Here is a 72,089-nt window from a genome sequence, read left to right on the forward strand (position 1 = left end):
AATTCCAGAACCTCAGATCACCTATTATCAGAGATGTATAGTAACGAAGTAGAACTACTTAAGTACTGTACTTAAGTACCGAAATGCGGTATCTGTACTTTCCTAGAGTAGAATTTTTTTCTCCTACTTCTACTTTTACTTCACTACATTTTTTCGATGATTTCGATGCTTCTACTCAAGTATTTTTTTTTTGTGCTGCATAGTTACTAGTTACTTTTAAAAAAATTACCACTGCCAGAACAGTAGATGGCAGGTTTCATAAAGCTCAAAAAAATGTGTATAATGTCATTTGTAAATCAGCGCATACGAAAATAAAGGCTGTGTATAATAAAAGCTGCTATACCAAATCTTTCCAATAAAAAGAAAATATGAAACAAACAAATAAATGGTGCTACAGCGCTTAAAGTGCATCAAGAAACTACAAACAAACACAGGTTAATCATTTGAATAAATCATTTGAAATAATAAAAAACAATATGATGTTCAAACTTTTGACTTCTTTCTTTAATAACTACATAACACAGTACTTGTACTTCTACTTTCAGTACTTGAGTAGAAATTTTTTTTCAAAACTACTGGTACTTTTTACTTTTAGTTCTTAAGTAGCAAATTTTTCGAAAAAACTACTTGCAATACTTAAGTAAAAAAAATGTTGAATACTTTATTACTTCTACTTAAGTAACTTTTTCTGCGAGCACTTCCACTTCTACTCAAGTCACTTTTTGATCGAGCACTTGTACTTTTACTCAAGTAGAAATTTTGAGTACTTTATACAAGTCTGCCTATTATCAGTAAAACTTGGTGGAATGCAGACTAGATTCGCTAGAAGTCAGGGGCGTAACTACAGGGGTTGCAGGGGGTGCAATTGCAACCGGGCCCCATGCTCCAGGGGGCCTGCACGGCTCCCCTGTACACCTGGATAGGAGGAGTGGCGGGGGCAGCCTGTAGAGAAATCACTGTCCTCCTTTTTCCTCCTGTAGCTGCAGGAGGAAAATGAAGGAGATTGGTTCTTCTGTATGCTGCCCCCGCCACTCCTCCTATCCAGTTCATTGTGTTCTGCTGTCTTTGCAGGACTTGTGAAAGGGTCCCGCTGCGGGACCGTGATAAAGGGCCCCACAACGAGAGTAAAGGGTCCAAAGATCAGTGAGAAGAGCCCCAGGCTTGAAGGGAAGGGCCCCGGCCAGGGGTCCGGGGGGCCCTTCATGGTTTCTTGCACCGGGGCCCTGAAGGTTCTAGTTACGCCTCTGCTAGAAGTTCTGACTTGCGTAAAGCAGAACTCCCGACAAAAAATATAAAAATAAATAGTCCATTAAAAGATAAAATAACAAAACAAAAACCAGAATTAAAAAAACAAAACCAGCTTTGCTAATATGTTTACCTTTAATCAAGAGATTTAACCTGCAGTACTCGTTTTCTGCCACTAGATAACCTCAGTCTGATGGACAACATTATTCAACCTGCTTGGTCTGAGCCCAGGTCATCCTGGACCCACCCCAGCTTGTGACTGGAAAGTAAAAAGAGAAGAAGCACAGTGAGCAGTCCATCTCTATGTCACTCTGCTCTCTCCTTCTATCAGCATGCTTGTTGTCCGCACATGAATTGATTGACTCCTTGTACTGTTTCTTACTCTCACACTCCAGCCCTGCTGTGCAGGGACTGCAAGAGGCTAATACCAGGTCAAATTTAGGCACTTTCACTGCTTCAGTTTAACAAATTAAATGGTTATAAACCTCACACACGAAATATGAACAAAATATTTTCTTCTAGAGTGTACTTATCTCAATTAAGAGCACTAAGTGTAATTACTGTCTGCTGCTTCGTTCCTCTGCTATAAGCATGAATCACTTCCGACCACAAGCGCCGATGAGTATATACAGCTAAATCTGTAATTCTAGAGATATCTCCCTTATGTGTATAAGGAGTGAGTCTTTAGATCCCCTGACTCTGCTGGAGTCGATGGGGGTTTTTCCTTATCTTTTTCCCTCCCTTTTTTTTTCCCCTTCTCTCTCTCTTCCTTTTCCTTTTTTTCTTCCCTCTTTCGATCGGTCTGTAGGTGGAGCCCCCCAGGGGGGGACAAATGGGATACGTACGGAGAGGTAGAAGGAATGATACATAAAATCTGTTATATATTCTTTTTTTATTTTTTATTCCTCTATAAAGTTAAATGAAACTTGTGATTGTCCTGACAACAACAGCTCTATTAGGTTCAGATGTTTTTTTTTTCTTTTTTTTTTGGAAAAAACAGGAAAAATTCTCTCCTTGGGGTTTTTTTTTCACTTCACAAATATAATGGACCTAAAGTTATACACCAAATGATTTCACAATATTAGCCACATATTACACATATCACTAAAAATATTTACATTTTTTTTTTTTTTATTATCAAAGTATATTGGGGAATTATCCCCTCTTTCCCCCTTTTTTTTTCCTTTTTCACTTCCCACTTTAAGTTTGGAGTTTGTGAGATCACTTTTCATGGATTGTTTTACACTTGTTGTGTTTACCCACTTTACCACCGGAGGATTTTGCTGTCTTACGTCTGGGCCACTTTTTGCGATTCGGCACTGTGCGACTTTAACTGACAATTGCGCGGTCGTGCGACGCTGTACCCAAATGAAATTTACGTCCTTTTTTTCCCACAAACAGAGCTTTCTTTTGGTGGAATTTGATCACCTGTGCGATTTTTACTTTTTGCGCTATAAACCAAAAAAGAGTGTACATTTTGAAAAAATAACAATATTTTTCACATTTTTTTATATGAAATTCCCCCCAAAAAAATGTAAAAATCAAAATTTTTTTAAATTTTTGGCCAATTTGTTTTCTGCTACCTATGTTTGGTAAAAAAAAATCACAATAAGCGTATTTTGATTGGTTTGCGCAAAAGTTATTGCGTTTACTAACAAAGGAAAATTTTTTGTCATTTTTGGTGTTTTTTTTTTTAACGAGTAATGGCGGCGATCTGCAATTTTTTTTTGCGGCGGACAGATCGGACCCCTGACTGACATTTTTGACACTTTTGGGGGTACCAGTGACATTACTGCAGTAATCAGTGCTATATATATGCACTGTTACTGTAAAAATGACACTGGCAGTGAAGGGGTTAATTTTATTGGAGAGGGAGGGGTTAATGTATGCCTGGTGCTTACTGACGTGTGTGGGGGGAGGTGACTGTGTGACACAAGGACAGATCCAGGGTTCAGCTATGCTGAACCCTGCAATCTGACCCTGCCTGTCACTTCGGAGATCCGCCCGCTTGTGTTTACACAGGCGGGCGGATCTCCACACTCGATTCCCCGACGATCGGGGAAGAGCAGCGGCGATCGCCGCCGCTCCTCCCCTGGCCCGACTCCCGCTGTGACTGAATACAGTGGGAGCGCGCCTCCGGCGGCGCGCGCGCCGCCTAGAAGGGGGAGGGTCTGCAGACGTAGGTCTACGTTGTCAGACCTACAACAGCCACTTTGCCGCAGTAGGCTCAACGTGAGGTTAAGTGGTTAATTTTATTTTTCACGATTGGAATTGGATTATATTGTGTTGTATTGAACGTGGTATTTTCCTGTTTTAAGAAACATCTGAAAAATGAAATGTACTGTATCCTTAAAGAAAAAATTTAATAAAAATGCTTTAAATTAAAAAAAAAAAAAGTCACTTCCGACAATTTTTCCTGACACCAAGAGAAAAATGATGACAGAGAAGGGACCTCCAGCAGATTGATATCCTCTGTTTCTGTGTGCTGTGTAAAGAGGGGTGTGTCCCTTCTGTCCAATCATCTCTCAGAGTTCTCCTCACTGAGCTCTGCAGAATGTAATTTCAGCTCTCCGCCCACTTTTTTCTGAACTTTCAGACAAGCTTAAAAATTCAGCACTTTGAATGGTTGTAGAGAAGAGAACACTGCAGATAGACAGGTACAACTTACATAGGAGGGTTTTTTTCATCTCTGTGTATCACCTGAGGATAGCCCCTTCACTGGGTATATGTGATGGTTTACAACCACTTTAAATTTAATGAGGTTTTATTGATTACAGAACTGCATTATTTGTATTTTTTTGTCTGCCAGAGTTCAAATTGAAATCAATTCATTCTTACTTGCAACACTCCTGCCTCTTCTACTGGTAAATGGCTCATTTTAAAAGTGATAGAAAAAAAATAAAATACTCAAAAAGAAAATTCAAACATCCCTTTTCTGATGTAGGTGAGGGTGACGTCACTCCCAAACTCCAGGAAAATACGCGCTTGTGCATTTTTTGGGTTGTTTTGGGGCATTTACACCACAATACCTACATTCACTGCACTTTTCTGCATCCGTGTTTACATGCGTTTGCAATGCATTTTCTGTGTTTTTATATGCATGTGTGCTTCTTTTTTTGGAATAAATGATTTAATTTTTTTGTAACAAAATTGCATTAACCGCTTGCCGACCGCCGCAAGTACATATACTGCGGCGGTCAGCCCCGTGCAGGCAAAGTGACGTACCGGTACATCACTAGCCTGAGAGGCAATAGGGGGCGAGCGCGCGCCGCCGGAGGCGCGCTCCCGCCCCCGCTCGTTCACGGACCCCCCCCGCGCGTGTGAGCGGCGGGCCCGATGTCCGCCGGTCACACGCGATCGTCGGGTGGAAAGGGAGAAAGGCAGGCGGCTAATGTAAACAAAGCCGCCTGTCATTCTCCCCTGTGTAACAGCACAGATCATACGGTCCTGCTATGTAGGACCGTTGATCTCTGCTGTTACATCACAAGCCACATCCCTGCACAGTAAGAAACATGCCCCTAGGGACACACTTAACCCCTCCTTCTCTAATAAAGTTAACCCCTTCCCTGCCAGTGTCATTTTTACAGTAACAGTGCATATGTATAGCATTTATTACTGTAGTAATGTCACTGGTACCCCTAAAAGTGTCAAAAATGTCAGTCAGGGGTCCGATCTGTCTGCCGCAATGTCGCAGTCACGCAAGAAAAATCGCAGATCGCCGCCATTACTCGTTAAAAAAAAACAATAAAAATGACAAAAACCTTTCCCTTAGTTAGTAAACGCAATAACTTTTGCGCAAATCAATCAAAATACGCTTATTGCGATTTTTTTTACGTATATTATATGTAGCAGAAAACAAATTGGCCTAAAATGTTAAAAAATTTTGATTTTTACATTTTTTTGTCAATTTCATATAAAAAAATTTGAAAAATATTGTTATTTTTGCAAAATTGTCGCTCTTTTTTTGTTTATAGCGCATGATCAAAAAATCGCACAGGTGATCAAATACCACCAAAAGAAAGCTCTGTTTGTGAGAAAAAAAGGACGTCAATTTCATTTGGGTACAGTGTCACACGACCACGCAATTGTCCGTTAAACTAACGCAGTGCCGAATCGCAATAAATGGCCTGGTCATTAAGGGGGTAAAACCTTCTGGAGCTGAAGTGGTTAAATGGACTGTAGTACATTTCTGCAAAAAGCACCAAAAAATGCATAGGTGCGAACCAGGCTTTAATGCATTTTTTGATGCATTTTGCGTTTTTGATGCATTGATGCATTTTGCGTTTTTGAGAGGTGTCTATTGTCCTGCAGAAGAAACTAACAGAAGCACATCAGAAACGCAAGCACTGCGTTTTGATGGGTTTGGGTTGCATTTCCATTGCAGTCTATAGAACCAAAAACTCAATCGGCAGCAGAAAAATAAAGTCACTGACTCTTTCCAAAAAAAAAAAGAGGCCTGAGCTCCTTCCGTGGTCTGGCTTCCTGCTGTGTCTAATCACAGCGGAAGCGCGGCTCCGGCGGCGCGAGACTGCGTACACATAATCACGTACATGTACGTGATTATGCGCAGCCGAGCCGCCCTGCCGCAGTAAATCTGCATGGGGCTGCTCGGCAAGTGGTTAACATGGTTTCCTATTGGACACTTCACATCTATGCTTTTTTCAGCCGAAGTGTTTTTGCAAAGGGTCAGGGACTTTTCTAAACGCAAAGCGATGCATTTTTGGTTCAATAGACTTTAATGGAGACACTGCAGAAAAGCATGCAGTGCATTTTTGCTTTGTTTTTGACGCATTTTGTGTTTTTTTTTTCTGCCCAACATCAAACTGTCAAAAAAAAGCATAAAAAACACAAAATGCTTAAAAAAAAGCAGCTAAAAAAAAGCATGTGCAAAAACGCAAAACCAGGCCTCAGCTTTCGGTCACACAGGGCGTACATGTTCTGTGCATCCCTGTGCAGGCAGTCACATTGCTGCCAAAATGGACACAGTCGCTGCTCCCAATGTAACATCCGTGCATTGTACGGCCCTGAATTAGGGTTACCACCTCATCCCTTTAAACCAGGACACACGTTAATTACAAAGGTTCAGGGGCTGATTAAGGTGGTAATTAAACTCACTTAGTGCCTTAGGCCCCTTTCACACAGGCGGACCGTTCAGATCCGCCTGTCCGTTTTTTTGGTGGATCTGAACGGTCCCCCCATGCATCTCTATGGGGGATCGGATGTCAGCGGAGACATGTCCTCTGACATCTGATCCGATCCGATCTGTCAAATCTGGACGGATGGAAACCCTATTTTCCATCCGTCCAGCGGATGGGATCGGATGAGAACGGACCGACGGTCCGTTCCCATCCGATTTCCCCCATAGAGATGCATGGGGAACTGACAGCTGTGTCTCCGCACACAGCGCGGAGACACAGCTGTCATCCTCCTGCTCAGCGGGGGATCAGCGGTTTGATCCCCCGCTGAGAAAAACTGAATCCGTCCGACGGACGGATAGTGTGAAAGGAGCCTTATGTGTATTATACCAGCCTCAGAACCTGTGTAATTAATGTGTCCTGGATTAAAGGGATGAGCGTCGCATTGGGAGCAGCAGCTGTGTCCATATTGACATCAATGCGACTACCTGCACAGGGATGCACCTATGCATCTCCAACCATGCCAGTAAACATGACCCTCACAGGGGTGTACAGTTATGTATACCCTGCATAAACCTTAACTGACTATTTTATTATTTGGTGGTTGTTGGGGTAGCAAGTAAGCATTTTCATGCAAGATCAGCCCAAATGATCCAATTTGTATTTACCACTTTTGGGGCCGTTGATGTGATAAATGCAAAACTTGTATGTACCATCAATCCATCCCCACATAAATAAAGCAGAAGAAGGAAGACATATACTTCCTAATATATCGTAGGGGGTGGGAATTAGGTTCCATAACTTAAAAAGTGGGATCTCCATTGGATCTACGGCCACAGACAACTGGCTAGATGTAAACTCTAGTAAGGCGTCTTTCTACAGAGCTAATAATGACTGATGCCCCGTACACACGTGCAGATTATCTGCAGACTTTTGTCTGCAGACTTACCAAAACCATATAATATGAGGTCAAACCTGAACACTTTCAATTTGTATGCAATCCGGCAGGCCCTTGCACTACATAGAAAAGTTAAGTCTGCAGACAAAAGTCTGCAGATAATCTGCACGTGTGTACGGGGCATTAATATATTTTGCATATTAGGTACTCAACTGCACAACTAGCAAAGCAATAACAAAAATATATATATATATATATATATATATATATATATATATATTGTTTCTATGTAAATTCAAAGTATATTGAATTACAAATTTGGTTTTAAGTTTTAAAAAACTGAACTAAACAGAAAAATTTTCACTGACTCCAGACACAAAGGGGTTAAAGAACCTGCCAAGGATTTTACCATATGTTTTGCTTTGTAGGCATCCACACTTTATTGATTTGTGTAGAAATAAATATATAAAATCAGTTGCACGATTTAGGGGACACTGTGTATTACATATATTTTATTTACCATGTTTATTCCCCATATGTAACTTATTTACGAGTAATAGTTTATCTTTTTTATTAACATCAAGCTCTTCTGCTCCCCTCCCCCATAAATTGTAAATCAGGTGGTTCCACAGGTATAAGAGGATTCACTGAGCAGTGGAACTGATCTCTTTGGATGTGACAAGTAAAAAAAAAAAAAAAAAAATTTAAATAAAAAAGGCTAAACAATACCTAGGATTAATAGCAGGCTTAAAAAAAAATGCAGTGTACTCGAACTGTTCCTCCACCAAAACCATTTAAACAGAGAAAGTCCTTGGGTAACTAGTGATTTTTTTTTTTTAGTAAAGAAATTGTTTTTTTTACATACATTTTTTAAATTTTTCAAACTTTTTTTTTTTTTTAACAGCAATCCGAAAATCCGAAGTCATTGGAATAAGGGCCAAGTTTCCAAATAAAATCCCGGTAAAATATCTTTAATTTCATGTGTCCTTGCTGTGTGTGTGTATGTGTAATTATGTATGTGTGTATGTATATATATGTATATATATATATATATATATATATATATATGTATGTATATATATATATATATATATATATATATATATATGTATGTATATATATAATATTTTTTTTTTTTTAATAGTTATGTCCTTGCTATATTTATGTATGGTGTAATTACTTTTGTTTTCTTAACTAATCGTTAATATTTCTTCCTTACCAGTTGACTTTTAAAATGCTTGCTATTTAGGAACAGGAAAGATGTGGTGTGTGTTTTAGTTTTTTTCTTTGCTAATATTAAATTCTTCTATGCAGTATTAAAATCATAATAACCTATTTCAGGTAATTGTGGAGAGGTATGCTAAAGAAAAATATCTGCCCTTCCTAGACAAAACTAAATTTCTGGTTCCAAGGGATGTCACCATGTCTCATTTTATAAACATTCTCAGGTACGTGTCCGAATTCTGTGTGCGTGTTTTTTTTTTTTATCTTAGAAAAGTGTGCAATGAATGTACATTAACAATCTCTGGCTGAATTCCTTTTTGTTTTATGAATTTCACATGTATGGGTTGTATAAAGTAAAAACTCTTTACATGACTAAAGCATACAGCAGGATTTAAGAAAAAATCAGGAGGGAGATTTATTAGGCTAATTAGTGACATAATTGGTTTGGCACAAATATATTATAAATCAAGCTGCCTTATTTATTTTGTTAATATTTAGAATAGGAATTGTAGCTCATGGTAAGGTATCCTGATGCATGCAAAAACTGCGATGTAAGCACACCAGTGTGACTCCAGCCCTGGGGTAGGTTCGATTTTGGTTGGTGGCAGAGAAATAACCTGAGTTTCTAAGGCCATGTGGACAGGCCCTATGTATAATGGGTTACCATTACCACTTCCCCCACAGCTCTGTGCCAATTTAAAGTATATGCATTGCAAAATGTTTCATTGTTTTTTGATACAGCAAGAAATTGTTTTAATACAGCCCCTCCCTCCCTTTTTTTTTTTTTTTTTTTTTTTTTTTTCTAAGATTCCTGCGAAAAGATCTGGTAACTCCATCTTAACCAACTGGTCTTATATACTTGGTGCATTCTGATAAAACTGGTTGTTACAGCACCTTGAAAGAAGAGAGACTCTATAAAAGCATAAGTTTAGTTAAAAAAATCAATGAAAGCACAAGGGCCAGTAGTATTTATTATCAGTGTGATTTAGCCCTTGCCTTTAGTTGAAATCTTCCTTCTCCGATTGCTGCCTCATCCCCATTGCCATAATTTTCCAGTGTAGTAGGGGTTAATAGAGCCAAGGGACCTGTGACCGGTACTCATTAAAAGTCCTGACCATGCTTGCCCTTTCCACCCCTCTCCTAGCTTCATAGAAGCTGTACTATAGCTTTTATGAATGAAATAAGACCTCCTGAATGGAGGAGCTGCAGATGAAAGGACTGCTTCCTCCATTCAGAGATTTGTTTTTGGATGGAGGAGGGGAGCAGAGAAGACGGGCATAGTTGGCACTGCTGATAAACGCATAGGACGGGTCCCTGGGCTCTATTTACTTATGCCACACTGGAAGAATGCGGTGGAGGAGGAGGAAGATTTTCAAGTAAAGTAGGTGCCAACAGCACAAGGCACAGATTGCATCAGTAGTGAATGTCTGCTGTACTGTTTTCTATTTTTGTCTTCACCTAGGCTTTAACCACTTGCCAATCAGGCCAATTCTGACGCCTCGTATATGTAAAAAAAAAAAATAAAAAAAATATTTTTTTGCTAGAAAACTACTTGGACCCCCCCCAAACCGTGTGTGTGGATGTATATGTATATGTGTGTGTGTGTGTGTGTGTGTGTGTGTGTGTGTGTGTGTGTGTGTGTGTGTGTGTGTGTGTATATATATATATATATATTACATACAGGGCTTTTTTTTTCTCAAAGAAAAGGTGCAGGAACTCCCCTTTCAAGCCACCCCTTGTCTCCGCCCCTACCAACCTCTGAGCACCATCCCTTGATTACTCCCTCTATCCACCTCCCAGTTCCACCAAGCATCATTTTGTAGTAATTTTATGGAATTATTTATTGATAAGCCATGAAATATATTCCCTGCATCCAGCAACAATACACCCGCCTTTCAACAATAGTTTTCCCCAGCAACAAAAGACCCCCCCCCCCACAGCAAAGTACCCCCCAAGCAACAATGGATCCAAAAAAAAACAAAAAAAAAAAAAAGCAACAATGGATCCATCACAGCATTAATAGACCCCTCCAGCAACAATAGGTCTCCTAGAAGCCAGCATCAATAGACCCTCCAGCAGCCAACAGTTGACTCCTCCCTCTATAGTAGATCCATCCCAGCAAAAAAAGAACCCCAGCAACAATAGATCCTCAAGCACACCTCAACACCCCTTGCCATTTCATGCATTCAGTGCTAGAGGTGCCGGAACTGCGTTCCCCCCCCCCCCCCGTTGAAAAAAAGCCCTGTGTGTGTATATATGTATGTGTGTATATATAATTAGCAGAGGCCTTAGAGAATAAAATGGCGGTTGTTGCAATTTTTTGTCACATGGTTTTTATGCAGCGTTTTTTTTTTTTTTTTTTGGGGCCTAAAAGCAAAACGCTATGTGTGGCAGAAAATGAACACTGCACATCACCCTGAACACACCATACCCACCATGAAACAGCGAAGCTGGTCAGCTGGGACAGGGAAGTTGGTCAGAGTTGATGGGGAAGATGGATGAAGCCAAATACAGGGCAAGAAGAAAACCTGTTAAGCCCCGTACACACGTGCAGATTGTCGTGTCCGCTGAAAAGTGCAAAAGACTGCACACGAATTTTGTCTGCCAACAGCCGACTGCAGAAATGATGTTATGTGATGGTTCACTTTCCCTGTGTTTTTTTCTTTTCTGAGCATGCCCAGTCTTGCAAATCTGCTGTCTGTCGGCCGAAATCTGTACTGACTGGCGAACAATCGGCCGTTCTGGTGTCGGCATACAAAAATTTTAATGCTTGCACGACAGATTCTGTTCGGCCGAAAGTGCGCTGTCGGAAGCATCATACTAACAAGCCAAAAATCGGCCGATCGGTCGTCGGCCGAATCTTTTCGGCCGACAATCTGCACGTGTGTACGGGCCTTTAGTCTGCGAAAGATTTAAGACTGGGGCGGAGGTTCACCTTCAGCAGGACAACGACCCTAAACCTACAGCCAGAGCTACAATTGAATGGTTTAGATCAAAGCATATTGATGTGTTAGAAAGTCCAGACCTAAATCCAATTGAGAATCTGTGGCAAGATTTGAAATTTGCAGTTCCGACGCTCTCCATCCAGTCTGACAGAGCTTGTGCTATTTTGCAAAGAAGAATGGGCAAAAATGTCACTCTAAATGTGCAAAGCTGGAAGAGACATACCCAAAAAGACTTACAGTTGTAATTGCAATGAAAGGTGGTTCTACAAAGAATTGACTTGGGGGCGGATCCAGAGTCTAGTCTCGGGAGGGGCACTGCCAGAAAATAGGGTGTTGCTTACAGAACTGTTTTTTTTTTAACGTATCATACAGTGATAACCTTGTTGAAAACAGTGACCCTTTTAAAATGATGCCACTTCCTCTCAATGCGGAGGAGGTAGGGAAGAACAGTGAGACCTGCCAACCATAGTAATGAAAATGTTAAGGTCAGCCATGACACTGGCGGCAGTCTTAACACTTTTATCAACTTCACAGGAGATCTTTGATTTCCCCATGGGTCTCCTGATGCGCTACAGTATAGCCCACCTCTCCATCCGGGACTCCTTCCCGCCTCCATACACTGCTGCGAAACTAAGGGGGGAAGGCTGCTACAGTGCACTTCTCCATCCGGGACTCATGCCCCTACATCAGGGTGCCCAACCTTTTGAGGAGAGAGGGCCACTTTAGTGCCTTGGTAACCGGTCGCAGGCCACAATGAACGGAGAGGCTGGTGACATGTGCGTGCTCACTCAGCATATGCAGAGCAGACAGACAAAGCCCATTCTACTCTATGGGCCCTCTGATCTGATCCGCCCAGACAGAAGGGGACAGATCCCCCTTCTGTTTTTTTTTTTTTTGAGTGGATCGGATTGGAGATGGGCGGGTGTAAACAGACTCTAGTCCGTTTTACATCTGCCGCTCTATAGAGGTGAATGGAGGGTCCAGTTGGGTCCACCCGAAAAACAGACAGGCGGATCCAATTAGACCAATTGTGTGAAAGGGGCCTAAGGCTGCTTTCACACGGATGCACTGTTTACCTGCACCTCAACTAACCTCAACCTTCACTTCTTCCTCAGGATTCCTGCAGGTATCGCTGGCTGCTGCTATCCCCAGGGAGGTATGGCTGGTGGCTTCTGCTGGCTGGTACTGCTGGCTGGGTGCTGTTGGCGGGTTCCCGACCCACCATTCCTGAGCATCAGTGTGACAGAAGCAGTGCTGGAGGAAGCATGTTACTGCAGTAGAGAGCAGAGCCAATGCTTCCTGTATCGCTCCTGTCACAGGTGGAAGCGGAGTACATTTGGTATCACTCCGTCTGTGACAGGAGCAGGTGCTATACAGGAAGCATCAGCTCTGCTTCCTCTAGTGCCGCTTCTGGTATTTAAAGTGATGCTCGTGGATGGCGGGTCTGGAACTTGCAATCTGGGCTTCCCGACCCGCCATCCCAGAGCAGGACGTGCCCCCCCCCCCCCCGGACCTGCTCTTGGGCTGAATATAAATGCATGCCACACTTTTCAGATATTTGTAAAAAATGTTAAACAATTTATCATTTCCCTTCTACTTCACAATTTTGTGCCACTTTGTGTGGGACTATCACATAAAATCCCAATAAAATAATTTGCTTTTGGTTGTAACATGACAAAATGTGGAATTTTTTTTTAAGGGGGTTGAATACTTTTTCAAGCACTGTAGCCATAACCCCGGCATTCAACTTGCCGACTAGGACGTAATTTGCTGATGGCCCGGTTAGTAAGTGGTTAAATATTGGAAGGCTATTGATGAATCTAGATATTTACATGCCCCAAATGTTAACCAAGGATGCCACTTGGGCCCTCTGGCTTACACAGGTGAATTCAGTGGCGTAGCGTGGGGGGTGCTGGGGGGGCCAGCCGCACCGGGCTCAAAATCTGGGGGGGCGCAGTGTCATGCTGCCATTTAGGAGCCTGCTCAGCCATCCTTAGTGTAGGAATCAGGTAGGTCTCTGTAGTGGTCAGTGTAATTGTCAGGTATTTCTGTGTAGTGGCCAGGTAGGTCTGTGTAGTGGCCAGGTAGGTCTGTGTAGTGGCCAGGTAGGTTTGTGTAGTGGCCAGGTAGGTCTGTGTAGTGGCCAGGTAGGTCTGTGTAGTGGCCAGGTAGGTCTGTGTAGTGGCCAGGTAGGTCTGTGTAGTGGCCAGGTAGGTCTGTGTAGTGGCCAGGTAGGTCTGTGTAGTGGCCAGGTAGGTCTGTGTAGGTGTCAGTATAGAAATTTGGTAGGTCAGTGTAGTGATCAGGTTGGTTAGTGCAGGAATAAGGTAGGTCTGTTTAGTGATCAGCTAGGTCAGTGTAGGTGTCAGTGTAGTGGTCTAGTAGATTTGTGTAGGGGGCGCAAATTACTTACCTTGCCCCGGGCGCTGACAACCCACGCTACGCCACTGGGTGAAGGTATTATTGTTTTGGGAAGTTTGGCTTCAGTCCTAAGAACACCAGATAGGTGAATTCAAGCCTGTATTTTGCCCATGCACAGTAAAAAAAAGCTCTTTAAATTTCGGTCCCTTAGCAGCATATACTCCACTTTCCACTTTCCTTAGTTTTTCAACTGTTGTGTTAAGCTACATAGTTGAGGGAAAGGGCTCTCAGCTACACCTGAGCAATTTGTGTGCATTTCCAGAAGTGCTTTACCACTGGACACTCCGTGGTATTCTATTGTGCCAGCTCAGTAAAAGTACGGGAGCTGTTTTGGGGCAGGATTGCATCTTTGGCCCAAAAAACTTTGAGAACTGGAAATGTAAAGGAAAAAAAAAAACTTAAATCGCATGAAAAGTGTAGAATCTAGGCTACATGTATCTGGATCACCAGTTCAAGTTTACACAAGACTGACTCCTTGACACCATGTGACAGCACTGGACCATTCACGAGGTAGCCAGAATATGGGATTTTTGGACTACCTATCACTCCCTGCCACCATGGGACAGCAATAGGCCATTTACCATGCAGCTAGGGGTTATGGGATTACCTGGCCTTAAACACATATAATGTTGTAACCATGAATTCCTCTAATGAACAGTACACATTCATTTCATACTTCCATTTTTTTTCTATTCTAGGGGAAACACAAATTCTTGCATTAGGGTTAGAACTGGGCCCCAAAAATCAAAGACCTCCTGCACACAACGTTTTGCAAACTCTCCAAGAAGGCTTTCTTCCTGGCAGCAGCGTTTTGGCAGAAAAAAGCCTGACGCTTGTAAGATGTCTAAAGTTTTTACATGCTTTTAGGTGCATTTACAGATGTCAAGGGCTTGGGCGTTAATTCATTTAATTGGCTGGAATAATAATTTATTCTGGCCATTGAAATGAATTCAGGTTTAATGTGTTTTAGCAGCTGCATTGGGGTTTTTTTTTCCTGCCACTGAATGCTGCTATAAGCCTGTGTGCATGGACATGCAGGGGAGTGTAGAGGCAGGAAAAAAAATGTCAGACTCCCCTAGGAGCAGCTGCATAAATGTCCAGTGTCTGTGAGGCCTAAGAAGAATTACCTCTAACCTTTTCACTCTAATTGCACTTTGGAGCGATGCAATGCCAATCATTCTAAATGGCACTCCCAAATGGCTTCCTAACACAACATGTGTTGAGCTGCACTGCAGAAAATTGTGCATGCATGACTTATGGTCTGTTGTGTGCTATGCAAATGTGTATGCGCCTAATGCACCACAATGAACATGAATATATTTATATATATATTTTTTTAAATTTACTTTTTGTTTTTTTCATATAAAATATTACGATAATACAAAAATTCATATATTCAAACATCCATATACAGTACTCCCATATGCCCCTACCCTTTTTATGCCAATTACCCTCTTTATTTTTTTTTATTTTTTTCCCCTTTTCCTTCCTAGTTCTTCTCCTCTTCCCCCCCCCCCCCCTCCTCCTTCCTCTTATTCACCCCATATATCTGCATAGTTTGTTAAATACAACCTTTTTCCCATACACTGGAGAATTTCTCTATTTGATCCTATACTACTACTACTCAAATATTCCATTTTATGAATTTATTTTTTTAACCATTCCCTCATTGTAGGACTTTCTGGTTCTAGCCACTTTTTTGGTATTACCCCTTTTGCTGCATTTATAAAATAAGGTACTACCATGCTCTTATATTGCTCATGGATCATCTGCTATATCCGTGATCTGTCCTAAATATTGCTGCACCTTCTGCCCACCATATGTGCGCCATGGTACCCTTTAAGTCCCGTCCCCACCAACATAGTGGAGATTTCTCTGCTTGACTTTTTGTGCTTTGTCGGGCGTTGTATACCACCTTATATCCACTGCTGTATTATGGACAGCTCTCAGAACTTTACTTATTTGTTGCCCCTCCAAGTGAAGTCCCAATTCCTTTCCCCATTTATCAACGAATGGCGAATGGCATTATCCTCGGCTCAGAGTTCTCTGTAAGAATTTTAAAGGATCCATGAAATACAATGGTTTGAATCCGTCTGTTTGCATAGACGTTCCAATGGAAGCAAATATTTCTCTTCTCTAATAGGTTGAGGTAGTGTTGTCACAAAAGGGTTTTACTAAAACTGGAGAGTGCAAAATCTGTTGCAGCTGTGCATAGAAACCAATCAACTTGTTCATTTAAGTTTTGACGAAGAAACCTGGAAGCTGATTGGTTTCTTTGCAGATCGGCATCATATTTTGCACTCTCTAGGTTTAGTAAATCAACCCCAAAGTGTCTTAACTGAAGATCCTGCCATTTGTGTAATATCATTAATTAGCTTTTGTATTTCATTTCTTGTGTAACACCCTCCTAGGTAGGTGCTAGAGAGTGAGTATAGTTTTTTGGCTCTGTCTGCCTATTCGAAGAGCAGCAGGCAAATTCTTTATTTCTCTCTGCTTAACAGGGAGCAGGATCTGTGAGTTAGGTCTTCTCAGTGTGCAATTCATGTGGTCTGGGGAAGTGTCCCCACTGTTCCAATGGGGAGGCACATTGGACAGTGAAGGAAACCTGGCCAATGAGTATAAAGGCTTTGATACAGCCCCAGTGATTGGCACAGACTGGTTGTCCCGGTGCATTGTGGGGTGTGGTATAAAAGCCAGGAGCACATGTGCTCAGGGTCTTTGGCTGGTGAGCAGAGTTCCGGGAGAAGGGTGGCAGCTACCTCCTCTTCTGCAGGAGTTGGTGTGTGGACACAGGCAGTTGGCCTGGTGTGCCAGAAGGAAGGAGCTGAACCCAGAGGTCCAGGAGAGCTGACTAGGAGTTGAGGCACTGGAGAACCTGGAAAAACAGTAGTCGAGAGTACAGGGGATTGTGTCTAAGGGCCTGACCAGGAAGGGGGCCACTCCGGAGTAGAGTAGTCAGAGGAGGGGTGTCAGCTGGTGGAGCGAAAGGGGGTGCTAGGCGAGTACCCTGAAGATAAGTGCTAAGCAAATGTCTATTCAGGAACTTTACATCAGATTCATCTAGTGGCAAGATGAAAATGCGGCCGTGCCGAACCTTCAGATAGAAGTCCTCGGCATTGTGAATAGTTTAAGTTCTGGAGTATCCCACTAATCCCTTCTCCCATCCCCATATAAAATCAAAACAACTGTTCATTGACTGAGCCGGAAAGTAAAGTGTTAAGATTCTGCATGCAGTTGCTACTGGTAACCCAGGGGGACCCAAAAGGTGAGAAATCCAGCAGCCCTCAAGTGGGCAGTGCTATACTTGATGGGAGCAAATCTTTCTTTATATCCTTTATCTGTGCATTTTTTATCTATAATCCAATCGCCAAATTGTGTCTTGTTACCCGCTAAAAAATATGTCCCCGATAGTGAAATTAATGGTGAGTTATATTCCTATTAGATTTTTTTTATAAATTAAATAAACAAATAAAATATAAATTAAATCCCAGACCCTAAACACATTCCTAGTCAAATTGTGTGTATTTGCATCTAGTGTTCTGTATTACTGTGGTACCCAAATATTATTACTTAACCGTGCATTACGTTTTCTATTTTCACCCATTGCTTATCACTTCTTATTTTTTTTCCATTCCATCATTCGTGCTAATACTACAGCGTTATAATACCTTTTAAAATCTGGTGCAGCTAAACCCCCCCCCCCCCCCCTGCTGTGTTTTATCTTTGCTTACCACTGAGAGCTGTATTCTTCGTTTCTTATTCTGCCATATATACTTAATTATCATTTTATTTCGACTTTTTAAAAAAGTCTGTGGTAGGGCTATTGGCAGCCTCTGGAGTTTATAGAGAATTTTCGGACCCATCACCATTTTTACAATATTTATTCATTCTACCCAAGAGTGGTATTGTTGTTTTTTTTTAATTTCATTCAATAATAGGATATAGTTTACTTGATATGTTTTCTAATGATGGTGTTAAATTTATCCCAAGATAGTTTAGTTATTTTTCCCCCCTGGAAAATGGGAATTATTTTTGTAGAGCTAGTTCTTCCTCTTTGTTCATATTTTATGTTTGCAATTTCAGATTTTATGAGGTTAATCTGTCAATTTTGAAAATTTTCCATACCTTTTTCCATTTCTTTTAAGTTTGGCAATGTTATTCTCTGGTTACATAAAACGGGATACCATCGGCATATGCCACTACTTTGTATTCTTCGTCTCTGATCTTTACCCATCTTATCTCTTTTTATCTTTTATCCATTGGATCATCCTTGGCCCCATTCCCACAATCTTTATAGTACTCATCATAAATCCCCAGTCTACCCTGGTTAAATCCCTTTTTGGCATTAATTGACAGGAGTAGCAATGGGGTCCTTACCCCCTCCCCCCTCAACTCTTGCAATAGGAGCAAGGTTCTCATCCCATTATCCTTGCCTTCCCTTCCCTGAATAAATGTGGGTTGGTCCTTATAAATCCTTTCAGAGCTTTGTATCCACATTTAACAGCGCTAACCACAATGAACTTTAAAGGTACAGAAGGTCTTTAAATCAAAAACTATGAGAATTTTGAAAGGATTCAGGCTAGGTTCACTTTAGCCCCATGCTCTGAAAAGAAGTTAGCAGTGGATCGCCATTCAGAGTGCAGCTAAGCAGGCAGCAGCCACAGTCGGATGATCCTGCTGCCTTTTTTTTTTTTTGCTTTTGGTGGGTTGCCAGGGGACAGTTTAACACTGTGGTTCAATTGTCTGTTTTCACCGCCCTGGTCACCCATGTGAAAGAGGCCTTATATAGTTCAATATTTTAGTTGTCGAAGTTGTGCTATGTTATAACCTATATATGTATATATTTCAGTTAACATTTACTACCATTTTTTTTCATTTACTTTTATAGGAATAGAATGAATTTGTCGCCCACACAAGCCTTCTACATTCTAGTAAATGAGAAGACCCTTGCTAGCATGTCCCGTACTATGACAGAATTGTACAGGGACAATAAAGATGAAGACGGCTTTCTGTATATGACCTATGCCTCCCAGGAAATGTTTGGCGACGTATCCGCTGATGGGTAACTCGTGCCTAACATAGCAAGTACTGCCAACTTGTTAATAACCTGACAAGTGCATTTTCATAAAGACAACCACTGGTGATTTTATCTTTTTCAGAATGATTCTCTTTTTAATGATTTTTCTTTAAATTACATTTTAATAAGGAAAAAAAAGCTTTCTTCTAACTGCAACTTTCCATCGAATTAATGTAATAAAGGCTAAAGTGGTTATTCAGAATAAATAAGGTTTTAAGGCTTGTTATTAATAAAATATAAAAAACAAATAAAATTGACTTGACAAAATCTCTTCTGTATAAGTCCCCATTCATGCTTGAGAGTAGCGTACAGAGGTGATTTAAATGTTTTTTTTTTTTTTTTTTTTTGTGTGTTTTTTTTTTTTTTTCGCACATTTTGAATAAAACGGCTTCTTTGGGACAGGATTGCATATTTTGGCCCCATTAACATTTTATTGGAGTGCCTGAAAACCAAGCGTAACATGTATTTTGCACATTCTCCAATTAAAGTCAATGTGACCAAAAATGCCTCCTCCTGCTTTAAAAGTTGCTCATATATACCTTTCAAACTTCAAATGTTATGCTAAACAATGAAAAATGTGAAGAGGGACAATTTAGAAAACATTGGTTTTGGCTTGTTGAGAATTTTTGGAGTTTCAAGCTACAAAACCCTCAGGTGTGAATGGCGGCTAAGAGAAAATGGTGTGCACAAGGTAAAATGTACAAAAGGAGAAAGGAAGACCAATTACAGGTAGAAAGAATTAGATTAGTTCAATGTTACGCATGTTTGTTCGCTTCTGTAAGGTCTTTTTAGTTAAGTTGGCCATACAGTCCCCAAATTTCTACCTATTATTCTGCTAATCCGGTTGGAAGTCAAGCTATGGGTGCCCCTGATGGCACGTTCTCCACTTGACTTTTGTTAAGGTGCTAGCCTGGAAATTTTTATCCGAACAGCATTTGCATCAGTTTAGATACATGCACCATTCGGGCTGAATACAATCGCAGAAAATATTTCCTTTTATCTATGCTGCTTAGATTAAGAATTTTGATGAAGATTTGTTTACCTAGAACTACTTTGCAAGCTGACTTCATAATGTCCAACACCCCCCCCCCATATTTTTTTTTGTCCTATGCACCACAACATGCAGCAACACGCCTGAATTGGGTTTGTGTGATGTGGTACAATTCATTCTAAATGGTACTTCAATGCTCCCTCCAATGGGCACCCAAAATGACACTTATTCTCATCTATGCGGGTGTGTAATAATGAGTGAGCATTCAAAAAGAGCAGCTAGCACAAAGTAAGGTAATCAGCCAACGGTATATGCAGAAATAAAGTGATAGTGCAGCGCTTGAAAATTCTCCATACATACACTGAACAAAATTATAAACACAGCACTTTTGTTTTTGCCCCCATTTTTCATGAGCTGAACTCAAAGATCTAAGACTTTTCGATGTACACAAAAGGCCTATTTCTCTCAAATATTCACAAATCTGTCGAAGGCCCCTTTCACACATACGGTCCATTCGGTTCATCAGTTCAGTCACGTCAAAATGTATCCGTTTTTCCTACATCCACTACCAATGCAAAAACGGATGGAAAAACGGACCGTTTGTCAGTTTTACATCCCTTTTTCGTCCGATCCATTTTTTTGACGGATGAAAAATAGGAAATCATCCGTTCCAAAAAATGGACATTGACAGAAGCGAGTGAAAGCGCATCTTAACAGTTGATCATCCGTTTTTACGTAGAGCTGCATTGATGTCTCGTTTTCATCTGCCAACGTATGGATGAAAAACGGACCGTATGTGTGAAAGGGGCCTAAATCAGTGTTAGTGAGCACTTCTCCTTTTTGGACATTATTATTATATAGTATTTGTATAGCGCCGACAGTTTACGCAGCGCTTTACAACTTGAGGGTAGACAGAACAGATACAATACACTTTAATACAGTAGGAATCAGAGGGCCCTGCTCGTTAGAGCTTACAGGTGTGGCATATCAAGAGTAGACAGCATAATTTTCTGTCGCTCATTGACAGACGTAGTCTTCTTGATTCACAAGAACTGGGTTATGTTGTCTCCGCAGGAGCAGGACTAGGCAGAAAGAAAAAACGTTCTGGCTCCACCTTAGGGGCAGTCCCTGAGGGTATATCCTCCCTCTCTCTGCTACAAGGCATCAGTTTTTTTCTGTCTAGTCAGGAGTAAGGACCTAAGTTCCTTGCTGGGATCTCTGGTCCTGGCAAGATTTTTTTTTTTAGAAAAAATATTTTTTAGGTAGTTTTTTCTCCAGTGTTTTTTCCTGTGAGATCTTCAAGCAAATACGCCGGACTGGGCGACACTAGTGGTCACCCCAGCCGGCCTACGAGCGCGCGCAGACCATTGCATTGCGCTTGGTCGGCCGCGACACATTCAAGAAAGTATGCGGGGCCGGGCGACGGGCTGGATGTTGAGATCCAGTGGTCACCCCGGTTTCTGCCTACGAGCGCGTGCAGACCAGAGCTCCGCGCTGGGTCGGCCGCGACGGAGTCCCATTGGAGGGACTGACCTTGCGAGTTAAAAGTCTCGCTTGGACGCCAGGAACCAGAGAGTCGAGGCGTCCGGAGTGGTCCACAACCCCCCACCCCGGTGGAGAGGGTATTGTGAAGAGAGGGTGCCTGTCGGTTCGGTATGGGGAGTAAACGTTCCCTTTTTTCCTCGTTATGAGGCAGTATGAATTATGGGCCCCTCCATACATGGTCAGTATATATCTGACACTAAAAGTCCCCCTTGTAAATACAGTATGTGTTTGGTGGGAAGTGGACTTGGTTTGAGAGCTAACACTCTACCCAGCAGACTGTAGTATTACAGCAGACATAGGAGGTATAATCCTACCTTAATTGTAGTGTACCTCCTGCAGATCGATAAACCGCCACTTAGCAGAGATGCAGGTGGATGTGCTGGGAATAACGATTTCGGCAGTCCGCCGCCATTTTGCCGTAGACCAGGTGCATGTATGTCCTCAGGTCACGCCGGCCGCCATGTTTTTGGAGTCTATTGTCTCCTGTATGGGGGCGGCCATGTTTGATGAGCCCAGCTACCTCGTGGAGAGCTGGGAACGCCGGAAGGCATACACAGGGGGCGGAGCCACGTCCTTCTACCCGGGAAAACGAACACAGCTCTTTCCAGTCTGTAAAAGACAGACGCTGACTGCAGTTGGTTGGAAACTTCTCTGCATCGGGTGGTGAGCCTTGGGGGTCCCTCTCTCTCTCTTGGGGATCGAAAAGCAGGTACTCTGAGGGGCGCTATTGCGCTAGGGGGAGAGACATAAAAAAAAAAAAGAGGTATTTTTTTGATTTAAAAAAAAAAAAAAAAAAGTTTTTTTGTTTTTTTTTCTGGCAGAAGTGTCCTGAATTAACATGGACCCTGCCACTCATGTATCTCCACCGGATCCCCTCGAGGTGTCTGCAGGATCGTCCAGCGCCCCGCTTACGATTGAATCATTGTCAGCTATTATGGAAACTTTTGTGTCCCGGGTGGAAGTGGCTTGTCAGGGACAGGGCGCAAGAAAGCGACCCCCGCCTAACCCTTTATTATCTGAAGCTTCGGATTCAGACTCTGAGCCTATTTCTGCAGTTGCAGGTACTTCATCTGGGATTGGTGTCTCGGGTACTGTCTCTTCAGACAGTGAGGAGGATGTTTCGGCATCAGCCATAGCCCGAGAGGAAGCGTTGGTAAACGCACTCATTATATCTGTTCAAGAAACCTTAAGATTACAGGGTATTCCGTCGGAAATAGCTGAAACTGAAATCCCTTTTGGGACTAAAAAACGCATGAAAGTGGCGAAGGTTTTTCCATTGCCCAAATGTTTTGGCAATCCAATCAAAGAAGAATGGAGTCTGCCAAAACGCACTTCTGCTATTTCTAAACGCATTAACAGGCGTTATCCGTTTGCGGAAACCCTCATTAAGAAATGGACAGAACCACCTGTGTTGGATTCACCAATTGCTAGATTGAATAAAGCCACGGTTATTCCTTTAGAAGACGCTCCGTCTTTTAAAGATCCAGTGGATCGCAAGATAGAAGCTATGTCTCGCACCATGTTTTCCTTGATTGGATCAGCTTTCAGACCAATAATTGCTATTGGTCTGGTTTCGCAGACTGTAACTGAATAGACCAAGTGGTTACGCCGGGACTTAGAAGAGGTCCCTCAGGCGGTATCAGATTTGTTGGAACAAATGATACAGGGGTTACAGTTTGTGTGTGATGCGGCGTTAGACGCCACTCCATTATTGGCGCGAGCATCAGTTTCAGCAGTGGTTCTCAGGCGTACACTGTGGCTAAAAGGTTGGTTAGCCGACCAAGGTTCCAAAAAAGCATTGGCTAATATCCCCTTTTCAGGAGAGCGTCTATTTGGAGCCAACTTAGATGAGATCATTAAGGATCTCACGGGTGGAAAGAGCACCTTTTTACAGCAAAATGTTAAGGGTAAAGGAACTCGTCAAAGACGAGGGCCTTCTTTCTCTGCTCACAAAAAGTTTTTTCGTCCCGCGGGTGAAAAAATGAAGTCCTCCAAAGCTCCTTCAGGAGGCTTCAGGGGACGTTGGTCGGGCAAGCAAAAGCCCGCCCCCTCCAGACCTGAAGATAAATCGTCCAAAGCCTGAAGGTGCGCCCCCACCCATAATTGGGGTGGGGGGACGTCTTCGCCGGTTCCCGGATCCATGGCTTTCCAGAATCCCGGACAAGTGGGTTTGCGAAGTCATAAGGTCAGGGTACAAGATCGAGTTTCGATCTCTCCCACCGGCGCGATTCTACCCTTCCAATATCCGACTATCCCCGGATCGTTTAGAAGATCTGCGGAGAGCAGTCACGGATTTACTACAACAAGGAGTGGTAGTCCAAGTTCCTTGGACAGAACGTTTTCAAGGGTTTTATTCAAACCTATTTACAATACCCAGGAAAGAGGGCAAAGTGCGTCCAATTCTGGACTTAAGGGCACTCAATTTCTTTCTCAACATAAGGAAATTCAAGATGGAATCCATTCGCACAGTAGCAGCCTTCCTGCATCCAGGGGATGTCCTAGCGTCCATAGACATCAAGGACGCCTATCTTCACATTCCCATTTTCGCAGGACATCAGCGGTTTCTACGCTTTTCCGTAGAAGAGAACCACTATCAGTTTGTGGCGTTACCTTTCGGTCTCGCCACGGCTCTTCGGGTCTTCACGAAGGTGTTGGCCCCAATGTTGGCACTACTGCGCCAAAGAGGCATATCGATTCTAGGTTACCTAGACGATCTCCTGCTTCATGCAGAGTCTCCTCAGACTCTGCTACAAAACATAGAAATTACTATAATTTCTTTACAGGAATTCGGGTGGCTGGTGAACCAGCAAAAGTCTTTTCTGGTTCCCACCCAGAGGCTCGAATATCTGGGTCTAATTCTAGACACAGTCAGGTCAAGAGTTTTCCTTCCGGTAGGGAAACTCCGGAAGATTCAATCAGCAGTCCAGTTGTTACTATCCAACAGCTGGTCTTCTCTTCGAACTTGCATGAGGGTTCTGGGATTGATGGTGGCTTCCTTCGAAGCAGTCCCATTTGCCCAGTCCCATACCCGAATTCTTCAGCAAGAGATTCTTCTCAGATGGAATCAGAATCCGGAATCCCTGGACAATCGGATCCGATTGAGCAAACAGACCAGAGAGTCTCTGGTCTGGTGGCTTCGGTCTCCGATGCTCAGCCAGGGAAAGTCATTTCTGCCAATATATTGGACGATAGTGACCACGGATGCCAGTCTATCCGGATGGGGAGGAATTCTCGGTCAGTTATCTGTCCAGGGACTTTGGTCCCTGGAAGAATCCAGGTTGCCGATAAATGTATTGGAACTGAAAGCGATCAGACTTTGTCTGATTCACTGGACCGAGCAGCTCCAGGGCAGCCCGGTTCGGATCCAGTCGGACAACGCCACGGCCGTGGCTTATGTCAATCACCAGGGGGGCACCAAGAGTGTCCGAGCGGCCAAAGAAGTGGCTTGCATTCTTCGCTGGGCGGAACGATTTGTTCCAGCTATCTCTGCGGTGTTCATTCCGGGGGTGGAGAATTGGCAGGCAGATTATCTCAGCCGTCAGACTCTGGATCAAGGGGAATGGTCCCTCCATCCAGAAGTTTTCCACCAGTTGTGCCTACGGTGGGGCACCCCGGATGTGGATCTGTTGGCATCACGATTCAACAGGAAAGTACAGAGATTCGTGGCTCGCTCCCGCGATCCTCTAGCAGAGACCGCAGACGCACTGATCGCCCCGTGGGGGCAATACCAGCTAATGTATGCCTTCCCTCCTCTCGGGTTACTGCCAAGACTTCTTCGCAGGATAGAGGAGGAAGGAATTCCAGTAATCCTGGTAGCTCCGGACTGGCCTCGCTGAGCTTGGTACGCCGACGTGGTCAGACTGGTGGCGGACGTCCCGTGGAGACTTCCTCTCAGGGAGGACCTACTGTCTCAGGGACCGGTCTTCCATCCTGCTTTACGATCGCTGGCTTTAACGGCCTGGCTATTGAGACCCAGGTGCTGAAGGACAAGGGTTGTCAGCTTCAGTTATTCCTACTCTAGTTAAAGCAAGGAAAGCGACTTCCAGAAAGATTTATCATCGTACATGGAAGTCCTACATTGCATGGTGTGAACCTCTGGGGTTCCGTCCACGGTCCTATTCGGTTAGCCGAATATTAGCTTTTCTGCAACAAGGGGTTGAGCAGAAACTGGCCTTGAGCACTATCAAGGGTCAGGTCTCAGCATTAGCTATCTTCTTTCAGAAGCCTTTGGCTACTCATTCCTTGGTGCGGAATTTCATCCAGGGGGTGCGACATCTGGCTCCGCCAGTGCGCGCGCCGTTACCACCCTGGGATCTTAATTTAGTATTGTCGGTTCTTCAGAAACCTCCCTTTGAAGATATTAGGGAGATTCCTCTACCTACGTTGTCCCAGAAGGTTGCCTTCTTGGTGGCTATCACTTCTGCACGCAGGGTGTCAGAACTGGCCGCTTTATCTTGTCGTTCCCCATATCTGGTGGTTCATAGAGATAAGGTGGTTCTTCGTCCGAATCCATCCTTCCTACCAAAAGTGGTTTCAGAATTTCATCTGAATGAAGAAATTGTATTACCTTCCCTGTGTCCTAAGCCCAGTCATCCTCGGGAGTTTGCTTTACACTCCTTGGATGTGGTCCGGGCGATCAGGGTATACTTGAAAACGACAGACTCGTTTCGCAAGACGGATTCACTTTTTGTGATCCCGGATGGACCCAAAAAGGGGTTGCCTGCATCTGCCGCGACTATTTCCAAATGGATCAGACAGACGGTGGTACAGGCTTATTCTATTAAGGGTCGGGAGCCCCCGTTCCCTGTTAAGGCGCACTCCACTCGGGCACTTAGTGCGTCATGGGCCTTTCGCCATCAGGCGTCAGTGGTCCAGGTGTGCAAGGCTACCTGGTCGTCGGTGCATACCTTTACAAAACATTATAAAGTTGATGTAATGGCATCGTCTGATGCCTCGTTTGGCCGCAAGGTTTTGCAGGCCGCCATTTGAGGAGACCAGTGGTCTACCTCGAGGGTTTTTTTCCGTTGGAAATTTTCATTTGAGTCTCATTCTTTGTTTATAATGAGCCTTTAAAACTTCTAGTTCGGCACCGGTTGGGCCTTCTAGATTGGATTTTGATTTCGGTCAATCCCACCCCTCATTTGTGGCACTGCTTCTGGATGTCCCAGTTCTTGTGAATCAAGAAGACTACGTCTGTCAATGAGCGACAGAGAAAATCGGATTTTTGTAAGATCTTACCGTAAAATCCTTTTCTCTTAAGCTCATTGACAGACGTAGTACCCGCCCCTCTATCATTGAGTTGGGTTGGGTTAAATTCTCTGTTGCTGCTTTGTGACAGAACTGATGCCTTGTAGCAGAGAGAGGGAGGATATACCCTCAGGGACTGCCCCTAAGGTGGAGCCAGAACGTTTTTTCTTTCTGCCTAGTCCTGCTCCTGCGGAGACAACATAACCCAGTTCTTGTGAATCAAGAAGACTACGTCTGTCAATGAGCTTAAGAGAAAAGGATTTTACGGTAAGATCTTACAAAAATCCGATTATTGCACAGGTGTGCCCTAGGCTGGCCACAATAAAAGGCCACTCTAAATGTGCAGTTTTATCATACAGCACAATGCCACAGATGTCGCAAGTTTTGAGGTGAGTGTGAAATTGGCATGCTGACTGCAGGAATGTCCACCAGTAGCTGTTGCCTGTGAATTGAATGTTCATTTCTCTACCATAAGCCATTTCCAAAGGCGTTTTCAGAGATCTTGGCATACGGCAGATGGGAGGAGGTTAAAAAGTGCCAACTTCAAGTGCAAAATTTAAAGTCCCAAAAATAAGTGCAAAGACGAATGTTCATGTTCCTCCTAAAAAAATTATTGTAAAGTATTTTTTTCTTTCTATTAAAATAAAAAACTTGTTATATATACACCTGCTCTGTGAAGTGGTTTTGCAAAGGGCAGCCCAGGCCCTCCTCTTCTTGGATCCCTCTTCGGCTCCTCTGGCACCTCCCTTCTGTTGTGTGCTCCCACAGCAAGCAGCTTGCTATGGGGGTACCTGAGCTGAGCTGCAGCTCCTTGTGTCCATTAAAACACAGAGTTGCATGTGATGTGGTGCAATTCATTCTGAATGGCATTTCAATGCACCTTCTACTGGACACACATTGCAGCGCACTGCATGGCAATACAATAACTTTTCAGGGTGCTGCTGTAACATGGTGCAACTGTTCGCTAGCATGGTGAGTTGGAGTTCATTTCAAGTGAACATGTTGTTGAATAAATGTGGTGCAAACAGGCCTGGCCCATTTAAACTATGGCATTTATTCTGAATGGCACCCTAACAGTAAGAGAACACATGGCTGCACATTATAGTATGTAGCATCACAAATTTGGTGCCATTTTGGCAACCCATTGATTCAATTGGGCTGCCTTAACACAACACACTGTAATGAACCCCAAAAATGTAAATCGCCCTTGTGTAAAAGGCATTTGATGCAATATATGAGAAATTGTTGAAAGAAAATGTCAGCGAAAAACCAAAATGTCATTTTATGGAATGTATCCACACAGAGATACTCTTTTACAGTTCAATAACAGAAAATGCGGCATAGTTATCTATAGTTTACTGCAGAGTTTCTATCTATCAGAATAATAATCATTAAAACGGAGTTCACATACTCCAGGGGTAACTTGTACTCCGTTGCAAATAGTTGCCTGGCGATCACTAATGCTTTGCAAACCCTGACCTGGAACAACTGTTCAAACAACAAAATGTGCAGTGAAAGGTGAGAATGATAGTTCCCTGGCTGTCATGCTGATACTTTGGCTTTAATGCTTTCTGAGCCGCTGATCCAGAACCGGTATGGCAATCTAATGTTTTTCTGACAATTAAAGCATTGCTCAGGTCTGTGATTTCAAAGTACCTGTCAGACAGCCAGGAAACTAGCATTTTCAAAAGGAGGCAAGCAAAGGCAACCCCCATAATTGTCTCATGACAAAGTCATTTGAAGTCTCAAAGTCTCAACTATATGCATGCTTGATCTGGGTCAGTAATTTAGAAAGTACTGAAAACACATCTCCGTTGACATCCGCCTCCCCATAGAGGACAATGGGTGACCCGATTAGGTCTGCCTGAAAAAGGGATAGGCGGGCCTGCTCGGTCCGATCGTGTGAAAGGGGCCTTAACATTAAGCTTTCTTAAATTACAGCATGTTTTCATATCTGCCTAAACTTTTGCACAGTGGTGCATTTCTCTATAGCTGCAAAGTATATAAATCCTCTTTGTGTGCACCAAACGTCTACAAACCTGGATATTGTCTCTTAAAAGTAGCAGTAACATCATCCCTGGGCTGTACATAGCCTATGCAGAAAGCAGAGCTGTGGGAGGGGCTGAACAGGCTCCACCCACCAGACTGCCAGTAGAAAACTACAGGAGAGGCGGAGACAAGACCAGTCACCCTGCACAAGGGGAGAGGGTAGCAGTGACTGTTCTTTATTACAGGAAGCTCTTGCACAGAGGTAACATTTTAAACTGGATTACTGCACAGATCAGGAAGAAATGCTCAAAGTGAACAAAGCGAAGACCTTTGTTTTACCTTTACGACTCAATCAAATGGACATACTGATGCACAGGAGGTTTCTGTGCAGGAGCATATAGGCAGCCTTCTGAAATCTGTGACAGACAGCGTTCTGATCTGTGGTTAATGGATGTTCACTATGGGATGTGTGTGCAGGTCTGTGCATCGGGCGGACTGTCATTGATTTCAACAGACTGCACACCCCTGCAGGGAACACCTGTGTATCTCAATTGACTAAAGACATTTCTTAGTAGGGATGCAGGGAGAGCAGTACCACAACTGTTCTAGAAAGGACAGAGATGGCTTTGATGTGCAGACTGTAAATTGGTAGCCTGGCTTCAAGTGGAGATGCGTGAGAAGTCCCACACAGCCATTTTGATGATTTGGAAACATAGAAGAGAGATGGCAGAAAAAGACCAATTGGTCCATCAAGTCTGCCTCATTTCCTAATTTTTTTCTTGTTTCACTTTTTTGAGTATAGATCTAGGTTTGTCTGTTTTGCTGGATATGGGTCCCCCTGGGTTACCGCTAGCAACAACAGCACATTTAAGCATGTTCTCCAAGTTTGAGCACTGAGACAATGACCAGTCCAGTATTTTTGGGTTTTTGTATTTATTTTGTAACTTGGATAGGAGAAGGGATGAGTGGGATACTCCTTAAAATGACCTATGCACAATATGGCGGAGACGCTAGAAAAACGCTACTTGGCGCTGAATTGACACTGGCTGAATGCCTATCAACACTGACTGGAGCCTGGTTAATGTTGGCCGGATGCTGGTTAACGCTGTAATGACTTGAGACTGCTTTCTGACTAAAGAAGTCCTCCTTTAAGCTCCCCCTAAGCACTCCTGCTGAGTTAGCTATTCGAACACACTGCTGCACTGCTGAACACTTCAGGGCCCACACCGGCGCCCCTTTTCTCTCAATTATCTTCAGGGCTTAGACTCTGGCACCTCCTTTCTAAGCCTCCTCTACTGATTAGCTGGCTCCTGGATCCCTTTGACCTTCTGGAGTGGTCCCCTATCCTAGGCAGACCCCTGGGCAGTTTCGAGTACTCACAACACTGTTTTTCCTGGAAACTTCTGCCCAGCAGCTCCACTCGGTCCACAGCACTCTGGATCCTTCCTGCAGCCCAGCTCAACCTCCAGTCCTCGAGGCCCAGGACACCCTCACTTGCTCTGACAGGAGGAGAGACAGTCGTCAGCCTCCTCCTGGGACTCTGCTTCCCCCCAAAGACGCCTTGTCACATGCGCCCCTCAAACTTATAACTCATCCCAGGGTGCATTACAGCAGATTCCACCCACTGAGACAGCTATAAGCCCTGATGTTCTATTGGCCAGGTTTCCTCCACTGTCCAACAAGAGCCCTCATTGGATACAGTGGGGAGACTCCCCAGATTCAACAGACCACACCTGGAAACATGTGACAGCCTAACTAAACAATCAGGCCCCGCCTGATAAGCAGACAGGGCCACATATAGGCTTTTCCCTAGCACCTTCCTAGGAGGGTGTTACATGTAAAACACTGTTATACTTTCAAAGATACATTTTGAATTTTCCTCCTGCTAGCTTAATGCTGCTGTCCAAAAGTGGCTCTGTTGCTCTTCCATCCTGTCCTAAGACAGTAAGTGTGTTACTGACCGGATCACCAGGTGAAAATAAAAGGATTTTTAGCAGCCTTCTACTATAGAGTAGCTGTTAGGTAAATCTTGTTTTTCTCTTCTATAGTGAGTATAGCAGGGTTTGATTGCTTGGGGCTGCTCAGAGTTTCGGTAGGCTGCTGTTCTATTACTCACCCGTCTTTTAGAGGCCTCTAGAAATACAGTATCATGGGAGGGAGAGCAGAACAGGCAGCCTAAATATTTATGGAACTCCAGCCACGCCATGGAGAGGTGTGCATAGAAGGTAGGGAGAGAGCCCATAAGTAGTGGCCTGGCTAACAAGGGCAGTGTTTCTGGGTCCAGTCCTGCAGGAGGAGACCTCTATGCAGGGGCTCTGCCCCTATGACAGGAATGCTAGAGAAGCCCTTGTGAAGACACCAAGGTCCCAGCTAAGCTTAGATGGGGGGCCTATCTGCAGGTCCAATGCCCTGGAATTAAGCTGAGTCAGGAGGAAGCTCACTGGAGAGCCAGGAAGAAGTTGGTGGGAAGAAGTCCAACTGTCCTGGTGGTGGTGTAATGGGCCATACACACTATAAGATTTTCTGAAAACTTTTTCCTTTAGATTTACCAAAACCATATAATATGAGGTCAAACCTAAACACTTTCAATTTGTATGCAATCTGGCAGGCCCTTGCACTATATAGAAAAGGTAAATCTGAAGGAAAAGTCTTCAGAAAATCTTATAGTGTATATGGCCCTTTAGTCCACATATCCCTTACTAGGAAGAGCCAGTAAATATTGGCAGGAGGCATCCAGTGATCCTGTAGCTAAGTGAGTAAGCGACCACCTAATGCTGAGGAAAAGTGACAGTGTGCAGCTTACAAACTGCTGAGGGAGCACAAGCAGGGCCATCTTACCGAATGGGCACGCTGGGCAGTTGCCCAGGGGGGCCCACCTGCCCAGCTACTCAGCCCCAGCCAAGCATTAGTCCTGTATCCCGTTTACATCCTGCCGCCAAACCTAGCAGGTGGCAAGCGCCTGCCGGCCCTGCACTGCTGTCAGGCCACTTGGGCCGTGGAGGGGGAGCCCGCAACTGCAGGAATGCCTGTCTGCCTCCACGAGAACAGGCACACACAGGAACGTCGAGTCTGACTCCCGTCCGTATGTGTGTTCACCAGACCCAGCCGCCGAACTTGGAAGCTGTCATTAGCCTGGCACTGCTGTACCAATAAATATAGCCTTATCAATAATTTGCATTTTTATTCTCGTGGGTGATTGTGTATGCAGGGCCCCAGTGCACTGCATTGCCTGGGGCCCTTTAATGCTCTTAAGATGGCACTGAGCACAAGTCACCAGCAGCATTAGGAATCCTATGTGACATTAAGCATGTATCCCATGCTCCCTACCCCTATCCAAGTTCATTGTTCCAATAAAACCCCTAAAAGGAACCCTTAGACTGTTTTCTGAGCCAGTGGCAGAATTAAGAAAATGTGGTGTGCCTGGCTGTGTGTGCCAAGAAAGGGGAAATAGGACCAAATTCACCAGCAGCTCTTTAGGGGGTGCTCTATGGTTTGAAAAGCTGCAATATATATATTTTTTGGCTTTTAGGTTTAATACCACATTGAACCTTTACCTTCTGTCTTCTGCCTTACCTTATGTCTTGCTAAGTGGTATAGGCTCCTCTCGTGCAGTGAAATTGTGTACGCTGATTTCACTGCACACTGTGAGCTTCTTACAGTGTACATTAAAAGCTGCATTTCCTGGATAGAGGATGTCCAACAGCACCTAGCCCTTTCCTCACCAGCCTTAAAGTCCTAGACCTACCACTTTTATTCATTGGATTTCAGTTCTTTCAATCATGGAGGCTCAGGATCACATGTGGACATTACCTAGGGTGGTCTGCATGCAAATTCCAATTCCCCCAGTCTGATACCCACCCATAAAGGCTTTTTTTCCCTGCATAATTCCTCATAAGAGCTAGCCCCCTGCTTGAATCATGGCTGAGTGTTTTTTTAGAGGAATACTGATGCAGGGTGCTGTGATGTCAGGGACATAACTACAGTCATGCAGCTACCCTGTACATCTGGATAGAAGGGGTGGCATATACAGGAACCAATGCCATTCCTCCTACAGCTGCTGAAAGCCTGCTTCTCCTCCTCTCCCTCCCACAGATATTCAGCAGTTGCAGGAGGAAAATTGCATCTGATCCTCTATATGCCACCCCTGCCTCCCAGGCTATTCATTTTGCTTGCTTCCAGCTGCCCCTGGTCTCTGTGTGCCCCCCTGCCCCCCTCACAGCTCTGCCGGCTACCCCCCTCCCCTCTCTCCGGCTGCTGTGGGGAATGTGTCGGGATGGAAAGTGTGGAAGGGGCAGGTAAATATGTAATTTACCGGCTACTTCCTTCTATGAATAAACACAGTGAGTTATTGGTACTGATCACTTCTGTGTCCATTCATAACTGAATCATAGTAAACTGTGTTAATATACTTCCATTTGTGAATGAACGGGATGCTCTGTAAAGAGCTATTTCTGTCCATTAATTATGTGCAACTGCAGAGATGGAGATTGAGGGCTGTGTGTAATGATATCTGGATATACGAAGCTGTCGCAAGCAACCATTTTGTTTGCAGCAGCCATGACAGGTAGACCAGAGACCACTCGCTCGCACAGCCCCTCCCTCCCTCAATTAACTTAGGAATGCAGGAAGTTTGGGCTTCAAACAAGCCGACTTCAAAGAAACGGACGTTCAAAGAAACCTTATCTCAGCAGATGTTGTTTCTTCCAGAACAGGCCGGTCGTAAATCTGAGCAAAGCCATAAGGCTAATGGGTCGTAACACAGAGCCATTCAAGAGCTCTGTTAATTCAACACATTCACACACAAATTCACAACTTTAAACACAAACAAGATATGTCTCTAGAAAGTATATATTTGGATGAGAAATAAAATACTGAACGGAACGAGACCATGCATGATCCCCCTGTCACATATAGAATAGAAGATAGCCATAAGATATTTACCTGTATGATAACATATTCATGTTTAATATCTTTTGAAGCCAAATCACATGCTGAGTGATGAACTAGCAGTTTACAGATTACAGAATGTAACCATTACATATTTCGAGATATGAATTATGTTATAAATCTGTCTAAATGGGAGGGTCCTTGGCATTGTAGGCCGCCCATGGCCACTGTGTTTATTGATCAGGGACCTCTGTTACCACCCCCTGCGGTCTCAGAGAAAAAGGAGAGAGACAGATGGGGTCTCAGTTCTCATGTAACATCAAAGAAGAAACATCTATCAAGCTGGAGAACCGATCACACATGCTCAGCTTCTGAAACTCTGATACTACTCAGGACATTGAATGCAAGTATTTTCATTCCTCAATTCTATCTTAATTTTCAAAATTGCTGAATTGTGTCTCTATTTCTTTGAAACACTTTTTTTCTGTAAATATTTTATCTGCACCAATTTTAAACTTTTTATTATTAAACCTTATTTTGAAAAGTGTTAATCTTGTCCCTAAGCTCTTAATGCAAACTACCAAAGAACCTGTCTCTTGAAGAGCGCTACTGTCTAGAATAAATCCTCTGGACATTCCTGTCTGTGGTGACAGCGTGTGTTACAGATGATTATTCTAAAGTCATAATTGGTATTTCTAAAATTACGAGCGTCCGCTGGGCTCAAACATAGCGGTGGTGGTAGAGAAAGTGTTAATTGCTTAATTAGCCTGGTGACAATCGCTCTCAGCCTGCTGGCATCTAGATTGTGGTCCCGCAAGCTGGAAAATCTTTATGCCGGGTGCAGCTGAGAGTGGCATTGTTACGCAAGTGACGGCAGGGTGTGGGATTGCCTGGTCCTTGGTCACGAGTTGGTGAGAAGGGCAGGGATCTGATACCCGCCACCGTCACACTGTGTCCTCATTCTCCCTTCTTTGTCTCAAAGGTGAAATATCAGAGGTCTGTATAGACCCCTGATATTTCACCAAAGCCCCCCAATGGGGCTCTTAAAAAAAATAGTAAAAAAAAAAATAAAGTGGTAAAAATACATAAAATAATAAGTAAAAAATAAGTAACGTAAACATAAAAAGTAAAACAATAAAACAGAAAATAATAATAAAGCGGAACTACCAGGGTCACAAAAGTCACACATGCAACCGGGCCCTGGCATTCTTCTACCGCGGGGGAGTGCCAAGACTGCAGAACACGTGAAAGGGTTCCGCTAAAGGGCCCTGGGCTCAGAAGGAAGGTTTCCTGCACCAGGGCCCTGAAGGTTCTAGTTACGCCTCTGGATGTTGCAATAATTTGCCTGCATTGCATAGAGAAGCACAAAGACCCAGCGATGGCATCACAAAATATAAGGCATGTATAGAAATTGAAAAAGATTTATTTATGTTGTAAATTTTTTATTGTTATGTTGATTAGCTGGAATCAGGGAAGGCAAAATATAAGCAGATGCAATTTCAGCTTTAAAAGTTTTGAAGTCATATCCCTGAAAGAAGACTTTGGTTAGTTTTAATGTTCTGCATCTTTCCCTTATTAAATAAGGCCTAAAACATTTTTTTTTTTTGCACCAGAACATATTTTTGGATTTGAACCATGAGTAAAATGTAACATTAGGCATTCCAGACATTGTAAAGCAGAGCTATCCTTTATATAATACAATCCCTGAATGACAGTCTCTCCATTCCTTCTGTGCTGATTTAGTTTTTCCATCCTGCTGTCTCCCAGCCTGCTGAATTCTATTAATAGGGATACAGAGATTTCTAAATGAGTAAACACAGAGAGGAGCAAATGCTGAATTCAAAGTGGTTTCATCAAACATTAAAGTGGACCTATTGTCAAATATTAGCTATTTGTGTCCCAGCTTGTTACCACCTTTACCCCTTATAATCACCATAGCATATCGTTTTATTTTAATTCAGGGATGTGTCAGGTTCTGCACCTTATAACCTTTAAATGTTGTAGTCTAGCCTGAGAACAAACGACTTCTCTGTATGTAATCTGCATAGCCTCAGATTCATAGCCCAAAATCGAATCGACAAAATGGTTAATAATGGGACTCAAATGATTAACAAATTTATGCTAAGGCCCCTTTCACACGATCGGTCAGATCGGGTCCACTTATCTGTTTTGCAGGCGGACCCGATCGGGCCACCCATTGTCCTTTATAGAGGGGTGGATGTCAGCTGACAACCGCCTAGCATCGGATCCGACAAGAGCCGCTGAAAACAGACATATGGCGATACATTCGCCATCTGTCCAGTTGGTCGGATCGGATGAAAACGGACAGGCTGTCTGTTTTCATCCAATCTCCCCATAGAGGAGAGTGGGACTCTGACAGGTCTGTCTCTGCATAGTGAGCGGAGACAAATCTATCATCCGCCTGCTCAGCGGGAATCAGCCACCTAGGGTGCAACTCAGCAGAGGGCGCCAGCATCTTGCCCGCTGCACCAGAATCAGTATGGGCCAGAGGGTGCGGGTGGCGCCCCTCATGCTGTGCTAGCCTGTGCCCCCTGCGCCCTCGGCCGCCTGGGTGAATTTGAGCTGACAGTGAGTCTCAGGGGAAGGGCTGAGCGCCGGGATCCAGCGTCGGAAATCTTCGTAGCGGTAGTGCCGCGCATGTGCACTAGGTTTCCCCTGCTGATGACGTCAGCCGGCAGAGAAGACGGGGCGGGGGGAGACCTAATCCGCATGCACGAGTCAGGACAGCGGGAAAGTTTGACTCAGCGCCGACTGGTTTGCGTTAAAGTTATCGCGTCTACTAACTATTGGAAAGATTTTCTGTTATTTTTATTGCTTTTTTTTTTACTAGTAATGGCGGCGATCTGCGATATTTAGTGGGGCTGCAACATTGTGGCGGACAGATCGGACCCCTAACTGACATTTTTGACACTTTTGGGGGGACCAGTGACATTACTACAGTAGTCAGTGCTAAAAATATGCACTGTTACTGTACTAATGACACTGGCAGGGAAGGGGTTAACACTGTGGGTGTTACATTGTGGGACGAGCATATGGGGGGGGGCGGCAATTTTTATTTTGCCTAGGGCGCCAAAAATCCTTGCACCAGTACTGATCAGCGGAGCGATCCTCACTGAGCAAACGGAGTCTGCCTTGTGTGAAAGGGGCCTAACATTCTTGCTTGAGTGGAAAAGTAGCTAACAACAGAAGGACCAAAATACTTACCTTTGGTGAAAATGCTGCTTGAGGTTCTCTCTAGTATCGGCAATGTGACTAGGGCCGGCCATAGATGGTTCGAACAATGTATGGATAAGCTGAATGTACAACGTTGATCAATCGATTGACTAGGGTACAACCAGCCTGCCGGATTTAACATGCAATTATCGCTAGCAGCTAGTATAGTCGCTAGCAATAATCACAGTGATGGCTTCCCCAGCCGGGAGAATACAATGGCTCAGCAGAAAAAGAAAGGAAAGAAAATTTCATACGTGTATGGGCTGTGTAAACCCTTGGATCGCTACTGAATAATAGGATCAATCATTCCCCACTTCTACCCAGAGGTGATATGACTGAGTGCTTATGCTTTTAGAGATGTAGATAACACTGAAGGGAGCTTGGAGCAGAGTTTTCAAAAGAATAGGCAAGATTTTAGCCCTTACAATATATTTGATTTACACATCCCATCAAGAAAGTTAAAGCCAAACTCCGGAAAATCTGAAAATTCCTTTATGCAATGGGGCTGGTCCTGTACTGTAATGATTACCGCTTGTTTAGGTCTAGGGCAGAGTAAAAGCATTTTACTTAACTGATTTCTCTTCTCTTCCAGCAGATGGCACTTCTATGCCCCTATACACCACTGGGGAATTGTGCCTTAGCGCTGATACATGCAATGCAAGAACTATGGACCATGCATTGATCTTCATAATGTCAGGACCTTAGACCACTGGAGCATGGGGGAAAGATGCTGCTGGAACCAGTCTAGCGGCCTGGAGGAGCAAGTAAATATTTTCTTTGCCTATTGGACCTAAACAAGTAGCCAAAGCTTTCATTGAAGGGGCAGCCCCACATTTCTGATGTGCATGGTCTGTGAGGTGCCTAAAACAATGTGAGTCCGTTTTCAATTGCTGTGCCTCTGAGAAGACCCCTTGGATTTTAGGCCCAGGCTGTACCTAAGGTATTCAACTTCTGCTAAAGTTAGGATTATCTCCCACAACTTGGATGTCAAATCTCTATATACAACTTGGGCCTAAATCTATAGGGATTGAATTGAAGACAACATAGGGACCTGCAGGCAGCATAAGGCACTGCACTTCAGCACTGTTAAGACAAATTTCGGGTCAGATTAGAATTGCTTAAGGGGATTGTAAAGTCTTGTTTTTTTTTTAAATAACAAACATGTTATACATACCCGCTCTGTGCAGTTGTTTTTGCAGGAAGTAGCCTGGATCTTCCTCTTCCCAGGTCTCTCTCTGGCTCTCCTGGCCCCTTCCTCCTGTTGAGCTCCCCCACAGCAAGCAGCTTGCTCTGGGGGCACCTAAGCCGAGTAACAGCTCCCTGTGTCCATTCAGACATGGAGCCGCGACCCGGCCCCGCCCCTCTCTCCTTATTGGCTAAATTATTTTGATTGACAGCAGCGGGAGCCAATCGCATCGCTCTGCTGTCTCAGCCAGTGAGGAGGGGAGTCCCAGGCAGCTTAGACACTCCTACAACATCGCTGGATAAAGACAGGCTCAGGTAAGTATAAGGGGGGCTGAAGGGGGCTGCTGCACACAGAAGGTTTTTTTTATCCTAATGCCTAGAATGCATTAAGATAAAAAAACCTTCTGCCTTTACAATCCCTTTAACCTCTTCAATACAGGGCACTTTCATCCCCTTCCTGCCCAGGCCAATTTTCAGCTTTCAGCTGTCATACTTTAAATGACAATTGCATGACGCAATTGGGATGCTCCTTCTTTAACTTACCTGGGTATCCAATTAACCTCCCTGATGGCCAATCAACAAATGTAATTTCCTACCCTTGCTATCCCAAATTGAAGAATTTCATCAGATACGAAAAATACACCTATCCTGGCAAGGAAGGATAGCGGCGTATGAAATGCCAATCCTCCCTAAACTGCTTTACTATTTTAGGACTCTCCTTATCCCTATTTCTCAGCTATTCTTTGAGAAACTAGCTTCCAAACGAAGACAATTCATATGGGATGGGAAGAAGCCTAGGATTTCCCTGTCCAAACCATATGAGTCCAAACAGACAGTGGTGTGAGCCTCCCAAATGCAAAGGTGTACTACTATGCCGCCGTACTCAGTCAGGTTTTCTGCCCAAGAAGACAACCTATGAAATCAAATTGAACAGCAGATAACGGAGGGTCATGACCTTCCTGCTCTAGCTATAGCCCCCTGTATAGACCATAGAGTATTATGCCCCCAGTATCTGACCATTGTAGCTACCATTACAGCTTGGACGACATTGCTCAAACTTAACTTTGGTGATGCTATCTGCAAGACAATCTGCACGTCCTCAGCAGCATACACCTTCTTAATTCTGGGAATATCCACACTCCACTGGAAAAAGCTAGGGATAAACTATGTCTTGGACACCATCACAAACCCTAGTGTGCTTGACTCATTCACCCTTCACCAAATAAACTCTTATAGAAGAACCAATACTCCCCCTACTCTTCGCATACCGGTTCACATATGGAAATACTAACTTAAAAGCTTAGACCCCCAAATGCAAAGGTATCTCACTTTTCTACAAATTCTTTCACCAACAATCCATCTTGTAAATCTCTGTCTATGGTAAAGTGGGAATATGATTTGAACCACTCCTTCCCCATGGCCCAGTGGCTGGAAGCCTTCAAGGCTAACTGTAGATTCTCTGCCTGTGTTGACCATTGGGACAATGCTCAAAAGATATTGCATAGATATTATATGACGCCTACCAGACTACATAAGATGGATACAACTATTTCGCCACTATGTTGGAGAGACTGTCAGGAGATGGCGAACCTAACTCATGTTTTCTGGTATTGCCCAATGATCCAGCCACTGTGGAATGCAATCTTTTCCCTTATATCAGACATAACTGGGAAGGATTGTGCATTAAATCCAGCACTCGCACTTCTGAGCATTGGTATAAACAAATTTCCTCCTCAAAGCAGAACAGTGACAGCCCATATTTTATTCGCCACCAGAATAGCCCTGGCCAAACATTGGCGATCACCTTCACTCCCACACCTAGAAGAAATCAAAAATAGAGTCAGCCTGCACAGTGAAATGGAAAGAATGCTGGCTTACGAAGAACTTAGAGCTACTACGTTCCACAAAGTGTGGGATAGATGGCTTGCATATATCTCTAATGTTGGATAATGTTTGATTTATAACTTACCATGTCTTGAATTTTTAGGTACCCATACAAAACTACTAGTTCCCTAGGGCAGTGGTCCTCAACCCTGGTCCTCAGGGCCCACTAACAGGCCAGGTTTGCAAGATAACTGAAATCCATCCCAGGTGATATAATTTGCTGCTCAGTGATTGCAGTACTCTAGTCTGCATCTCCCCAAGGTAATACTTAAAATCTGGCCTGTTAGTGGGCCCTGAGGACCGGAGTTGAGGACCACTGCCCTAGGGAACTAATCTCCTCTGGTGGTAGGAACCCTCCCCCTCATCCCCCCTCCCCATCCTCCCTACTTCTACTTTACCCCTCTTACATACTCCCTTCCAGCCTCAGCTATTAGGACATACTCGTCTGAGAACAGGGGGCGCACCTTATACGGTATTAATAACTCAGGGAAATGACAAGTAACTAGGCATGATTCAAACCAGGAACAGGAGGCCGGTCGTGGCAGGCCTACCTCCTCACAGCATTGAGCTGGAGCTGCCTGATCACAGCTTGAACCCTTTGGGGTGACAGGTAACTCCCTAATAAAATACAGCTTCCGGGACTCCCTCACAGACTAGACAAGTAGTGCGGCCCTGAGAGAGACAAGCTGTAAGAGTAGTTTCTGCTATTTGTTCAGATTCCAAACACTTTGTATTATGCTTCATTGCTTCATTTGTACTATTGTCAGTTTTGTACTATGGTCAATTTATGACTGAATGTGTTGTTGATGTTTACAGTTCTATTCTGTATGACTTATTTTTTCTTCAATAAAAAATTCTTGGTTAAATAAATGACAATTGCGCGGTCATGCAATGCTGTACCCAAACAAATATTTTATCATTTTTTTGAGACAGATAGAGCTTTCTTTTGGTGATATTTAATCACCACTAGGTTTTCATTTTTTGCTAAACGAATGAAAAAAAAAAACACCCAAAAATTTTGAAAAAAACTTTTCTAGATAAGTGATTTTTCTCCTTCACTGATGTGCACTGTTGAGGCTGCACTGATGGGTACTGATGAGACAGCAATGATGAGGAGGCACTAATATGCAACGCTGGTAGGCTGCACTGTTGTGCAGCGCTGAGAGGCACTGATATGCAGCACTGATAGGTGGAACTGATGGACACTGATAGGCAGCCTTTATGAACACTGATAGGCGACACTGATGGGCGGCACTGATAGACAGCACTGATGAGGAGGCACTGACAGACATCACTGATGGGCACTGATTGGCACCTTTGGTGGGCACTGACATCACTGGTGGACACTGATTTGCATCACTGGTGGGCACCACTTGTGGGCACAGGTGGGCATCACTGGTGGGCGATGGCATGGAATGCTAATGGGACTGCACTGATTATCAGCACAGTCCCCCCACCAGGAGAGCCGCTTACCGGCTCTCCTCTACTCACGCCCTGTCATGTGAGTAGAGGAACACCTTTTACATAGTTTGTTTGGACCAGGTCCAAATAAATCAAAGGAAGCTTTGTATTGATTGCTAGAATACATTGCTTGCTATGAGCGGCTGAGCGATGCTGTGGTAGACTCTTCTGTGTTCTGGGTATGAGACATGAAGACGTGGCTCACACTTGGAACACACAGTGAGGTATGCTGTATTTAGCATTAGCTACATACAGTTTATACTGCACAGCCAGCAGCCTCGCGGGTTAGTGAGGGTCATAGTTCATCTGGGCCAGCTTGTAAAGTGTGTGGAAAAATGGAGTTCCTCTTTAACACAGACTTTTTTAAAAATATTTTAAACAGGAGAACTCTTCCAGGTTTAGAGAACCCATGGCAATAATGTGTGATGGTGACTGGGAATAATGCTCCTTACATCTGTGGTCAGTGGGAAGAATCCCCCCCTCACAAATCCTTAAAAGCATTATTGGTGTCAGTGGTCCCCTATCTGAGAGGCAGAAGTTGTTCGTTGCTCAAGGAACCCCTAGGAACCTCTGGTGGAACCCTAACATTCTTTAGAACCCTGGTTGAGAAAGGCTGCTTAAACACACAATAGGTCTTTTTAAAGCTTTAAACATTAATTTGTCGCAAAGCTGAATATTGTTTTTCGGCAGTGAAGCGATACCTACCCTGTTCAACAAGTGACAACAGTGCTCCAAAACTAGTATGCTGCCATCTAAAGCTTTCCATCCAGGTAAATTTCTCTTAAAAATAAATGTAGCACCCCCTAGATAGGTGCTAGGGTTAGGAAAATTTAGTTCTAGCTCACTGTATTCAGGGGAGCTGCTGTTTTGTTGTTAGGAAAATTTAGTTGTGCTTATTTGAATCAGTCTAGTTATGTTGATTACTCTGGCCTGTTCAGTGCTTCACCTGCTGCAGGTTTGATTGCTCTCTCTGCTTTCTGGAGAACTGGATCTCTCTAGAACATAGGTATGGAGCAAGGCACATGGTCAGCATGAATATTTATACAGCCCTGGCCAATCCCAGGGAGGGTGGCCCTGAAGTCTGCTGGGAGTCTGTCTAAATACTCTGAGACACAGAGCAGTCGGTTTTTTTCCTGTAGGAGAGGAATACAACCTAAGGAGGGGGGGGGGGTTGATTGCCCCCTTAGGCAACCCTGCCATGTGCTTGCTGTTAGTGAGGCCTCAGGTGGACGACCTAAGGGCCTGCTTTGATGGAAGCTACTGAGAGGGGCTGTCCTCTGAAGATCTAGTCTGGTATCACAGGAAAAAAGTATTGCCTGGATTTTGGAAGGAGGAAACCAACTTCCAAGGACATTTGAGTACAGACAGTAACAGAGATCTTAGGGTCTTTTTGGTCTGCTGCCAACCCTCTGGTGCTAAAGAGTCAGCTGTGTGTGTAAAGGGGGCATTGGCTGGTGTCCTGAAGAGCTTAGACTATCTAATTCTCAGTAAAGGGACTCTGCTCTAATTGCTCAAAGAAGGAAGCTTCTACTACTTCAAAGCCAAGTCCACAGTCTGCTTTTGCAAGGGCGTTTGCTTCAGTTCTACAGAAGGAAGTTTACTGTCCTCATCTTGTACATAGTTCTTTTTTTTTTAGTATCCCACTCAATTCCCCAAACCTATACAATTATTTACCCTCCCCCCCCCCCCCCCAGGGCAACAGGCAACAACAAGGTATATTTCCAGCGCCCCTTACGGGGGTAGCGCAACATAATATACGTATGATCTTGCTTGCTAAGAAAACTGAGAACTGCTTCAATTGTGTTGCTCCAAAGAATTTTATGGTAAAACAAAATACCCTGCCTCAAACCACACCATACTAGCAAGACAATAGTTTATATTTTTACTGCACCTGTCCAGACTGGCAGTCTGCAAGATTGGAACAGGTAGATGCCATCTGACCCTTTTATAATCCTGGTTACCAGAGAATAATTGATTGAAAGTAATCAGCACCTGTGGGCTCTTTACATGGGAAAGTCCACTAAAAAAATGAGGCTGCCAGCAACATAGACTCACCATACATAAAAAATAGAATTATAAAACACACATTTTAGATGGTGAATAAAAAGATGACACAGTAACAGATACATGATTTTTTACTGAAAAATGTATATCAGTTAGAGTTCTTAAGATTTGACCATTTCCATTTATATAAGGCAATGATGTCTATACAGCATTGGTTTACAGTAATGTTGTCTCCAATTGTACTGGATATCTTTAATATCACAGCAGCAAAGACCTCAGCAGACTTCAAGTGTAAAAATAAAAAGAAAAGAAAGTGGAGGCCATCAATCAGATTCTGACTATGCAGATTATAACATTAAAGCAAACACTGGTCTGGCTGCTATTTTTGTCACCTTCAGGTTTCATTATCCCAGATTTTTAAACAGGATCCAAAGATATTCAACTCATTGTAACAAATAAATAGCAGAAGGCTGAGGATCTCACATGATGGATTTTCACATGGACATCAAAAATATACGTTGTACTTAACTTACATGTGATTGGATGGAATATACAGGTGATGTTGCATCAGTGGAAGAGATAAAAATTTTTTATGGTGGTCAGTATTACCATAGTTTACAATATAAGGTGATCTATACAACTTGTATTGTATGGTATTGTTTCCAAACCAAAGTTTTGAAGAACAGAGCAACAGAGAATTTAGTCTAAATTTTAAAATGCACCAAGAACACAGGTAAAAAGATCAGTTTTTCCTAAAACTGCACTTGATCATTTTGTTATTATTATTACAGGTACTTATATAGTGCCATTAATTATAAACAGCGCTTTACATATTTTATATTATACATTCATGCTTACAGTCTAAGGTCCCTAACTCACATTCATACATACACATACTAGGGCCAATTTAGACCGGAGCCAATTAACCTACCAGCATGTCTTTGCAGGGTGGGAGGAAACCAACACAGGCACAGGGAGAACATGCAAACTCTGGGCAGGTATTGTCATGGTTGGGATTCAAACTGATGTCCCCAGTGCTGCAAGGCCGAACAGCTAACCACATAGCAACTGTGCTACCTCTGATCCATTAAAACTGAATTCCAGGAAAACCGCTAGATACACAATTGCAATATACTGTATTTAAGTGAACTGTTCTGTTTGTAAACAGATTTATAGTATCCATTCAGCCACTCTTTTGAGGAATAAATGGTAGACGCGAGGTGCTGGATGCAAATCTTCAGATGATAAAAAAACACTTGGGTCTTGACGGCTTGGGTTCTGTAGTTCTCCACAAAATGGAGGACCTCTTGGAAAACAGGGATCAGTCACCCATAGAGAAATCAACATGTAATCTAGCCAATAAACACCAAACAAACATCTTGAACGTCCAAAGCCTTTTAATAATTTAGCCAACGAAAGCAAGAAATCGAAAAGCAGCCTATATGTTTTGGAGATCAGAAAATCCCCATTATCAGGGCTATAGATAGGAATACAAAAATTAGATAACACTTAGAAATACAATTGATAAACAAGAAATAGTTTTTTCCTGTTTCACTTTTATTAGCTTTTTCATACGTGTTATTATAGTATGTTTATTCTCATCTACAGCCCTAATAAAGAGGGATTTTCTGTCTCCAAAGCTTATTTTTTTCTTGCTGTCTTGGGCGGAATAATTAAAGACTTTGGGCTCTGAAAACATTTATTTAGTTAGGTTGTGGACCTCTTTGCAGAATTTGAAGAATTTGAAGTTTAATTCTCAAGTCTATAGATAAGTAAAGTGTGCAGGAAAATAGTGTTAGATACATGTTTTATGTTAGGTTTCTTGTTTAAAACATCTCCAATGGCAGTAGGAAACTTCTCAAACTTCTGCTTTCTGTGTGGAATCGGTGGTCTATCTGCAGTGGTCCAATACCCCCCCCTGCTTTGTCATACCTATAGCTCTGCAATCAGTAAAGCCCACACTTCCCGCTGATTGCAGAGTTGTAGGTCTTCAGAGGTCGGATGGTGTCTCCTTTCCCTTGCAAGGTCTCATGAATCCACCCTGGCCAAGACTAGAGATTTGTCTCCCTATGCTGTGTGCCTAAATACAAACACACAGCCCTGTAGCCTATGATAGCAAGGCACACCCTTGCACCACCCAGCTAGTAGAATGACAGCTGCTGGAGACTACACTGTTCCTTGTTATCTCTTCCCTGTAAAGTACCTGAAGTTCAGGGTAGCAATGTTGAGAGACCAGAAGCCAGCGGCATTGGAAGTTATAAAGTGCTTAGACACAAATTAAAATACAAACTACTGGGGAATGTTTATTTAATTAAAGCAGAACTTCACCCAAAAAGAGAAGTACCGCATTTCTGTTTTCTTTCTCCCCTCCTCTTCAACTTTTGGCACATTTTATCTTTTTGGGAGAAGCGAATAGGCAATCCGAGCAGAAGTTCGCACCTCTCCTTCCCTGCCCGCAGCCTCTTGGGACACGTCACAGGTCCCAGAAGGCTGTGGAACCATTTAAAAAGTGCAGCACGGCTCACAAGGAGTTGTAGCCTGGTTCCAACACTAAAGGTGCCAGGGACCCGAAGACCGGTGAAGAACTTACCCAGGTGAGGACGGTGCTGGATCCCTAAACAGGTAAGTGTCCGTCTATTAAAAATCAGCACCTACAGTATTTGTAGCTGCTAACTTTTATTTTTTATTTTCAGACTGAAGAACCACTTTAAGCTAAAAGTAGACCTTCACTCACTTTTACTACTACTTCATTTTATCTTACTCATCCCCCCATTTTCAGAAAATCATAACAATACCTTTCTGATTATCTTTCCCTCTTGAAGCCTTCAGGAATACCCACTTCACACATCTCAAGAGGCTTTTCAAGGGCTATGTAGAACATACTGTGCATGCACTGTAGAGCATCATCTGGGGGCAGCTGCGAAGTAGGACCTGGAAAAGACAGTCAGCCTCCTATGTCAGTGAAGAAGACGGCAGCTTTTGATGGATCAACCCAGCAGACAATGTAAGAAGGGGTTTAGATAAAAATTAACCTTGGGAAATCGGGTGAAGTTCCTCTTTAGGCTAAAAAATGTTGAGTTTAATGCTATTTTTAGAAAAAAAAAAAATAATAGAACATTTACACTGCAGTGTTTTCCTGCACACCTAACTGTAGACTTTCACAAGGCTCAGTTATGATCTGTTGTTTTAACAAATAAGTTAATTGATTGGTTAATAGAAAGAACAGGTAGTTCTAAGCTTAGCGTTGCAGGGTTCTCCAATGGTAAATGTTAACAAACAGTTGCTCTCTAATTTGGCTCCAATAAAGGGAAGTCTCTAAGTTATTTGGTTGTCTGTTCTGATAGGTATTTTTGGTATGCTTCCAGTATTTCTGTAATAATGACTGGATCCTCCAGGGTGGTTATATCTCCAAGATCCTCAGTGTAGCCTGTAGCGATTTTCCTCAGTACTCGCCGCATGATTTTCCCTGAGCGAGTTTTGGGAAGGCGTTTCACCATCTAAGAAAGAAAGATGACATTACAAGTCTATAGTATTGTTAACTAGGTGAAAATACAGCCTCGTACACAGTGGTGGCTGGTTAATAGGGGGCGCAGGGGTGCTGCCCCCCCCCCCCCAAGGCTAGCCACCGTAACATCAGCATTAAAGAAAAAAAAAAGTGTACCTTTAATGTCAGCGGGGCGCCGGACACACTGCGGCTATGGAGAGGGGTGGGGGTTTTGGTATCATGTGCCAGTTTCTTGCAAACTGATTGGCGGCCCTTTAGAGTGGGCTCGGGGCGCAGAGCGATGCCCCCCGAACACTCACGATTGCCGTCCTGTGAATGGTCCAGGACCGACGTCTGACGTCACCAGCTGCACACTGACATTGCAGGCAGATAGAAGAGCACACTGTCAGTGTTGGCAGATAGAAGAGCACACTGTCAGTGCTGGCAGATAGAGTAGCACACAGGGCTTTGATGCATTCACTTTGTGCTTGGGATCCCTCTGAAGAGCAGCAGCAGGAGCACAGCCTCGGTGTAGCAGCAGCGCAGCCAGCCGGGGTAAGTTTCCTGCACCACTCATGATCCTTTGTTTGGGATGAAGCAAAAATAATCACTGATCACATGGCTGCAGGAATAGAAGAGTCCTGGAAAAGTCATTGCACCCTGTGTACGCTGAGCTCCATACCTTCTCTTCTACCCTATGCAGGGGATGCAGGGTGTGCAGGGGGTGGCATGCATGCAATGATCCTCAACACAGCTGTAAATTATCTGACAATTGTACATCTCTGCCTTATCAGTTTTTTTCAGCTCTATAAACAGATGGCTTGTACTGTCATGCACAGTGTTAGTTATTTAAACATGTCTCTGCTATCCCATGTGAAAATCTACCCCTGTGTATGGCAGTGTGAGTTGCTGGGATTTCAACACTGTTAAGGTAGGACAGTTCCTTGGCTATGTCCCTGGAACCCCATTTGAACATTTATCCTTGTGCATGGCAGTAGGATGCTATGATTTCAGCACTCTTGGCTGGACAGTTCCTGGACCATGTCCCTGGAACACCATGTAAACAATTACCCCTGTGTGTGTGTTGTTGCTGGGAGCTCAGCACTCTGGGTTGGACAGTTCCTGGACCATGTCCCTGAAACACCATGTAAACATTTACCCCTGTGTGTGGGGTTGCTGGGTTCTCAGCACTCATGGTTGGACATTTCCTGTACCATGTCCCTGGAACCCCATGTGAACATCCACCTCTCTGCAGGGCAGAGTGAGTTGCTGGGATCTCAGCACTCTTGGTTGGACATTTCCTGGACCATGTCCCTGGTACCCCATTTGAATATCCACCTTTCTGCAGGGCAGAGTGAGTTGCTGGGATGTCAGCACTGTTAAGGTAGGACAGTTCCAGTAACATGTCCCTGGAACCCTATGTGAACATCTACCCCTTTACATGGCAGTGAGTTGCTGGGATTTCAGCACTATTAGCTTTGGCACTTCCTGGACCATGTCCCTGGAACCCTAGGTGAACATCTACCTCTGTGTATTGCAGTGCGTTGCTGAGATTTCAGCACTGTTAGCTTTGGCACTTCCTGGACCATGTCCCTGAAACCCTAGGTGAACATCTACCTCTGTGTATTGCAGTGAGTTGCTGAGATTTCAGTACTGTTAGCTTTGGACAGTTCCTGGACCATGTCACTGGAACCCCATGTGAACATCTACCCCCGTGCAGGACATAGTGAGTTGCTGGGATCTCAGCACTGTTAAGGTAGGACAGTTCCTGGATCATGTCCCTGGAACACTGTGTGAACATCTACCCCTGTGCATGGCAGAGAGTTGTTGGAATCTTAGCACTGTTGAGGTAGGACAGTTTCTGTACCATGTCTCTGGAACCCCATGTGAAAATCCTGCCGGTACCCCAAGTAAAATTCCACCACTGTGCAGGGCAAAGTAAGTTGCTGCTCTTTTGGATTTCAGAACTGTTAGCGTTCAAAAATCAACATTTTTGTAACATTTTAGGCCAATTTGTTTTCTGCTACATATTTTTGTACCTTGATTACTGAAGGACCCTTTCACACTTGTGTGACCTCAAAGTCACGCAATTTTTTACTGCGTTTTTTTGCCGCGAAGCAATGCCTATTACATTTTTCTGTTTGCACCAGCCTCCACTGCTACAGCTCAGATCGGAGCCACTATACTAACATTCTGATGTTAGTACAGCAATCTCTCCTGCACTATTGTGTTCTTTCAGGGGGACGCTCCCCCCCGCCAGAAAACTCCAGTCAGTGCTCTCAGACATTGGCTAAGAGCGCCGACCAGTAGTCGGTTGGCAGACCTTTTTTCGGTCATGACTCTTACACACTGACCGAATGTCAGTCGGTTTCTATTGAACGAGCCGATGCCACCCGACATTTGGCCTGTGTATACTTGGTTTAAGTCTCACATTGTTTGCTGACATTTCTATTTCCAGGCTTTTTAATGAAAACAGGTCACCAGACAAAAGAAAATTTTGTTTGGTTGGTACATACTCTAGATTTTGTAGGCTTTATCTTTTAGTAAAAATATTAAATGCTTTGAACCCATGGTCTAGGAACAGGCAAATTGTCCTACATGTTCATTTAACTGTACCCAAATCATTCTTGAAATGGTTGAGGATTTCTCCAAACTGGACACAAACCGACCTAAACTCAATTTTAACACAAACTCTGTTACATCGGTTAGTATCTGGCTAACTTAGGCTTCATGTACACACAGCCTACTTTGACCGTCGGCAGCAGGAAAATGCAAAACGCGGCACAATTGAGCCACTTTTTTGCAGCGGTTTGCCGTGGTTTGCATTTTCTGGTGGTCAAAACATTCCTATACTGAACGCAATTCTTCTGTGTTCAGGAGAGGGAGGTTGAGAAAGGTTGAAATTTAGAAGCTGTAGTGTACATGAAGCCTTATGGAGATTGCTGAGGCATGTTGTTTATTACTGAGTGCCCAAGACTAACTGAGAAGTGGACTTACAACCGTGGAGAAGACAGAAAATGAGAGGTGTTCAGTGATGGATTTAAATAAAAGACAAAGCACAACCAAGCTTTTGAGAAATACATGGCTTTGTGAACACTTTTATTATTGTGACTGTAATGAGCTGCAGCTGAACTAGAACAGAGAACGAGAGATGCAGTGTGGTATATGAAGCAAAGAAATTGTGTATCAAAGCAAAACATTTATTTGCAGTTTTGGAATGAAATTTTGTTCCACATGGGTACAATGACCTGCACCTGCAATTGTACAGATAGTGAAAAGTACACAGTGATATATGAAACAAAGGTCCAAAGGAGAAGCCGTTTGGATGTCCATCTTGAGTTTTGGGAAAGGGGGAATTGAGCCTAACTTGTTGAGCCCAACAAAGCAACAGTATTTTTTAATAGAATTTACAGCTGACCATGTGAAGTGTTAGGAGCCAAATGTAGACCTGTATGCTCCTAAGAATTTTGTTTGCAGCTTATCTTAGCTTATACCAACCCTAAATACACTCAAACATATCACTTCTTCCTATACAAGAAGGTCCCTCACCCTGCCAACATCCAATTATATAAAAAAGGAAAAGAGAAAATATAAAACTAGTTTCTCAAGAACATGGCGGGCTTTATAGGCACAACATGAGGCTCTTAATTAAAAAGTACAAACTTTATTCCATCGATTCTAAAACATCTTGCATTATAAAAACAATGTAACACCATCTACATTCAGCAGATTAAAACAATCCAGCAAAAACACGGAGGAAAGTTCTAGTCATTCAAGCTGGTAAAGAGATGGGAAAGGCCATCAAAAGGAAGTATGTATATGTAGTAGCAACGCAAGTATGCAGAGTCACAATCCCAAATCCTCCATGTTGGAATAGTCAATGCGTTTCACAAGATTAACTTGCTTCCTCAGGACTGATTGGATAGGTGCTGATCAACCTTGAAGGTAGGTATGTGTGCAGTACAAAACTCATGGAGGCGGACCCAGGGGCCACCTCAAACAGAGGGTGGGATGATTACCCAAGTGTCTCCTTCTCCCAAAGGCCAGACCACTTTGGCATATACAATAAATATAAGGTGAGTAAATGGGCCGCAAGGGTCCAAGAAATAGTAGTAGAATAATGCTGTTAGAGGGAAGATCTCAATAGAGAGGATGAATGAATGTATGGCCTACGACAGATGCCAAAAAAATAGGCAGGATAAACATCACTTGAATACGGATATTTTGGAGCACAGTGTACTCAGAGTATAAAGGTAGGATCTTGATCAACCGAACAAGACACCCCCTTAAACAAAGAGACCAACCACACCTAGGGTCTAGATTAGAATCGGCTGAGTGCCCAAACATTGGGACCGATTTTCCATAGTGTTTCCAATAGTAGAGTCAAGTAGTCTTCTTCTAAAGTGGCTAAATGGTCGATGTGGGCCTGGTCCATGGGTATAAAAAATTGAGAGAGGAAAATGAGAAAATGGAAGGATAAAACAGGATCCACATTAAAGAAGAACATTGTGTTCTAACTTCTGGTCTGAGAAGGCTTTTCTGTGCTATGCACTGATTTGGTTGGAGGACTTTTTGAACGCTTTGATCTCAACATAACATGTATGTTTGTACTGTCTTGTTGGGTTCCTATCCCTATTTCATAGAAGTCCTGGTTTTCATACACTTCAAAAGGTTCTCATTTATTCAGGTCATGGTACTGTATAGCTAGTAGCAGTAAGTCAAATTTAGCAGGACTTGTTCTGTGATGTTGAAGAGGTTTCTAAGTCACTTCATCAGATCATTGAACCTTACAGAACAAGTCAAGTTGAATGCGACATAAGTTACTACCAGCTATACTAAAGATATCATTAAAAAGATACAGAAATATTGAAGTATTTAGAATGCATTTGCATATACTTACCAGAATATGGTCAGGAACTGCATATTTTGCTATTTTTGTGGCCACTATTGCTTTAAGATCCTCTTTAATATCTTTTTCTGCCTCCTTTACATCATCTTTTAATACAACAAAGGCAAATGCAGCTATAAAACAGATAAGAGAAATCACCAGTTAAATTAAAAATTAACAAAACAAATTTCTATAATGAAATTACATCAAAGAAAGTAAGCATTAGCATATACAATTTACTGTATAATATTATGCAGTTGTGCAGTTGACATTACCCTATTGCAGCGGTTATTCTCAAGCAAGTAATGTTTGCTTCTCATTTGTTCCCCATGTAACAAAACAAATCAGGTTATTCCATTTCAGGCACACATACCTTGCTGTCACTAACTGAATCTGACTGATAATGAAAGAAAGTTAAACTCCTATTTCTGGACCTTTTGGCTGCCTTTGATACAGTTAACCACCCCCTCCTACTCAAATACTTTACTCCTTCGGTATCTGTGACTGTGCTCTTCACTGGCTCTGATCCTACCTCACTTTCAGTGTCACTTACAATTCTTCTTCTTCCTCTCCTCTTCCTTTCTCCGTTGGGGTCCCCCAAGGTTCTGTTCTTGGACCTCTCCCATTTTCAATCTACACCTCTTCCCTGGGTCTGCTGACAACACAGAAATCTAATTCTCCACCCCTCAATATCTGTGTGTGTGGTTGTTACACCACTTCCTCAAACTCATATTGTCTAAAATCAAGCTCATAATATTTCCTCCCCCACGTGCCTCTTCCCCTAACTTCTCTGTAAAGAGCAATGGCACAACCATCCACCCATCCCCGCATGCCAGGATGCTAGGTGTTATCCTGGACTCTGAACTCTCCTTTCAGCCCCACATCAAAGCACTTTCCAAAGCGTGTCGCCTCAACCTCCGCAACATCTCTAAAATACATCCCTTCCTAACCAATAAAACCACATAGCTCCTGATTCACTCCCTGGTTATCTCTCGCCTCGACTACTGCAACTCCCTCCTTATTGACTTACCTTTAAATAGACTATACCTTCTTCAGTCCATCATGTATGCTGCTGCCAGGCTCATCGTCTGCTATTCCTCTCTGCCAATCCCTCCATTGGCTCCCAATCACCTAACAAATTAAATTCAAAATACTAACAATAACTTACAAAGCATCCCACAACTCAGCCCCCAGCTACCTCACTAGTCTAAAAATACCAACCAAATCTTCCTCTCAGTTCTTCCCAAGACCTCCTGCTCTCTAGCTCCCTCAACACCTCCTCCCATACTCGCCTCCACGACTTCTCCTGAGCCTCTCCCTTCCTTTGGAATTCCCTAACCCAATCCATCTGTCTATCTCCAACTCTATCAACTTTTCTCCTTTAGAGAAGCCTATCCTGCCCCCACCTAACAAATGTTCTTTTGTTTTCTTCATCAGCTCATCCCCCCACAATCATTAGCCTTTGTATCTCTTGACTCTCCCTCTTAGATTGTAAGCTCCAACGAGAAGGGCCCTCTGGTTCCTCCAGTATTGAATTGTATTGTAACTGTACTGTCTGCCCTAACGTTGTAAAGCGCTGCGCAAACTGTTGGCGCTATATAAATCCTGTATAATATAATAACAATAAGGCAGAGATCTGAAAACCTAATACCTTCAGCAGGTTTGGGAAGAGAGATTCTTTAACGCAGATGGAGTCTAATGATGCCAATTGTTTTTTTAGAGCTACTGACCATAAAAGTTAACCTATGCCCAGACTATGCAAACTAAAGTATTTACATATTTTTACAAGCAATATAGGCACATCAAAACAGGCCATTATTCACCTCTGTGTCTAATGACATTGTGGGGAAATGTAAGTTTCACACTAGGAACACTGTAACCTGACTTTACTGTAGAGTCTTTGTTGTGATCTTTGAAAATAATTACTTCATATTAGGAGCAACTAGAGAGGTCAGCGATGGCTTTTTTTTTTTTAGCTTTTTTACTGCTTGTTAAAGTGGTTATAATACCTAAACATTTTTTTTTTTTTTTACCTTAATGCATTCCTTACATTAAGGTAAGAAATGTTTAGGCATTAGTATCCCCCTTGACATTCCCTTTTCCTTACCTAAACCCTCATTCGATCCAGCACCTTGCATGTCTGCAGCTCTTCTTCCCCTTCCTGGTCCCACAGGCTTTGCTGAGGCAGCAGGAACCACTGGCTCCCGCTGCTGTCAATCAAAGAGCCAATGGCAAGGAAGCAGAGGTCCAACTCCCATTGTGTTTGTCAATAGACACAGGCAGCGAGACTTAGGAGTGAGCCTGCACATAGAAAGTGACCAGAGGGGAGAAGCCAAAAGCGCCAGCAGGGGACTTGGAGAAGAGGAGGTTTGAGGTCACTCTGCGTAATTCCAGTGCACAGAGCAGGTAAGTAAAAACCTGTTTGTTATTTAAAAAAAAAATAATTTTTAACCACTTTAAGAACATGTAAATAATTTTATGTCTATAGTCTGAGCACAGCCTGCATTTTCAATGGAATTGCTGAATTTCATAATATACCAGACAAATTATATTATTGCAGAATGAAACCAAGTTATGAGACCCTTTTTGATCGAGTTCAGATCTGTGCAGTCGTATTAAATAAAATGCCATTGTTATTCTTGACAGTGCTGGCTGTAACGCCACTCCAGGCTCAAGCCCAATTTATGGGTGTTGCTATTAGAGAGTCAGCCAGCATTGAAATCACCATCTCCTCTTCTTTTTTGCAGCCTTGTTCCTTGTCTGTCACCTCTTCAGATAATAATAATGCACGCAAGAGAGCCACACCATCCTCTCCCTCTTAAGCCTGGTATACACTATGAGTTTTTTTTCGTTCAACCCAGTGGAAAAAAACTGTCAGCTCCAGTTAGAGTCGCTGGTTTTCCAAAATACACATCCGACACCGGCTAAACGGCAGGCTTCTGTCGGACCAGCTGGCATACACGTGAGCCGAATGTCGGCTGGTTTTTATTGAACCAGCCGATGTCTCCCAACTTTGGGCCCGTGTGTTCAAGGCTTAACTCTGAAAGCTGCCAGACATCCATGTAACCATGCAGCCCTGTGCCTCTTCTGATCTCCTCTGTAAGCTTCTTTGTAGTGGCAAGAAAGACTGAACCCAGTCTTGTCTCTTACCACCAGAAATTCAGGGCAATAGAAGTGTTGCTTGTATTGGTGTGAATGACACTGCCTGGAGAGAATTATTGTCTTACACAAGCTCACAACACAAGCTGACAATAGTTACCCCACCCTGTTTGGCACAGAAGGCACAAACCGGCAGGGCAGAGCTGCAGATGCACCATCTTACAGCTTTCAAAGGATGAAAGGGGGGAGTCTGCGGGCTCTGTGTGCACGATCTGTACAGTCCCCTGTCTGCCTGCTTTGTCCAGTGTGATTGAATACCAATTGAGGGGGGGAGGGGTGGGCAGCTATCTGAAAATGCTGCTCAACCCGAGCACAGATTTAAATAGAACCAAGTGTGATGTGCATTGGGTTCATTCGTAAAGGGAGGAGGGGGTTTACATGCATTTTTATCTTCTTCTTTAAAGGAAACCATCCAGAGGGATATATTGCTACCATTGCTGATCTCTCATACTACAGATGCTAGTTCCCTGGCTGGTATGCTGAACCTCTGACTTCAATATGTTGGACCACTAACCTAAATCGAAGACCTCTAAGGCCACATGTGCATGGACACTTACTAGCTCCTGTGTGCTGAGGCTTCAACTTTTTTACTAGCTCCTGTGTGCTGAGGCCTCACATTCCTTACTAGCTCCTGTGTGCTGAGGCCTAAAATTCCTGGCACTTTCAGGCACCCAGGAAGCATCATGTTTTGCATACATCTACTAATGCAAATGAATGGTTGTATGCAGCCATGCCCAGGTAAACGCTGATGGCTTCTGCACCGTCAATTACCCGTGCATGCATGTACAGCACTCCTTAAGTTCAAAAATGGAGAAGCATTACATAGGTAAGCACTGATGCAGAAGCCATATGTGTTTACCTGGGCACAACCCAGTACAGCCATTCACTTGCATTGACAGCTGTATGTGGCATGCACTGTGGATTTTAGGCCTAGTAAGATGGATTAGAGCTAGTAAGCATCCAAGTGCATGAGGCCTAACTTTACCTTGATTTTCCTGATTTGCATGCTTGTTTCAGGCAAGTGACTCAAAAAGTATTGATGTACATAAGCATTACAACCAGGCAACTAGCGTTTTCACAAAAACGTTGGTTAGCAAATTCAACCTTCATATTCCTCGTTGGACTTTTTTACTTTGAAATTTGTGACATACGTACAAGGCCACAATGTGTGGAAACCAGGCTGGCTGTATGCACAGCTTACATCCTACTTTAGCTATATGGTTTTCCTACAGCAAAGATCAGTATAAGGCTCGGCTCACACTAGCCCGACTAGCGCGAGATTCAGTGCAACTTTGGAACCCAACTTTGATACGACTTTGAGGTGGCTTTTTACACTCTGTGGCATTGAAGTTGTATCAAAGTCAGACCAAAGTAGTGCAGGAACCTTTTCTAAAGTTGCACAGACTTGTGTAGTATCAGTTAAGACAGCTCTCATGGGGAAACATTGAATTTGAATTGGAGTGCCACAAGTCGGATCCTATGTCGTATCAGTGTGAACTGAGCCTAATAGAGATTAAATAAAAGTAACAAATTAAAAAAAAAAGTAACTAATTTAAAGCGTTAATATTCTTAGATGATTGAAAGCAATTCTCACTTTTTACGTTATGATCTCTTCTATATTACTTTTTAATCACACAATTAAAAAGGTGACTGTGGGGCTATGATTGCCAAGTTCAACAGACGCTCTGTGAATTCTGATTACAACATGGCTAGCATCCAAGAGTCAGATTCAGATGGTCTAACTCAGAAAAGTAATGAAACTGTTGTTGGAAGATGGTCAATATGATAACAGTTTTATTACTAGTCCTTCAACAGACTTTAGCAAAGTCTTACTTGTTTGAATGACTAATGCATTGAAGACTTTGTACTTAAAAAGGGAGCTCATAAAATGTTTTCATTTTGCAATAATGTATTTTGTCTGGTATATTATGAAATTCACCATATACTGTAAAAAGGCAATGTCTGCCTTAAAATGAGAAGCGTGGGATTCTAAAAAAAAAATATTCATACTTACCTATGTAGATGCAGCACCGATCCGAGCTGCAACAGTCCCCTGCCAGCTCTACACCGAGAACTGAGAGATCAAAGACCACTGATTGCTCAGTTCTCAGATCCTTTCTGAGCACAGAATAGTAACTGTCAGTCACAGCTCTGTATTGTACTCTGCCCCACCAGGGCTTATTGGATTGCTGGGCTGTGGCCATACTTCTCATTCAACCCTTTAGCTGCCAGAGTCATTTTTTAAGCACACATCATACAATGCCAATTTTTAAAGTGTAATCAAACTCCCAAAAACATATATTTTCTGAAAGAAGGGCCTGTGTAGAAAAAAATAATGGCAGGTGCAATTTTTTTGTGTCACAATAATACACTTAAGAATAATACAAGCCTCAGTTCTTGGTAAAAAATAAAAGATAAGGTTGCGTGGAATAAACAGGTACCAGATATGTCAATCATGAAACGTGTGCTCCCTACCTAAAACATTTGTTGCAGAAAAAAACAGAGTTTTTTTCATCATATGCCTAGGTTGAGTTCTTTAAATTAGCAAATATTCACTTTAGCTAGGTAATTATGTCTCTTTATATCTTTCTGTCTGTCTACCTTGCTGAACCTCATCACCACCCACAGAGGCGTCATAAGGCAGGTGCGGGGGGGGCGGACCACACCAGGGTGTCCACGGGGGGAGGGTGACACCACTCTGCCTCTCATCTATGCGGGCTGGCATCGCATCGCCGCTGCACCGCATAGTACTACTGAGCAGGACCGGTATGGGAAGAGGGCGCAGTTTGCTGGGTACAACCCTGCCCTGCACAGATTATGCTGCCGAATGTAAGAGACAGAGAGCGGCTGGCTATGTTCCTTCCTGCATGTAGAATAGATGGTAGCACCCGCCCCCTGCCTGCACAGCGCGCTATACTATTCCCCCAGTGACAGAGTGGAGGAGGAGGGGCAGGTGAGGGTGGGAAAGCTCCGACTATCAGTGCTTCCCAATTGATTCCAGAATAGATGCATACTGTACACAACTTTCCTGCTTCTCAACAGCGGCTTCCCCCTCCCCTATCTAATCCTTTCTATCACTCCTGATTTCTCTCACAGTTTTCCGATGTCCGTGGGACATCAGCACCCCCCCCCCCAGCCTTCTGTTTTTATCTCTCCCTGCTCTGGACATCTCAGAGCTCATTCCTCCTCTGTGTAGTGACCCCCCCCCCCTCCTCCTGTGCCCTTTCCTCTGACCCCCTCCTCTCTAGCTGTACAGCAAAGTTGAATGGTGCTCTCCCTCCTCCTGTCTCTGTGCTGCTGAGTCTACCACGATCTACTCAGCTAACAGGTAAAAATTCAGGCTTTTTAATCACTGATATAGGTGTGCAGACAACTGTTCTTTCACATTCTTTTTTTTAGTAAGAACCTATTACAGCCCATTCAGACTGGCACGACACGACTTTGTGGGGCGACCAGTGAAGTCGCGGTGCACAGTGTGCATCGCAAACTTCGATGTGACTTGCAGGGACTTCATATAATTGAAGTCTATGCAAGTCACTCCGAGGTCGCCCCGAAGTAGTACAGGACCCTTTTTCTTAGTCAGAGCGACTTGTGTCGCTCCTATTAGAACCGGTCCTGTACTACTCAATGGCGAGCGACCGACCGACCGCGACTTGTCAGAAGACCAAGTCGCCTGACAAGTCGCGCTAGTCTGAATGGACTCTTAACAAGGGGTGCAAACAATGTGTCTCCCATGCTGGGCTGTCTTTTATCAGCACGAGGGTACATAGGTGTGCGCATCCCAGTGCCACCACCTCATTAATTTCTACTGGGACATGAGTCTGCCTGGACACAGCCTCTGTATTCTAATATGACACACAGATGCAGGTGCCAATAGAAATGAATGGGAAGCTGGCACAGGGACGCACACAGCACCAAACATCCATCTATGGACAGCCTTCAGCTATCCATACATTATACAATCTGATTGTACAATATCTTTTGGATCTACCACCAACGATGTAGTACAAAGGCCTGCCTGATTGGATACTATTTAAATTAATTGTTTAGGTTTGTTCATATATTACAAAGTTTTGGTAAATCTAAAAGAGATTGTGCAGAGATTGTACAATCAGATTGTATAGTGTATGTTCACCCATAGTGTTCTTGTTCATGAGTACTAACAATGACAAATGTTTTTCCTGTTATCTTTATTTTTATCTATGTAGATTTGTTTGCCCAGGAGCTTTGTCTTTGAGTCCATTAAACACTCTGAAACATTGTGTAAAGCTGGGTACACACTGGGGTTGCACCGATACCTGTTTTGTACCACTGACATCCAATCCGATCCATTAAATCTGGACAGATGGAAACCCTATTTTCCATCTGTCCAGGGGATCGGATTGGATAGGATCGGATGAGAACAGACAGACGTTCCCATCCGATTTCCCCCATAGAGATGCAGGGGGACCTGACAGCTGTGTTTTATTATTTTTATATGATATTGTAATTTAAAGGTCATTTTAATTCTCCTAGTTATTAATGTCGCTATTGCCATTACATTTAGTGTTATATTGGAGCTATGATTTACAAGTTACATTAGTAAAAAAAACATTATTGAAAGGGGTTGGGGTGACACCGTGAGTTACCGCACCGGGTGACACCAACCCTAGTGACGCCACTGACCACCCATACTGTGCTGGCACTCTGCCAGAAGGTCAAAGATGGAAATTGATCACACTGCTAATCAAGATACCACATTGGATTAAAGTAGCATAAAATATATTGAGAATGTAGCCCTGAGGCTGACACCACAGCCTGTATTCTGGAAAAAAAAATAAAAATAAAAGGGTGTTCCGGCCTTGGGCATTACCTTTGCTATAACATTTATTGAATGAATAAAACAGATGTGTACTCACAAACGTCAAAAAAAGTTAAGCTTATCATTGTCCATAGTGTCACAGACAGCCAGGATTCCTCCAACATGTCCCAAACAGGAGAAGACCTTCAAAATGGTTGACGCGTTTTGAGGGGGGTCCCTTCTTCCTCTGAGCCAAGTTTTGTGCATGCTGCATAGTCCACCATTCAATTTTGAATGCTTACAAAGCTTTAGAAGACCCACCTATTGATATTTGCATGCTTCGCCCTCTGTCAGGTGGGTGGACTTCAAGATATAAAGCATTTGACATAGTAAAATACACTGCATTACAACCATCATAAATGAGATATGCAAGCAAAAAATTACAATTTATTTTTGTATATCCCAATTATGGGGGTTTTAATAATGCAATGTATGTTACTATGTCGAATGCTATACAGTATATCTTGAAGTCCACCAAAGCTTTGCCAGTTTTGGGAATAGCGGAAGAACTGTGATACTCCATGGTCAGAGCATTTGTTTGAGCACAGGAGGCTGTTCTTTTAAATTTCTATAGCCCAGCCTTTCTCAACCTTTTCAACACAGAGGAACCCTTGAAATAAATTTCTGGTCTCGGGGAACCCCTGCTAAAAATTTAAAATCTACAACTCATGAAACATTAGTGTGACAGTCAGTGGGAAGAATGCTCCTTACTCTTGTCATCATTGGGAAGAATTACCCCCATTACAGATAGCTAAAAGAAACAATGGTGTCATTGGGAACTTATCTGAGAGGAAGAAATTGCACATGACTCAAGGAACCCCTAGCAACCTCAGGAGGAACCCTAGGATTCCACGGAACCTTGGTTGAGAAACCCTATTATAGCCTGTCTGTAGGGAATTTATCCTTTACATTAAATTGACTTACAGTACATAGCTTCTCAATGTAATATATCATGGGGCCTGATTATGAATTGTGCTAAGATAACTTTTTGTTTTGCCTCATTTTGTATTATTTCTACATATATGTCACCTGGTTTTTGTCCACTTTTTTAAAAATATGACCAGGAAAATGGCAATATCACAGTGAAAAGTGAATACACTACCACGGAAAGAAAAAGAAAATGTAGCACAATCATACTATGTCACCTAGAGGAAAGTTCCTTCCCCAGTTTTCCTACATTGAAAATAACAGAAAATTTACTATCAAATACTCACCATAGTTTTCCTTTTTCAAAAGGACTTCATGGCAACATAAGTTTGGGTAACTCTGCCCTCACTTCTACCCCATAGGACCCAATTTCCATAAATTTTCAGGCTGGGCCAGAGGCTGCGTTCTAAACTAGCCCTCTCGTGACACTGGGAGGGAACTTTTCCATTTTCCTGACAGACTCCCATGGTAGCATACATTTGGGAATTAGCTAGCCACACAAACCACACGGGTGGGAGTGCTGAACAAAAGAAGGTTCAATTTTCACCACTGATGGACAGCACTTTAAGGCCAAAGTTAACAGAAGATAAAGATGCAGGCTTAACGCAATAGTGAGCCATGAACGTATGAACGGACGATCAAGAAGTCGCCCTGCATATCACTTCGGGAGACAAACAGCGAGAAGCCGCCCAGAATGTCGACAACGTTCTTGTCGAATGTGCAGTTACCGCCTCCGGGAGAGCCATGCCCTTAGCCCTATTTGCTTGATGGATGGATAGCACTATCCAGGCAACAATGGTTCTAGAGGAAGCTTGTTTCCCTCTCTTCTTCCCAGAAAAAAAGCACAAATAGGCGATCAGAGAGTCTAAAGGTAGCTCTTAGGTAAGCCTGTAGCGTCTCCCCTACATCCAATGAGTGCCTACTGCCATCCTCTGCTGCCTTGAATGTAGTGAGGACAATTTCTGATTTTCATGGAATACTGACGTCACCTTTGGGCGACGCATGCACCCTGACCTTAATGCTTTGGCCAATCAAATCATCTCTGCCATGATTGGAAAAAGGCAGGCTGCCTTTAGCCAATCATGGTTTAGGGGCTAAGTACACGCCCCCCACACTATATAAAGGCTGCTCGCACAGCCGCAGCATGTAGTGTGACCTTGCAGGCATTGAGATAGCAAGTGAATGAGACAGGGAGAGGAACGTGATTGAGGCAGGGAGAGAATAGTCATTTGCAGTTTCTCAGACAGTGCAGTGTAGTCTAGAGACATTGCTAGCTGTGAGTTAGGCAGTGAGAGGATCGTGTTTTTCAGGCAGGGAGAGGAAAGTGATTTGCAGTTTTTTTGACAGTGCAGTGTAGTCTAATTAGAGACATTGCTAGTAGTGAGTTAGGCAGGGAGAGAGATTTGTGCTTTTTACAGGTTAAGAGCTTAGATAGTGAAGTATATTCAGTAGTTCAGTATATACCATAGACCATATACCATACATTGATCTCTATCTATGTGTAGGGCAATTGATTAGATATCAGGCCATTGAGTATCTATCGGTCAGTTCCGTATACCCTATATTGATTTCTATCTATATGTAGGGCAATTGATTAGATATCAGGCCATTGAGTATCTATCGGTCAGTTACGTATACCCTATAGTGATCTCTATCTACATATAGGTGTCAGGGAAGAAGAAGTAAGCCCAGGCACATAGTTATGTGCAGACGGAGAGTGTTTGTTAACCAACGGAGAAAGCCTATTTAGCCAAACCTATGGACTTTGGATTCCTGTTCACTTTCCACACCTGCCACTAAGTGGCGCCAAATGGCCTATATAAACACCTCTGCTGCACTAGGACCTTGCCTTATGGTCTACAGCTTCCTGCTTCCTGTTCCTGGTGTTTACTCTGTTGCTGTCCTGATCCGTCTGACCACGATTGAACTCTGCCTGAACCGACCCCTGGCTTGCTCTTCGACAACGTCTCCGCTTTATCCTGCTGTCTGCCTGTCTGCCGTTGCCAACTCCTGCCTGAACCTGACTACTCTGTTGCCTGTGATCTGCCAGCCTGCTAAGCATCTGCTGCCTGTGACCAGTCAGTCTGCCAAGTACCTGCTGTCTGCATCACGATCCAGTCTGCATCCAAGTACGCACGGACCTCACATCTGCAGCCTTCACCATCTGAACTTCTAGGCACTCGTGCCACTCCAGGCTTCTGTGTCTCCTGTTTGCATTATCAGGGGTACTAGGCCGGAGGTGTAAGAGATCGCCTTCCTCTCCACGTCAGGCTCCATCTCCAGGTACGTGACAAAAGGGCAATTAATTAGATATCAGGCCATTGAGTATCTATCGGTCAGTTCCGTATACCCTATAATGATCATTATCTATATATAGGGCAATTAATTAGCTATCAGGCCATTGAGTATCTATCGGTCAATTCCGTATACCCTATAGTGATCTCTATCTATATACAGGGCAATTGATTAGAAATCAGGCCATTGAGTATCTATCGGTCAGTTCTGTATACCCTATAGTGATCTCTATCTATATATAGGGCAATTGATTAGATATTAGGCCATTGAGTATCTATCGATCAGTTCTGTATACCCTATAATGATCTCTCTCTCTATATACAGTATAGGGAAATTGATTAGATATCAGACCATTGAGTATCTATCAGTCAGTTCAGTACATATCAGCAGTGCATTATATATATGTAGCGCTGATATTCTCCTATGTTGATGTGTGTCTGTATACTTTAATAAAACGTCCATGGACATTGCTATGTTTGAGTAGTTGGAGCCATCTAGTGACCAAATACTGGTAATGCAGATATGTTTTTTTCTGAAAGAGACAGGAAGTGACTGTTGGTTTTGGGAGGTTTGGTGACCTACCCATGAACACCTTCTTGTGCAGGACATGCTGGGTAGGGGATAAAAGGGGCCGGAGCAGCCATTTTAGGTCTCTTGGAATCGTGTGGCCTGCCTGAGAGGACCTGTGGGGAGACGGTGGCCAGATTGCAGAGACCCAGAGACACTCATCCGAGCATCGGAGGACGGGATCCACCCAGTGGGGCTGAACGGTGCAATTGGTCCAGCTGACGGAGAAGCAAGTTTCAGTCACCGGACAAAAGTCACCACACAGAGCCTCTATCCAGTGGGTGAGCGGGTCACGGCCCACAGTTTGTTAAATCTCACGTGCAGTTAGACTCATATACAGGCCTCACTGGAAATTATAGTTCCACGAAGGAGCAGAGCAACTGATACTGAGAAGGTTTGAGGCCTATCTACCTTGATGTCTCAAGAAATGTTAAAATAGTTGTTACAGCTACACCAGAAGCATTTTCACTTCAATTTAATTCACCAAAACTGTGGATTACAAATCACAAGGAGCCACTTTAGCTAGCGAAGAAAAGAAGATCCAGGACTAAGTACTCCAAAAAGTGAGATCTCACACATAGCTTATAAAGTAGAGGGAGCTCCCAGGTATAGACATATATATATGTATACTGTTTCTTTCTAATTGTTTATATTGAAATCCATTGTGCTGTTGTCTTATCCTGGAGTGACAATACAGGTATTTTGTACTTTTTGTATCTTAAATTGTATTGTATTGCATTGCATCACAGCTGTGCCAAGGGGATTGAGCCAAGTTAGTGGGGTTTATTGGTAGAGTGCAGGCCCAGATCAAACCAGCAGCCCTTTCGGGGGTCAGTGCTACATATATTATATATTGATTAATCAGTAATAAACCCCCCCCCCCCATCCACATCATGTTCGAAAGGCCGACAAGGAGAGGCAGACACTCACAGGCCACGAAAAGAGGGCAAGCAGCCTCTGTGTCTACAGTGAAAAGTGGTGGTCACAGTCGACATGATGCTGTAACGCTCCTGCGTTTTATGTATAATGTGGATTTACAGCTGCAGAAATATTCCACTTCAGTAGTCATGTAGAGAAACGCTGAGACACCAATCCCAACTCCCAAGACTCATCATGTGTGGATAGTCTCAATTCAGCAAGTAGATACACACACTCAATAAGATGTTCCTAGAGTAACTTATATGTATAGTAATATAGTGATGATAGGCTGAAGAGACAGGTTGGGTAGAGATGGTAGATGACAGACACTTGAAAGAAATGTTCTTGAAAGTAAGATAGTAGCAGATGGGATGCAGATAGGTTTAGCAATCATGTATGGTAGCAGATGATAGAGTAGCAGGTGAACATACAGGATAGACCAACCCAGTGCAAGAGCAGATGGTATTAGGCTCAAGAGCTAGCAATCTTAGTTAATGCAGATATAGTAATAGTCCTTAGAATGCAGAGCTAGATAGTGTAAGCTTTAGTATGAAGGTTATAGAGGTTTCCCCTGTGGGGTACTTATCACTAGTAGCAATGTAGTAGAGGAGAGGTTCGGCAAGAGCGGATGATCCGGTAGCGGGATACAGGGATCAGCAGCGTGGTTCCGATAGCGAGGTATGCTTGCAAGCATGAGAGCTTCAAGGCAGATTATGCGGCGTTGAACGAACATGTGAGTGAGACCGCCGGAGGTTGAAATAGCCGCTCCAGCGGCGCTTAGTGATGACAGCATCGGTCTTAAAGGTGTATGCGCACCTTACCAAAAGAGAATGGTGGGGCGCATACACTTAGGAAAAGTGGAATTAGGGTACCAAAGGCACCAGAACATTACAGTACCCCCCCCCCCCCTTAAGGCCGGCTCCTGAAGGCCTCTGGAGCTGGTTTGTCTGGGTACTTTGCATGAAAGTTGCGGATTAATCTAGGGGCATGTATGTTAGAGGTGTTTAGCCAGGTGTCGTCTTGGGGCCCATAGTTCTTCCATCGAACTAAGTATTGAAGTTTTCTTCTGTGGATACGAGAATCCAGAATCTCTTTTATCTCATATTCTTCTCCACCTTCAACTTGTACAGGAGGAGGAAGTGGGATAGTAGGCCTTATTCCTTGGTCAGGAACATGGGGCTTCAGTAGCGACACATGGAAAATGGGATGTATCTTGAGGTCTATTGGCAATGTAAGCTGTACTGCAGCTTTTCCAATAAGTTTCTTGATTGGGAAAGGTCCCAAGAAGAGAGGTCCAAGCTTTTTGCTAGGGATTTTCAGTCTTAAATTTTTTGTTGAGAGCCAAACGAGGTCCCCAATAGCATACTGAGGAGAAGGTCTTTTGCGAAGATCATAGTACTTCTTTTGTTGACTATGAGCGTGTGCAATGGTAGTATTAAGCAAACCCAGAGAGTCCTTTATTTGGGTAAGATAGACTGAGGCTACTGGGTTATTTGAAGGAAGGATGCGTGGTGGAAGAATAGAGGGATGAAACCCATAGTTCAAGTAGAACGGACTCTGCTTGGTCGTACTGTGGGTTGCGTTGTTGTAGGCAAATTCTGCCAGAGGGAGAAGATCCACCCAATCATCCTGTTGGTAAGAAGTGTAACAACGTAAATATTGCTCGATGCATTGGTTGACTCTTTCAGTCTGTCCGTTGGTCTGCGGATGGTAAGGAGAAGTGAGCTTCCGCTCAATTCGTAGTATGTGACATAGTTCTTGCCAGAACTTGGAAATAAATTGTGATCCACGGTCAGACAGAAGAGTTTTTGGGATACCATGTAACTTAAAGACATGTTTCATCAGGAGTTCTGCCGTTTGTTTGGACGAAGGTAGTCTGCGAATAGCAATGAAATGTGCCATCTTTGTCAGATGGTCCACTGACACCAAGATGGTATTAAATCCTTTGGAAGGAGGTAGTTCTACTATAAAGTCCAAGGACACAACTTCCCATGGAGTTTGGGGTATTGGTAGACTGCATAGTAGACCGGATGGTCTCGTAGTGTCAATTTTGGACCTGACACAGACATTGCATGAAGAGACAAATTTTTGTATAGATGTTTTTCATGTCAGGCCACCAGAATTGTCTGGTAATCAGATTAAGAGTCTTTGTCATACCCATATGTCCTGCCATAGGCACATCATGCGATAATTCCAAGATCTTGGTGCGCATGGTAGGTGGTATGTAAAGTTTGTCGTTGTAGTAGAGGAAGCCTTCTGCATCGGTATTTAGTTGTGGTGGGGATGAATCCAAACTTATACCATGCAAAACCTCTTCCTTCAAGGAACGGACAACTCCAATAATACGCTTGTGAGGTATTATAGGAACGGAAGGGATTTCAAAGTAGTTTTCTTCAGTTAGTCGTGATAGTGCGTCCGCCTTTTTGTTCTTATCTGCAGGTGTGTAGGTCACTAGGAAGTTAAACCTTAGAAAGAATAGTGACCATCGTACCTGTCGGTGAGAGAGAGTTTTGTTAGTCTGAAGATATTGAAGATTTTTATGGTCCGTGTATATAAGTATTGGTAATCGGGTGCCTTCGAGTAGATGTCGCCAATTCTCCAGAGTTCCTTTTCACCCATGGGGTAATTTACCTCTGGACTGCTTAAGGATTTAGAAAAGAAGGCGACTGGATGGAGTGGTGAAGTGTTAGTTGGTCGTTGGAAGAGTATTGCTCCTACTGCCATGTTTGACGCATCTACTTCCAGAATGTATTGGAGGGATGGGTCTGGATGGCGTAGTATGGGAGCAGAAGTAAACCTTGTCTTTAACAGGTGAAAAGCTTTATTTGCTTCATCTGACCATTTGAATGGTCTCTTAATGCTAGTGAGCTGTGTGAGGGGTCTCACAATGGCAGAGAAGTTCCTGATGAATTTCCTGTAGAAATTAGAAAATCCAAGAAATCGCTGTAGCGCCTTGCGGGTGCGGGTGGTTGGTGTAGGCCAATCCTGAATGCAGGATATCTTACTCATGTCCATCTTGATTCCTGTTTTGGATATGATGTAGCCTAGAAACAGTACCTCTTCTTTATGAAACAAGCATTTTTTCAGTTTCACGTATAGGTTGTGTGCAAGCAATCTCGATAATACTAGTCTTACATGTCTTATGTGTTCAGACAAGGATCGTGAATATATAAGTATATCATCCAGATATACCACAACACAGACATCTAATAAGTCTCTGAAAATATTGTTTATAAATCGTTGAAAGGCTGCAGGGGCGTTGCATAGCCCGAATGGCATTACAAGATATTCGAACAATCCGTATCTGGTTCTGAATGCAGTCTTCCACTCGTGTCCATCACGGATTCGAATGAGATTGTATGCCCCTTTCAGGTCCAATTTTGAAAAATAGGTAGTTCCACGCACCTGCTCAATGAGTTCCGGGATAAGCGGTAGAGGATAGCGATCTTTTATTGTAATAGCATTCAATTGCCTATAGTCGATGATAGGCCTGAGACTTGAGTCCTTATTGCGGACAAAAAAGAGTCCTGCTGCTGTGGAAGAAGTGGAAGGTCTAATAAAACCTTTTTTCAAATTCTCATCCAAATATTCTTTCAGATGGGAAAGTTCATCCTGTGAAAGAGGATAAACGTGACCGAACAGCAATTTGCTATTTGGGAGTAGATCAATACTACAATCATAGTCTCGATGGGGAGGTAGTGCTTGAGCATTTTTCTCAAGAAAAACCTCAGAGAGATCCTGATAACATAGTGGTGCAATCTCATCTGTCACCACAGGCAGGATCTTCCCGAAAGACGGGAGGTTACACGTACCCTCGCAATAGCAAGAGAGGAAGGCCAGGGTCCGTTCCTTCCAATCTATGGTTGGTTGATGTGTGTGTAACCAGGGAAGTCCCAAAACAATGGGAAAGTGGGGTGAAGGTATTAGATCGAAGGTAGTGGTCTCCATATGAGACCCGTTAGTAGTGACTAGGAGTGCCTGTGTCTGATCAGTGATCGGACCAGAGGATAAAGGAACACCGTTAATAAGACTCACTGAGACAGGTTTAGGTTTAGAAATAATAGGGACTTTATTTAAAGCAGCAAAACGTATGTCAATATAATTTCCACAAGATCCTGTGTCAATCATGGCCTTAGTAGTAATCCTGTTCTGATCCCACTGTAATGTTAAGCAAACAAAAAGGTAAGGGTTAGTAATTAAAGTTGTCAATCCCCCTAGGAGGACATGTAAACACTCACCCTTCTTTTTGTAAACTAGGGGACAGACGTTTATCTTGTGATCCGGGGATGCACAGTACAAGCAGAGATTACCAGATCGTCTTCTGGCTCTTTCCATAGTTGATAGAGGTGGGCGTATGGTTCCTACCTCCATAGGAGTGGGGTCATCGGCCGAAATCCGAGAAGAACTGGAAAATGGCATTCCCATTTTTTCAGCCTTTCTTTCTCGTAGTCTTCTATCTATGGTGATACTGAGTTGTATCAATGCATCCAGGGTTTTTGGCAGATCCGCTCGGGCGAGCTCGTCTTTAACGGCCTCTGATAGGCCAAGCCTAAATTGAGTTTTCAGAGATGCATCATTCCATTCTGAATCAAGGGTCCATCTCTTGAATTCTGCGACAAAGTCTTCCACAGGTCTTCTACCTTGTTTCAAGGACCTTAATTGAAGATCGGCAGTACTCTGCCTATTGGGATCATCATATAGGCTAGTAAGTTCTGCTAGAAATAAGGTATAGGATTTGAGAAGCTGATCGTTTTTCTCAAAAAAGAGAGTCTGCCCAGGCCCGAGGATCGCCTGTTAGGTAAGAAATAATAGTACAAACCTTAATGTGATCAGTAAGGTAGGTACGGGGTTTTAGCAAGAAAAGTAACTCACATGCGTTTTTAAATTCGCAAAATTTTTTGCGATCGCCTGTAAATACCAAAGGAGGATTTATTTTGGGTTCAGGGGACTGAGCAGTGGTAAGTTGTGTCAGTCTGGTTACCTGCTGCATCAGAGCCTGATTTTCCTTGCTGTTTTAATTGTGTCACCTGAGTGGTTATTTCTGCTGAATCCATTTGAGGTTCGTTCAATCTTTAACGCTCCTGCGTTTTATGTATAATGTGGATCTACAGCTGCAGAAATATTCCACTTCAGTAGTCATGTAGAGAAACGCTGAGACACCAATCCCAACTCCCAAGACTCATCATGTGTGGATAGTCTCAATTCAGCAAGTAGATACACACACTCAATAAGATGTTCCTAGAGTGACTTATATGTATAGTAATATAGTGATGATAGGCTGAAGAGACAGGTTGGGTAGAGATGGTAGATGACAGACACTTGAAAGGAATGTTCTTGAAAGAAGGATAGTAGCAGATGGGATGCAGATAGGTTTAGCAATCATGTATGGTAGCAGATGATAGAGTAGCAGGTGAACATACAGGATAGACCAACCCAGTGCAAGAGCAGATGGTATTAGGCTCAAGAGCTAGCAATCTTAGTTAATGCAGATATAGTAATAGTCCTTAGAATGCAGAGCTAGATAGTGTAAGCTTTAGTATGAAGGTTATAGAGGTTTCCCCTGTGGGGTACTTATCACTAGTAGCAATGTAGTAGAGGAGAGGTTCGGCAAGAGCGGATGATCCGGTAGCGGGATACAGGGATCAGCAGCGTGGTTCCGATAGCGAGGTATGCTTGCAAGCATGAGAGCTTCAAGGCAGATTATGCGGCGTTGAACGAACATGTGAGTGAGACCGCCGGAGGTTGAAATAGCCGCTCCAGCGGCGCTCAGTGATGACAGCATCGGTCTTAAAGGTGTATGCGCACCTTACCAAAAGAGAATGGTGGGGCGCATACACTTAGGAAAAGTGGAATTAGGGTACCAAAGGTACCAGAACATTACAGATGCATCCTCTGCAGACGGGGCACGCCCATCCTTTTTTTCTGGTGCTGCCTGTGTTATTCAGCCACAACACGTAGAGGAGTTGGTGGAGTGGATAAATAAGCCGTCCTCATCCTCCTCGTCCTTATCCTCCTCGTCCTTATCCTCCTCGTCCTCTGATACCCACGCTCACAGTAGTTTGCCTTCCACCACAGCTTCTCCACAGCTACTCCTTCTGTTGCCCCACCATCATGCACGGAGGAGTCACCTGAACTATTTGATCATAGTGTCAGTGACATGCTACTGGGGGATGCGCAGCAATTTGAAACCGGTGATGTTGGTTCGCAGGTTGATGAAGGGAATAATGTGAGCCTAGAGAGAGGGGGTGACAATGATGGACAAGAAACTAGCAGTTATGTTCCCAAAGCTGCAGCATACTGCCAAGTTTGCTCCAATGATGAGGAGGGAGGGCATGATGAGGTCACTGACTGTACTTGGGTGCCTGACAGGATAGAGGAGGAAAGTGAGGGGGAGGAGGAGGAGGATGAACAACTCCAACGAGACAGGATGTGCTCCAGGTGCCGCCATAGGAGTAGTCAAGCTATTGCATCACAGCACAGAGCTCCACAGGTGCAGGGTGCTGCAAACTCCCCGCGGACTTCAAAAAGTTCATTAGTGTGGGCTTTTTTCAGCACATGTGCAGTAGACCGCAGCGTTGCTGTTTGCAACATCTGTCTGAAGCGGATCAAGCGTGGCCAGAACACCAGCCGCTTGGGCACCACATGCTTGACAAGACATATGACGACCTGCCACGCAGTCTGTTAGCAACAGCATCTGAAAGAGCCACAAGATAAAAACAAGCATACTTCACCTTGCTCCTCATCTGGGATCTCTAACCCTACTATACCTCATGTCTTCTCAAAAACCTGCATTAAGAGGGATGATGGTATAGCAATGAGTGCCTAAGAGACTTGCACCCAATCTGCTAGCAGTACACCACCGCTTGATTTGAGCAGCAGGCAAATTTCACTACCCCAGTTGCTGAACCATAGAAAGAAATACTGTCCCAGCCAGCCACATGCTCAGCATTTTAATGCTAGCTTGGCAAAATTGCTAGCACTACAATTGCTGCCTTTTCATCTGGTATACTCCCTTTCGTGAATTTGTGGAATGTGCTGTACCACAGTGGCAGGTACCAAAAAGACATTTCTTTTCACGTAAGGCCATTCCGGCTCTCTACCGTCATGTGGAAGGTAGTGTTTTGGCCTCATTGGACAGAGCAGTCAGCAGGAAGGTGCACATTACTGTTGACTCTTGGATCCAGCAGCAGGCATGGACAGGGACGTTACATTTCTTTGACGGCGCACTGGGTAACTCTGCTGGCAGCTGGGAAGGATGCAGTACAGGGTTCAGTGTTGCAGCTTGTTTTGCCACCACACCTCCACAAATCTGGTGCTGGTTCGGCCACATCTGGCTACTCCACCACCTCCTCCTCTTCTTCTTCATCCATGTCCTCTTCTGCTCAATTGTCCTCTGAAGCAGCAATGCTCCCTAAGCGTTCAAGGGGCAATGCAAGCAGTCAGGCTATAAGATGCAATGCCGTGCTTCAGTTGGTCTGTCTAGGGGATAGGAGTCACACCAGGGCAGAGATTCTGTCAGCTCTGCAGGGGCAGGTTCAGAGATGGTTGACGCCATGACGGCTTGAACCAGGAATGGTTGTATGCAACAATGGCACCAACCTTCTCTCTACCGTCCGACAGGGACACTTGACACATGTTC

At 43.6% G+C, this 72,089-nt stretch overlaps 2 protein-coding genes across 2 annotated transcripts in view; one reads left to right on the top strand and one right to left on the bottom strand.

The window, feature by feature from the left end:
• Positions 1-8,035: 8,035 nt before the first annotated feature.
• On the top strand, positions 8,036-18,949 carry MAP1LC3C (microtubule associated protein 1 light chain 3 gamma; the record flags this gene model as incomplete). Its single annotated transcript, XM_082251416.1, has 4 exons — positions 8,036-8,093; positions 8,183-8,238; positions 8,620-8,726; positions 18,757-18,949. The coding sequence occupies 4 exons, from the start codon at positions 8,036-8,038 to the stop codon at positions 18,932-18,934; spliced, it is 399 nt and encodes a 132-aa protein (XP_082107542.1). The 3' UTR covers positions 18,935-18,949.
• A 27,055-nt stretch (positions 18,950-46,004) lies between these two features.
• The window catches only part of ACSS1 (acyl-CoA synthetase short chain family member 1), a 243,539-nt gene continuing 217,454 nt past the window's right edge, over positions 46,005-72,089 (bottom strand). Inside the window, exons 13-14 of the mRNA XM_082252543.1 lie at positions 51,757-51,878; positions 46,005-46,869 (exon numbers count right to left, since the gene is read on the bottom strand). Of these exons, the coding sequence (XP_082108669.1) occupies positions 46,693-46,869; positions 51,757-51,878 (299 nt within the window). The 3' untranslated portion in view covers positions 46,005-46,692. The remainder of the gene's footprint in view (positions 46,870-51,756; positions 51,879-72,089) is intronic.

Source organism: Pelophylax lessonae, assembly GCF_965119305.1.
Source record: "Pelophylax lessonae genome assembly, chromosome: 3".
In the NCBI taxonomy this organism is placed as follows: Eukaryota; Metazoa; Chordata; class Amphibia; order Anura; family Ranidae; genus Pelophylax; species Pelophylax lessonae.